The 72,089-nt window shown below is 40.3% G+C and overlaps 1 protein-coding gene across 1 annotated transcript; it reads left to right on the top strand.

Moving 5' to 3' along the window:
- Positions 1–18,395: 18,395 nt before the first annotated feature.
- WNT7B (Wnt family member 7B) lies at positions 18,396–59,143 on the top strand. The gene is made up of 3 exons (XM_056342000.1): positions 18,396–18,616; positions 46,993–47,264; positions 58,403–59,143. The coding sequence occupies exons 1-3, from the start codon at positions 18,520–18,522 to the stop codon at positions 58,880–58,882; spliced, it is 849 nt and encodes a 282-aa protein (XP_056197975.1). The 5' UTR covers positions 18,396–18,519; the 3' UTR covers positions 58,883–59,143.
- Positions 59,144–72,089: the final 12,946 nt, after the last annotated feature.

Below are 72,089 nucleotides of genomic sequence, written 5' to 3'. Positions count from 1 at the left end.
GATACAAGGATGTCACAAAGAATCAGTGACCAAGGAGACAACTTGCTGTAGGCAAATACAATACAGCTTCTTAGTTTCACATCATTGATTCAGATCATGATGAAATTAGTAGTTTTGAATGATGTGAGTTTGCCCAGCCTTGGGATAATTTTCAGCAGCCCAGAACAACACAACTGCCATTATCTGCCATTGCCTCATTGAAAGTTTCTACACAGAATTCAAGGACTTAATAGTTACAGAAATAGAACTACCTCCTCACCCTCAGAGATTTTTCCAGTTCAGCACTGAATACTGCAGTCATTGAGTGTGGAAAGGGAAATAAGGGAGCACATCAGTTTCTAGAAACCTACCCCCAAAAATGTGCCAGAACATTTTTTCTCCTCTTATTCTTACATTTTAAAATACACAAACTATATCTTGGAAGAGCTAGATGTGAATCTCTTCTATAACTGGAAAAAAAGCCATGATTTGGAAAACCCCCCACTATTGAATTATCAGCTTTTTCTATTTTTTTTTAATCCAGGCTATGTAGAGTCTAATTTCCTTAGCAGTTCCTGTATTTGTCACATCAAATCATCTAAGGTCAAGCAGCTCAATCATCTCTGCCATAGTGCACATCTTCTCTGGGATCACTATCACCAGGTTTGCACAGTGCAGCTGTTGGTGTCCTGTTTAGCTTGGGTACCACCAGTAGCACAGGGTGGTGCTTGGCGTGGACTTAACAACCCTATGAAGCACAGACACAGCTTCTTTAGACCAGACTGTATTCCCTTCTGCCTCCTTCACATTGCTCAGTCTTTTGCATAGATCTTCTTATGTTGCTGTCACAATTGTGACCACATTACGGACATAGGTGACACTCTAGCAATGGAGGACAGCGGGTATGGTCTGTGAGGTCTCTTTCTCCCAAGCTTTCCAGTTTTCTCTGGTCTTTCCTATTTTATTCCTGGAAGTTATTAACATTTCAGTCAGATCTTGCTGTAGACTTCAGTCAGTAGAAGTGACTTAAGTGGGCTGCAATGTGTTAGGATCTTATACCACAAGTTATTTTATTTCTCTTTTGGGATTACATTTTCCTTCTGAGTGACAGGTCTTTTGTCATGGGAAACATTTATCATTCCTGATGAACTTTCCGCGCTGTTAGGGTTTTATGCAGTGATATTGTGAAGAGGTGGAGGATATGCTGTGCTGAACATTTGGCAGAACTGAGAATAACACCTTCACCAAGAAACTGTCAATGTTTATGTCTTTCACTGAAATAGAACAATGGTGGTTTTGAGCTAAATAACCAAACTGGCTAGAGAAGTGATCATGATATTTATGGTTAAAAAAGGATCTATGGAATAAAAATCTTTATAACATCAAGCTTCCTGTTTGAAGTCTCCAGTTCTGTGAATCACATTTTCCTCAATTAGCAAAACAACAATGATCATCCTCTTCCATGCATTGTGGATTAATTCATTACCATTTCTAGATCCTCAAAGTACATGATTTAAATTCAAAAGTAGTAAGCCCATTTCATAAGTCTGTCTCTTTTGCTACCCACAATTCCTCTGTGGTAGGTTATGGCCAAAATCCATCCTGGCATCACTTCACTTCTCCAGCCAGAGAGCATCCTAACAAACACACAAAATTGTACACCTTTTCTTTCTGAGTTAAAGACCCATCCATCTACGCTTTGTATGTGCTGTGTACAACTAAGTCATGAATATATGATATTTCTGTCCCTTCTGGAGTACCAAAACAGTTGCAGGCTTCTGACATGTGGGCACAATTTTACATTCACTGGGCCATAGAGTTCAATATCAAACCATGTCTGAATTCCTAGGCAGAATCATTCAGTTCTGAACTGGAAAATATCAACCATTTAGCAGGAAACTATCAAATTTGCTCAAGTAATCAGCAGGTTTCTTGCCCCCAGCTTTACCAGAAAAAAGCTAGAATGGTCATTGTACAGACAAATGCAGAAAAACTGTTTAAACAGAAAGAAAAGAATACAATATATAGTTCATACTTACAGGAATTTTACACAGGCAAGTATAATTATCTGATCTTCCATCAGTTCTCTGATTCCAAAAAATGCCAGAGGTTTTTTTAATACCACAAGAGATCAAGCCCTCTGTTTCATCTCTAGTAGCCAACGTCAAACTGTAGGACATGCGTCATCATCTATCACCATTGTGAACTAGGCATCTGGTATCTCCAGAGGAACTGGATTTTGGGTTGGTATGAGATTGCATTGTTATATTCTACAACAAAGACGCTGATTTTTGTTGCCTTTTGGGAGTTGGTTTGTGATGTTTGGATTGTATTATCAGGATCTGCACCATATGGGTTAGTTATCAGATCCTTCATGAAGCTATAGTTTTCCAAACACTAAACAAAAAACCCCAAAGGGGTGATTTTCTTACTCTTGTACTTCTGTAAGGCAGAAAGAATGTTGTGGATTTTTTTTTTATCTCTTTCTGGTGACAGAAAGTTTTGAAGCATAACAAACAAGATGCTTGAGATGTCTAAAGTATACTTTAAGACATAGCATTAAGGTATTATTTTATAATACCTTTTTTTGTGAAAGCATTCAAAATGTGCTTTTTATTAATGTTATTGAACAAATACATATGGTGTTTATTCACTGCAACTAGTTCTTCCTTTAAAATAAAGATTTTAACAACATTATGCAAGTGTTTTTTAGAGCACATCAAAAGTCAGAGTAAAAGCACTCAGCTTGGAAAACACTAGCCACCACAGGAAGAGCCTTGGGAGGACAGATTTTGAACAGCATGAACTGTGATTTTTTTTTTCTGGGCATCTGTGGGGTGGCCTTCCCCACACAGAAAGGCAGCTTGTGTCTCATGGTCAAATTTTCAAAATAAGTGAGATTTCTGTTGACCCTTCAAATGGGTGGCCAACTCATCACAAAGAATTGTCTGTCAACTGAGTAGATTTGTGACAGGGGTGAGTGGTCTTACTTATGGACTGATCCCATGACCTTCTAATCCTATCTCATGTGTAGTGCCTGCTACACTGTTCAATGGTCATTAGACCTGGGTGAACAATTTGGACAAAAAAATTGAGCCATTCTGGGGATTAAAGATCCAAAGAAACCACAACCCAGCTCCCAAAGTTACTTTGGGCTTTCAGCTTCCAATTTTATATTACAGTGATGCCTTCCCCATACTAAGCGTTTGTTTTGCCATGACAGTAAACTTTCATCCTGTATCCTATAGGCTAAGCTAGGAATGCTTGAAGATATGGCACAAGTAATTTGTGTGTGAGCTAGAGAAACCGGAGTTTAAGGATTCACTGTGACAGAATAATGCAATGGTAATCCAGTAGAATCAGGCACTTTGATTTTTACTAGTGATGAAATACTCAGAAGCTGAAAAACCCCCAAGACATTGGCTTAATTCTAGAGCTGTTTACTTAAAGTGTATTGCATACAAAGTTTTATACCATAGTCTATAGAAAATCCATTAATTATAGCAAATTCAGAAGCATCTAACAGTTTAGAGTCAATCTTAACTCCTAGGGTCCCTTGAGCATGCAGGCTGGCCTAGAAACCAAACAAATAGAAACTGCATTTCAGCCTGCAACTGAAAGACACTTTTTCACCAACACATTACAACAAAAACTTCTTTGGCTTTGTTTTGAGAGGTAAGAGAATGACCCAGTAAGGCTGGAAGTGATGCCACCTCACTTGTCTTGGCCAGTTCACAGATCTCTGATTACAGTAATTCTCCTGAGCAGTTGTTCCAGTTCTCAGAAGTGCAATGAAAGCAAAGCAGCTCAAGCCTACTTTGGCTGTGGTTTACCGGGAAACTCATTTCCTCTGCTGAAATTCCACTCGATACTGCACCAAAACTTGGTTTAGATTTATTCAGACTGTGTACCGGTGGGGGCCAACATATGCAATGCTTTCAAGACTCTTAGAATAGATCTTTTTAAATCATGACTTTTTTGTATTCTAGGTATTTAGTGAGAATACTTTTACTTGCCAGAGTTTACCATGTCCCAGACACTAAAACTTTTAATGTAAATATCAAGCATAATCTATACAAATTTGTGTTTCTACACTTTTTACCATACTTCCCTTCCATCTGTCCCATGTTTTCAAAGTCAGATGCTACAACTCCCCTTATACGCACATCAAAGGACTGTTGACTGGACACTGATTGCACAAGTGTTGCTGTTCCACTAATGAGGGGATGAGGCACAAGTTCCAAGGTCAGACCATTTTTGCAGGACCCATTTGACACAGCTGCAAGATAGCTTTAGCACTGGGTCCATACAGGAACTGAAGAAGTCAGAAACAACAGAAATTCACTGTGAAATGAGGACTAAAGATTACTTTACCTCAGTTCTCCTCCCTCCACATGTACCTATTTTTAGATTTGGTAGTGTTTTGCTTCATCTTCCTCCTATACCACTCTGAAGGCTACAAAAGAAGACCTCAGTGTTGAGTGTTTATTTTGATACACTCAATATATTAAATTTGCCTCTTAATATGATTACAGTGATTTCTCCAACCAACTCCTTCCCTCTCACCTACAGCTATTGCAGTGGTTAATCTAACATGGGTAGTCAGGGACCCCCAGTGTTGCAGGCAGCCTGAGGTCTCTGGTCCTTAATTAGGTCAGTGGAACCGGTCATTCCCCTTATATAGGACAGCTGTGCACCGGACCAAGCCTCAGAGGAGCAGCACACCTGTCTTTTCTGCTACGTGCTTTTTCAGACTGTGATATGAAGGAAGGAGGGACACTTTGGGGTTTGGTTTGGGACATAAGGATGGTGATTAAGGAAAGGTAAGAGTGGAAGATACCCACTGATCATAGCTGTACTGAGATGTTGCCCACATTAGAGCTAAGGGCAGCCCAGGACCAGTGGGTGGCAGGCAGCATCCAGAATGGCACTAAACGTGTGGGGTAGCAAAGACAGTTGTCTTATTATTGCATCTCTGTGAGGAGGAGAGGGGAGTGTATTTCCTTCAGTGCTAGTAATGATATTTATCTTGCTGTGCAGAAAAACATGGACCAGTGGGAAGGAACATTGATAAGAGTGATAGAAATGATCAAAGATCTCATGCCTGAGACTAAAAGTTGAATGAAGACTTCTTTGCTTTGCAGATCTATGAAAAAAAAAAAAAAAAAAGACAGTGCAAGGCTTCTGGGGATAAAATATTCTCTTTCCATTGGGCATTAGAAAAGAAACACTGAGCTTTAATTGCAGAAATTTAGGGAAAATTAAGTTAGGGTGTTTTTATAAATAGTGCAAAGTATCTGTCAGGAGTGAGGAAGATGTACCTGATCCTGCCTTAGGAAGGTGGAAGGACTACTGTCTCCTCAGGGTTATTTTCAGTCTTATTCACTCCCTTCTGTTAATACTGTGCCTTCCCATCACCATGCAGACAGAATTGTTTACCGCGTTTCTTTCTCATAAAACTCTCTCTGGGGAATGCAACTCATTCAGACTCCAGCATTTGTGGTCTTGTAACACCCTAATGGGAGCCTTTCAATGTAAGCATACAGCCGCCAGTTCTGCACACTGTTGTGCATACAGATGCCAGTCCAACAGAGTGCTTTGGCATGTACTTATAGATCCTTTGATGCACACATTCTGCTGGTATACTTCAAGACAGGCATGTGCTTTGTTTTGCCAGGGTTGCCTTAATACCATATGCAGAGGCGGGTCATATCATCTGGGTAACCACCGGGAGAATCGAAGGATATAGGTTGCAGATTTCACACCGTGGAGCATGTCCACGACTATCCTTGGCTGTAATCACAATCCTTTCTAACTAACCTCACTTTCTGAGTAGAGGGTAGATGCCTTAGGGTTTAATGATATTGAAGTTCTAGGTTTTTAGGAAAATTTGGTAGTTTCAAGACTTAATTATAGTCTACGATGCTGTTGTTAGCTTAAGTTTTTCTTCTTTAGAATGGTTAAATGTAATTCTGACAGAAAGGTTACACTTTATCAATTTCTACTGCTCTTAAGAGTAAAAAGGTTAAAAAAAAAATCAGTGGCCAAAGAATGACAGCATTGGGGAAAAAAACAGAGTAAGTATTTGTTATCAGTGAAGGAAGGTTTATCTTTGAGTGTGAGGCTGGCAGACAGATGAAGACAAAAGTGTGGCTCAGGTGTAGCTGTTCAGCCATCCTTAACCTGCCCTGGGTGCTCACTGACTGACACTGTATGCGCCACACCATCTGCCCATATACTCTATAGATTTCATACAACTCATTTTTATGTAGCTGTTTTAGTACTGCCTCTGCTGACTCAGCTGTGAATCCCAAACTTTTATTATCACCCCTTCAAATATGTTGACTCTTTGGATTACGTGGCCATAAAGAGACTTCATCAAAATTAGGTTTAGAAAGCGAACTGGAGGAAAACAGGTATGCAAGATGCCCATAGCCAACAGCATCTTCAGTTTGAAGGCAAGAAGGAGCTAAATTGGGGTCAACATAACAAAAATGCAGGTAGACGCTTGCATCTGTATGATTGTCAGTGTATGTGTGATCTTTTGAGAGATTTTAGAAGTATTTAATCCAGCTGCTTTCACAAGCTTATAGCAATTTTCAAAAAGCCAGGGACACACCCAGCACGGGGCACTGGGATAATAACACAGATGCACGATTTTTATGGCTGCCTACCAAATTTAGAAACGCCCTCTGGAAAAACTACTCAAAATGGCTTTTGCTAATCCTTGTGAACACCTGGAATAAACTCAACAAGCCAGGGAACTAGAAAAGTTACTGTGTGGTTTACCATGGCTCTTATATCACTCAAAATTAAAATTTTGAAATAAGTGGCTGAAAGAAACCTTAGAAATTCATGGATAGCCCTGTTGGGTGTTACATTGTTTTGCGCCAGTGTTGACAGTTCAGGTTATAAAACACTGTGTTTCTGTTTGCAGGAAGCCCACATGCTGAATACAATAGCGCTTTGAATGTTTGGAAAACTGCATAGGAAATACATATATTTTTTTATATTCTACTGTTTCTGGAGGGTTCCCTCTTCTTTACTCTCAAGGCTTTCTCAGACTGCAGCCATTTTATAATAACGTCCAACTTCTGGGAACAGATTTGAAGGTCTGATGAATCTCAGTGTACTACCAAATCCTCTTTCCTTCTCTTACTGACACGAATATCCTCATGTAGAGAAACTGCCTCACAACTTCAATGGGATAGTTCATGTAAGGGAGTTAAGCATAAATTATCTATCCAATGGATCAGAATTTCTTTCTGCAGTGGGAGTTCTGCTGGGTGCAAGGAATGCAGGCCTGCTCCATAAAAGTGGCAAGCAGTTTTGCTTACAGTTGGTTATGATGGTGCAGAAAGGCTGCAAATAATTTTCTTACTGGGAAATAAAGGTCTCCAAACAGATTCTGAAGAGAAAAGGCAAGATTAGTTAATACACTAACAGGCTATTAAAAAAATATTTTTACAAGGGCACCTCAGTTTGCTATTTGCTCAAAAACATGCTGCTTTTTCTTTCTTTTGCTTTTAGACAAATATTTATTAAAAGTATATAAAAACTATTAAATGCAGCATTTCTGCACTTTGTATTTCTTAGCTACCTGCCTCAGGGCAAAGCTTCTACCTCTTTGATCTTTGATTCATTTTGATGATGGGATTTGATGTTTACTATGAAGTCTTCTTGCAGGGACATATTCTGATACATTTACCTAGGGTGACTGGCAGCTTAGTAGGAAATCTTCCACTGAAGCAAATAGGGCTACATGACCAGGAAGGCAGAACGGGTGTCAAATATGCATCTAGAATATTGAAATCTGTCATATATGTCTTGTATTTAATATGCTGGTCCTAACAGCATTTTCCCTCTTTAAATCAAGGCTTTGCAAGATCTTGCTTGAGCTGTTCAGGCTGAAGGGGACTTTCAGGGCACTTCTGTTTGAGGAGCATGCTCCAGTTGCAGCCAGTCTATTGAACTCATTTAAAGCTACCCATCTAACAGCACAACCTCCTGGTTGCCAAACCTGTCCCAGGAGTAGGACAAGTACCCAGGCAACCAGCCCCTGATCTCACATTTATGGTGGTTACACTGCAACTTCTGGCAGGTCACCTAAAGCTGGTCTGGGTATGTTTGTGTGAGGCTGAACTCACAGTGGGTTGATGGTGCAGAAGTACCCTGGTCTGAGATGTGGGTTGACTGCCCAACTGCTCTGCATCTCCAATACCAAGGACAGGAGGGAGGCTGTACCTGCCACGTCACCTAAAATTGAACAGATGCTTCCCTGCTGCGTCCATTAGCTTGTGCCTGTGTAATTTTCTGTGGACACTCTTTCTGGTCATGCCAGCCTGCCACTGACTGATGTGACATGGCATATTACTTACTGGTAGCACATGCAGAATGGGTGTGAGTTCTCTAAATCAATAGAAAAATATTAGAAGAGACAAAATACCTTGATTCCAAAAGCAAATCACCTGGGAGAAACCATGATGTAATTTGTTGGGCTGAAAAAGGAAAGAATACCTGCATTCATGCCAGACCTGGAGAAGTCAACCGTTTCTGCTTCTGGGACTTCGTGTTTCCCAGTTTTCCCACATATTAGAAACAATGCAAGTGTGCTCATTAAAAATGAGTGCACACCAACGAGTGTAATTTGAGGGAAAGGTGAAAGTGGGCCATTGATATGGAAGAAGTTTGGGGCTCAAGGCTCTGCAACCAAAGGAACCAATGATCTGCATGGTACACTTGGGCTCTGCCAAGGATGTGCCCCGTCCTCACACTCACTTCCTTACCTCCTGCACACCTGTGCAGGAGAGGCTGCCCTTACCCTGGCAGTGTGTCATCCTAAAGCTTCATCAATTATAGAGAAAAATCAAGCAAAGACCCTGTGGTCTCCATCCCCTGTGTTGGCAGACATTGATCTTGTCTTAAGTGGGAGGATTAGAACAGATGGGGACAACGAGAGCTGCCACTGGTTTGAGCAGTGCGCCCACTCCAGATGTAGAAACAGGCCAGTAAGTAAACCTGGCAGCAACAAGCCTATGGGTTTTTGGTTTTAATTTTGTTGGCGGATGTTATTTAATTTCATATCCCAATATCTCATGGCCTTAGCAAAGATTTGCCACCATGAAAATAGTGATAAGGAAAGGAAGAAACAAATCATGACTCACAATACATTGGTGTATTCAGTATATAAAAATTCAATGTTACTGACAAAGTGAATTTAATTTTTTCTCTTCTGCTGCTAATTCAAGACCAGTCAGAAAGCTTGATGATTTGTGGTCATATATCTGTGCACAAATAGCAACCTCCAGTGGTCATTTAGTCCAAACTGCACATCGTCTGTGGGGTCAATATGGCCTCTCTACCTTCCTCACTTGAAAGGACCTCTGAGATTGCTTTGTACAGCTTTTCAGGTGTAGCTTAAAGCCGCATACATGCGTTCATCCTCATGTTTAAGACTTCACTGTAGTGGCTGTTAATATTAACACAAAAGACTAAATTTTCCAACATAATGGCTCGTTAGTAGATTTTCAGAATTTGTTCTCATTGCTCACATTTTGGCTAAAATGCATTCCTACCTGAACTGCCAGAGCTACTAGTAAAGCCAGATGATCTCCTTTTGGGAAGCAGCTATCTTCCTTTCCTCTAGACCCACTATGACATGTTTTCCCCTTTCAATTTTTTGTATCATATCCATGGAAATCCTGTGCATGCAAAGCCCCAAATTTAAGATATTTCATATACTTAAATGGAAAATATAACAAAGCATATATCTTAAAATAGATTCCACCAGCAGAACATCTATAAGATTTCAAACTCATGATGCACACCTGCTATTAACTTCATTTTTCTTTTCCACTTTTAACCTTTCCACAAGAGAGAGCAGACTGCTAAACTTTGGACAAAGCCAAAATATGCTCTCCAGGTATGCTTAATTAAGGCTTGGAATTGATAAAGTTTGGAAAATGCCCATATCTATGCATATGTGATGCACAATGGAAAGAGTTTATTCATCCTTATTTGATATATGAAAAACGTAACAAAAGCATGGATTTTACATGTGAAGTGTGAAATTTTTTCTTCTCCATGATATTGAATTATTTTTGTGTAGACACAGAAAATCTGTGGCTTACCTCCTCCAGTCATTTTGGTATTTCAAAGTTGTATTGCCCCACCAGGGAACTGCAATATCCCACCACAGTTATTCTGCAAGGTAATTTTGCGTTCCACTGCGGTGGATCACTATTCAGCAAACAACTCTGTAACTTTCTGTTAGGTATCAGCATGACTTTTTCTAGTGCTAAAGGAAAACAGAAATGGGGTGGAAGGCAAATAACAGTGCTAGACATCAATACCAACTGCAAGGACTCAGCAGGATCTTGGCATTCACGATGGACATTTTTGCTACTGGTGCTGGAGGTTTCTTGCTACTTTGCTGGGCATAACACCCGTGTGTGGATGCTTGCAGAACTGAAATGGTAGGTCCTGTTAACTGTGTTTATATAACCGTAAGAAAAAAAATATATGGAACAGAAGTGTTTCAGTTTCACTTCTAAATCTGACAAAGTCCTGAGTTTTTAAAAGAAATCAAATAAGTTTATATCAACACCATTTTTCATTAGACTTACTCAGATAAGTTCAATTATGCTATGGTGTCACCACCCTCATCGCTGGCAAGACCAAAGCAGAAATATGCCAGCTTTTCACAAATAACCCCATGCACACCGGGAGAGCTGTTGCCTTCCTGCAGCTTCCAACACAGGCCTATCAGTTTACTCTGGTTTAGCAGACTGAACGCTTCTTGAAACCCAAATTGCTTTGGAATCGATTTTTTCCACACCTCAGATATTTTAACATCCTATTTTACTTTTATTAATTTTTATATATACAAGATGTGAATGCTTTCCACCCTATAGCAAGATGCCCCTAGAATAATGTGATTGGAGACAAGAAAAAAACCCCTTCTTATATAGTAGTTTGCCATGAAAATTCAGAATGCTTCCTGTAAGACAGTAAATGTCCAATGTAAATGTCCAATTTGACAGTGTGGTCTATACAACAGGGCATGTGAGGCATTTCTGTTTTCCATGAGTCTTCCCTTGGTGTAAAAAAATTGTGTACAGGTAAACTAGAGATGTAACAGGTCTTCAGGATATCCTACTGTTACTTACCTTGTGTTGCCTCCCTGACTGATTAACAAAAATTACTGCGGTGGACCAGCCATAAACCAAGTAAGAAATAGGTGAACTTAAAATCAGACTGGATTGTCATTTTTGGCATAATCCTCAGGTGGCACCATCCCAGAAATGTTCCTGAGCCATAGATGCTTTTGCTTTCTCTTGCTTTGGCATGAACAGTAAGAATTAGTGAAAGGCCAGTACCAAGCACTGATGGAATCTGTGACAGCTGGTGAGTAGGATGGCCAAATTTTGTTCCTAACCACTCCCAGTCTTCTTACCATGGTATAATGCTATTTAGATGAGGAATAGCTCCTGGGCTCTTGGTTGGAGCTTCAAGCTGTCTTCTGTTAGGAAACCAAAGTGATAGCCACTCCCTAGCTATCCTCCATTTCAGGCTCAGGACCACTGGTATTCCTATGGTTTTCCACAATAACTAAGAGCTACAAACCCTTTTTGTAGTGGGAGGTGCTCTGTTGGGTAACAGGGCTTTTACCATCTCCATTCTGGCTCATAATGTTCACACCTGCACTGCTGCTTCTGGTGCTTCGTGTAAGCTTTTCTCCAGAAAACCAGCAGGTAAATGCCACATCAGCAGGGACTGCATAAAGGTGTCATCTCTGAGGAGTGGAAAACACGTGGGCCCTGAGGCCACCCTTTGTCAGGGTGCCTGATGTGGGTGCAAGCCCATGCTTGCTGCTGCAGTGCAGCCTGTGAGCATGGGGTCCTAGGGGCAGCACGCAGGCCGCCGCTGCACCGGCGCCGTGACCTGCGGGCATCTCTCTGCTAGGCAATGTCCCACTCCTTCCTCCTGAAGCCTAATCATTTGCTGCTGGCTCCGTAGCAGCCACCCTGTGCCTCCCAGCTGGCAGGTAGGGGAGGACACAAATCCAAAGTTTTGCTGATGCTCTCCGCGTCACTACTGCATATAGGGATGGGGTCCTTGTTCCCACTCTTCTCTAAGGCAGGCATTTAGCCCGAGGCGCACACTGCCCTTGTGTGAATCAAACCTCAACTTAGCCCACCACTTTCATTCTTGACCGTGCAAGCAATTGTACTCTATAACCTAGCAGGCTCTTTTTCTGGGTGAGCTCCTCAAAGAAACCTCTGCCCTTCATTTGATGGGACTGAACACGTTGCTGCCTACAGCCCGCGGGTCCGAAGGCTCTGCTCGGAGCTCTGGCAGAGAAGGGTGCGCTGCAGGACAGCACCATGCGGCCCTACTGGATTTCCATTTCGATAACACGTGTGTTGAACAAGGATTCCCCAAAGTCAGTGGTGGAAAACACAATTGAAAGCCTAAACATATGCAGATGGCATTCAGAGCCTGGGATGCTCCTGCCAATTTCTGCAACTGATACACGCTCAAAATATTTACTTAGGAATTCTTAATTAAGTAAACCATTCGGTAGTGGTGTACTGTTTCAGATGTGTCACAGTGTCACCACAAAGTATCTTGGTGGTTCCTTCTAACAAAGAATCCATTATTGGAAATTTTTATCAGCTATGGTGGGGTAAGTTTTCAGCACAGTGTGCCAAGGTTTAAGCCATGCAGCTCATCTGCTGTTAATGGGGTTTGTGTGGCTAAATCCCTTCATTCATTGAGGAAAATGACCCCCCCCCCCCCCAACAGCAGCTTCAGGTGAATATCGAGTAGCGAGGTTAGGGGTGAGATGACAGTGACCCTGCAGGTGCCTGTTTGAAGGGCTGGTAGTAAGGCTGGCGCAGCGGGTCAGGGGGAAATGTGCTCTGTGCTGCTGTGCAGCCAGGAATACAAGCGAGGGTGTTGGAGGAGAAGGTGTAGCTTCTGAAGCTCCTCCTGGCCTGCAATAATATGTGATTTGCCCAGGGAGCAAGGATTGCTAAGAGGAATTTTTCGGACATTATTATTTTTTAATCAGAAGGTTAAAACTAACTTGGTTAAGTGCTTCATCTGTATGAAATGTGTTCTTGGTTTGGTTTCTCTATTTTACGTCTTCTTTTGTTCTATATTTGTTGGAACTGAATTTTAAGCACCTTGGAGAAATCTCAGTACACACCTGTGCCTGTACAGGAGCCTGGGGACAACTGAAAACTGGTTAGTTACTGCTGTTTATCTATACGTAGACAGTTCTACTTCATAATTTTGTCAAAGTTTGGATTCTTCTAAACCAGAAAAAAAAGAAAAAATTGTCCTCATGTAGTGCATGTGGTTGTACAACTGTTCGTTATAAGGATTTACTTTATATTTATGTATTTTCCACTTGTGCAAACACTCTGAGACCCTCTATAGGCTACAGTTCGTCACGACCTTCCTATGTGTGAAATTCATCTGAAATTGCAAAAACGTAACAACATTTGAAATCAATGAAATTACTAATGTGCTTAAGTTAAGCAAATGCCTATATTTGCAAATGTAAAATAGAGACTCAAGAAAGTAAATCATATATGAAGACTACACTTTTTTGATAAGCAACACTGCATTACATTTTATGTTCTTAAAACTCACATGATTTTAGGCCTTCACGTTTAATTTCTGAAGTGTAGTTCAAAGACCTTTACCTTTATGAATTGCTTGGAATAGATGGTAATTTTCATCGTTGTGATCTTTCAATTTTTCCACATAACTTTGTGAAAAGGAAAGCTGTAGTTGTTCAGTCCCAGAAAAAAGACAGAACCATAACAAGAAATACATTTTTGGGGACAATTTTCATTTTTTTGTGACAGTAGTCATCTATCTTTGCATAATTAAACAAGCATTAATTCTGAAAATAGGGTGAAATTTGTCTCCCACTGCCATGAACTTTTGCTTGCTATGACTGCAGTCATAGTAATTTTTTCAAAGAATTAAAAAATGGATGTTTCAGGATTCTGATGCAGCAGCCAGGCCTTCCAAAACATTGCTCCTCAGGTTTAGTTTGTTGGAAGTTTGAACTGTAAAGTCCTATCCAAGCCCAGATCAGTGTTTTTTTTTTAATTTGGATGTAACTGTTTATAACTATTGCTCAATCTCAGTGCTGAACTTTCCCTTGGATTAATGACTAAGTGATGAAGAAAGGTAAAAACTCTTTATATGCCAGTCTCTACTGTTAATTGCTTAATACATGTGACATTATTCCATTAATGCTCTTCAGTTGGATAACCCACGTGGATGACCTTTAATTGGATAACCCATGTGGACGACGCAGCATCAAATTCTGAAGTGTGCATGGGCTGTCGCAGTGCGGGATGGTTACAATTACTGTAAACTGTACCAGAAATCTTCACAAAAATGCTGCACTCAGGATTTCCTTGTGATAAGAATCAAGGAAGTTGCACCACAGGGAAAGATTAGATGGGAAGAGATGCCAAAATATGGCATGGGCATCTGCCTTTTGACAGTTATAAAGTGAAACATTCTCCATCTAGTAAAAAAAATAATGCAGCCTTCAACCTGCCAAGGGGAAGGAGCATGGCACAACCCCCCTGAGTGTGTGACAGATGCACGAACTGAGGCATGCCACAAGAAATAACAGAGAGGAAGCTTGAAATGCTGTTGGGTGCATTTCTTTAATATAAATAAAGTTTTCCAAAACCTCAGTTTCATGATTCAGCATTTCTTTTGGCAGTAAAATTATAGTAACAATTCAAAAGTAGGCTAAACAAATCTGAGGGAATATGCTGGTAAGTTCAGGCCAGAAAAGGGGAAGTCCCTGCAAGTAATAATAACAAAACTAAGACCCACTCCACACCCAATATTTGCAGTTTAATTATTTTCATGAGGAATATCTTAAAGCACTTTACAAACATAATAATTATGATATCTTCACAACACCTTTTAAGGCAGATATGGTCATACTTATTTTCTGGATGGATAAATTGACCCACTATATTAAAATACTTTGACCAAAGCCCACTCCGAAAACAATGGGGGACCAAAAAATACACTCTTTAACCTAATTATGTGACAGTAGCAATATGTATGGAGGAAGCAACTAAACTGGAAATTACATATGGGGTAGATACTGTGGCCAACTCTTTCTTGCTTTCCTTGGTTTGAACGTCATAAGTTTTTGCTGCTCAACTTGAGAAAATAGTGAAAACTGTGGGCACTCAGCACTTCTAAAAAAATTATGCCAGAAAGCTATCTTATAGCTTTTATCAGTTTTTTTATTTTAAAAAAATATTTATATCATATACAAATAATTTTTATATACAATTTTTATTAGTAAGTTGCTTGTGTGGCCTCAGTAAGTCAATGACCATCAGGCAGCCAAGGGACCAGAACTGCATGTCTTGTGCGTGTGTGTTGAGTATGAAGTTAAATTTTGAATGTGCAGGTCTGTTCTTAGGGCCCAACCCCAGATACCTGCAGGATTAGGTTTTCCTAGAAGGGTAAAAAGGTCAGTGTCTGTAGCAGCTGCTGTTGCAAGAAAGATGGGTTACCAGATGGGGAGGTCTTGCAGGATGCCTGGGCACCTGCTCTGTCCCAGAGAACCATGCCAAGCCAGGTGGAGGGGATGGGGTAAGGATGGGGCAGAGCCTGAGAGGCACCCAGAGAACTGCTGCATATGCTGAGCCAGGGAGGTGTTGGTGACAGGGAGCCCTGGCTGTTGCTCTGCTCTGAAGAACAGCTGTAGAAATCCACCTTTTCCTCAGCTGAATCACTGCCTGTGCATCCCGGTAGAGAGTGAGTGGCTGACCTGGGTTCCCTTCAGCCTCCCTCAGGGAGAAGAACCACCGACTAAACTGTAATGGCAGGGTCCCCTGTCCCTGCGGCATCTTCAGGTTACTTACTCTATACAAGGTACCTTTCCCTTGTCATAACTTGAAAACCATGGAAGGGCCAGATGTGGATCCTAACATGATTTGAGAAAGGGTCCTGGCATTTTATGGTCATCAAAGAGTTCCTGGACACGACATATCAGCTATAAAGGAAAAATGCTTTTCTTTGCATTTTACTGCAACATTTTCAGAATGTACATCCTACTTGATGTGGAAAGTTGCTGAAGTCAGAGAGATCAGGTATGAAAGAAAACAACACCTTCATTTGTCTGTTTCAGGAAGTGCTTGATTTTTAAAAAGCCAGATATTGATACTTGCCCCTGTGATTTTCATCAACTTTTGAAGCCATAAGTTAATATATTAAGTACCATTGTAAAGGTCAGAGAAACTGATCTCTACATCAGACTCATAGTTTTTTTTTTATAAGATTATCATATCTCTTGGAAAGTCATCATTTAAAGATGTTGTAATTTAAATATTTGATTCAGTTGTTTAAATAGAGATGGGCCAGAAACAAAACATTAGCTCAAAACCTGCATGAGTCTTGAGGACTCACTGGGTCTAATTGATGCTTCAGCTTTGTTGCTCAGTACCCAGAGGAACATGAATTAAAGCCACAGATCTGAGTGCTCCTGCTTCAAAGACTGTGAGTGGTGGAAGCTGCAACTGCATTTTGTTCTTATTTTTGTGTAATAGGTCATACCACATGGCATGCATGCTCTGTGTTTGCAATACCTTGTCTCTGTATCTATAAACCCCTCCCAAGCCATAAATGAAAAAACACAGTGAATATCTCATGGATTGTTAACTTCGGTAAAGATGCACAAATACCTATTGAAGGCAGAGTGAATCATCATGGAATTTCCATTTCACAGTAAAAGTGGTATTTCATTTTGGCCAGGGTGGAGTTCTCCATTTCACCCTTTTTGCTCTGGCTTTACTGTAGTTTATTGAAATGGCAAAATGAAACACTCTGAAATGAAGTTGAAATGTAACATTTATGTAATTTCGCAGTTACCTTTTTGATGAAGATAAATTCCTATAAAATTCTTCAATTTTGTTTAGTCAGTATTTTCCAAAAGCAACATTTCCAGTGGGAAATTTTTAATACTCAGAAGAAAGGCTTGTCAGTGTTCACGATGGAGAGGAAGGTAATGGGGAAGTTAGTTTGTATCCTGCTACTAACCTGTTTATATATTGTGACCTGTTACTGTGGAACTCCACTCAAGCCCGAGGTGCTGCAGCATGATCTGGATAATCACCTTTACCTTACAGAGGCAGTCAACAACAGAATTTGATGGGAAAATGAAATTACCCACGTGATACAATACCAGCTGGGACAAGCTAAAGAAGGGAGAGGGTTTGTGGAGAGGCATCCTTGCAGGTGCCAAGAAGCAGCAGTGCTCTTGTTTGTGGAGAGGCATCCTTGCAGGTGCCAAGAAGCAGCAGTGCTCTTGGTGCCCTGGTTTGCCAGCTGAGGAGCAGGAAAGCCTGCTGGGCAGCATGGCAGGTGCTTTGCCAGACTGGTTGTGTAGCTGTCTCAGGGTCCATCACAACATGCTGAGCAAGGCCTGTTTTGCTAATGCAGCTACACTGGTCTCTTTGCTCCTGCTGACTTGTCCAGAGTCAGTTGAAGCATCCCAGCATGGGCCTGGCTGGTACTTGGCAGATGTGATCTGAGGCATCACTGAACGTGTACCCCTGCTGTCTTATTTTTTCAAAATATTACCACTAAAATGTAGCTTCTAAAGATGTTGAAAAGTGAGCGGAAAAATGAAAAATAAATGTACTAAAGTGAAAACATATGGCAGGTGCAAGTTATATGCAAACTTCATAATGAATTCTGAAAATATACTTGAAGAATGAGAATATTTCTAGTCTGGATGGCACATACTAAGGATTGCTCTTATGGGCTCTGTGATATTTGCCAGATCTAAAAGCACAGTCATGCTGGTGAACTTTCATTAATCACTTAATACCCTGAGTGTAACAATGGGCAAGACGGTTGGTAGCATCGTCATTCTCTAAATTGTGCCTAACACTTTCAAATGAAGGATGGATGAACTGGCTGCAGTAACTAAAACACCGAGCCTGAATCTATGTAAGGCCGTTCAAAGCAGACATGAGTTTCAGCAATTTGTGGACAATCAATTATCACTGTTTTTGGCTTTTAAATATGTCTTGCTTCCCACATCTCATCAGCTGATGGCTCTGTGTAGGACTGGAAACAAAAGTGCCAAAATTCCGTTTCTTTGCTGTTTCTGGCACAAATCAGATCAGGATTTACTGCAAGATTTCCAGACTCTCTTGACAGATCAGAGAGGCTGGGATAAGTTGGCATAATTATAGGAATCCAAACTCCTACCACTCCCCTTTGCCCAGCGCCTTGCCTGCCGCATGGCAGCACATGGCAAAAGCAATTAATGGCCTCAATTTTGTTGTAACCTGTCTTTCTGCTTTTTTTTTTTTTCTTTTTTTTTTTTTTTTCTTCAGAGCTTTGTCTTCTGTGGTGGCTTTAGGAGCTAATATCATCTGCAATAAAATCCCAGGCCTGGCCCCTCGGCAGCGAGCAATCTGCCAGAGCCGCCCTGATGCCATCATTGTGATTGGGGAAGGGGCACAAATGGGAATCAATGAGTGCCAGTACCAGTTTCGGTACGGAAGGTGGAACTGCTCTGCGTTGGGAGAGAAAACAGTCTTTGGACAAGAGCTTCGAGTAGGTAAGGGTATCTCTAATACAGCGCTGAAGTGATGCATTGGGGCTGGTGTTCTTTTAGCTTTCTCATTCTCATCCTGCAAAGGTTTATGACCCTCTGGTATTTGCCTACTGGGGCTCAACAGTGATGCTCCAAGAACAACTGTGGTCTGTGTGTTTCCACTCATTGAAAAGTAACTGGCAAGAGATATGAAATCTCTAGTGATCTGTAGATGAAGTCATTCATATCTGTGCAACTTCATACCCAGCAATGACCCAGATGCCTGCACCCTGTGCATCATCACACCCTGTGAAAAAATATTTCCAACTGTTGTCCTGTTAGAGGTTGCCATAATAACTGTGGTGAATGTTACGGCCAGTCAAAAGGGAAGTAAAATCAGCTCTAAAAAATCCCTCTGCAGACTTCCCAACAGCTTAGGTAATGGGACAGTCCCAATTAACTGATGGAAGTACAGTGCATACAACGCTGGCCTTCTGATATAAAGCAGCGGTACACATCCTTTTTAGTGTTGCTATCATACTGCAAAGAAAATACTGCAAGTGATTTGAGGCAGGAAACCTATTCAAAGAAAATAATACAGGACCTTGGCCTGACAAGCTGTTAGCTGGCAGAGGTTAAATTGATCACTTTCCATTTACCCTATGTTTGACATTATTTCATAGGGGAGATTATGCAATTTTTTTCCAGCACTGAGATCATAATTTTCGTCATTGCCTAGCTGAGTATCCTAAGCCTATCCCTGACCTTTCCTCTCTCCCCAAAGGGCTGCCCACTTACCACCCCCCATACTGTCTGCTGCTCAGTGTTGGGATAACATTGTTTAGTATGTGGCTCTCACAGGGTGCTCAGAGTGATAACATCTGTCTTCTCAGTGGGGTTGTATCCTGTTCTTCTAGTGCTTGATTCTTCCTTGGGTAACACCTCTTTTTTGAATTCAATGGTTTGGGTAAGTCTTGTGCCTCCAACACAACTGAACATGGTCATACATAAGATCTCGTTAAAGTTGTGTGAAAAAAAGGCATAACATTTCACCCCACCTGCAAAGAAGAAATTACTTCCATGGTGCTTTGGTTGTTACTGGAGATCAAGGCTTTCATTTTTTTTCCCCAGCAACCTTGTGAAGTGAATGCCAAAAGCTGAGGTACGCTTAAGTCAATGGTGGAACTGAATATTTTTTCAAAGGACATGCAAGTCTGAGAGTCTGGCTGAGGTTTGGGCATTTTTAAAGGGCACAGTGGCCCAGCTATAAAGTGTTGTAATTGAATAAATCCATTGGCATCAGGGGAACTGAGCTCAGCTACACCCACAGAGAATCTGTCATATTCTGTGAGCGTTACTCCACACCAAATCACAGAAGTGGAGAGGTCTAAAACTAATAATAAAAAGACCCAGTAAGCCAAATCAATGGCAAAAGAAGTCTGACCTTTCGAACTTCCAAAAAAAGCTTGGTAGAATTTTGTTTTGATGCTGAAAACCTGGTGGTGAGACATTTGCTCATCAGTGTCTCTTCCCACATTTGTCCTATTGGCTAATTCTTTTTAGGTAATACTTCTTGCCTAGCTTTGTGTCTAAAAGAGTGTAAGTGGAAGGCATTAAATATTCTCAAGACACCATATACAGGCAATAACCTGACATTTGACTTTTACCTTCAACTTTAAATGAACTAGAAAAACATCTAGCCACATGTCTTGACTATTAGACACACAGGTCTGGTCCTCCTTGGTCAGGCTTATGCTTATTTATCTTAAGTTGATGTCCAAAATTATGTTGCTGCCAGAAAATACAGAACTGCCAAACATACCACTGATGTACTTCTTCATGCAGTATTGTGTTGATCTGCCAAAGCTTGCAGGCATGCTCTGACCCTTAGTCAAGCCCTCTTAACATCTGTCCTTGAAGAGGCACGCTCTGGAAGGTTGTACCAAAATTAGTGTCATCACTAAGCTTCCCGGTGAAAAGGTTTTCACCAGTTCTGCTCTCCTCTTTAAGGTGAGAATCTTGTGGCACATCATCAGCTCCATCCTTGTACTCATGAGTAATAATCCTTTTCACCAGAGAGACTCCTTTCATCCTCAGAAACCTTGCAAGTGAGCACAGCCAAAATGCCTAAAGAGGACTACAAGTCATGCCTCTGCTTTCATTCTGAACGTTTTTATACAAAATAAAAGCTACAGGGAACAAAAATTGTTTGGCATCAAGATAGACCAGCTATTAGGTTAGTCAGACTACAAAGTCTGAAAAACCCAAGGTTTTCTTGAGCCACTGGTCAAGCCATATTTGCCAAAATGTTTCCCAGATTCCTGACCTCTTCACCGAACCTGGGTGGTTTCTTGCAACTCTGAAATGACTGATGTGGAATTTGGTGGGTTCTTTTATGGCTTAACCCAAACACAGACAAAACTTGGCAGTTGCAGCTGAGTTCTGCTTTGACATTTGTTGGGTGTGAAACCACACAAACTGTAACGGATGGAGAAGGTTTACATGACCCTGCCAGCTAAGCCAGATGAGTTCCATGCAGGTCTATAAAGGATCCCATGATCCACATGTCTTTATTTGTTTTATTAGTGGAGTAGCACCCAGAGATGATGTGGTCAGTATCTAGGAAAAGGAGAGGGTTTAGTAAGTGGTGTTATTACACTAGTAATATGTAGGGGGGGAAATGTAAAAAAAGTAAAAAAGGACGAAGCTTAAAGAAACCCTACTTAAAAGTACAAAATACTTGTAAGCATAAATATTCTTATGTGTAACAAAACACGTCTGTATCTGACACACATGGCAACACCGAACCAGACATTTGGTTCTGCCTGAAGAGACTGAAGAAAGAATTAAGACTAAAAAAGATAGGCATGTTTTTCACTTCACCCCAAAGGAAAGCTCATCTAGCTTCTTCCCAGAACTGCTTAGGGAGATGAACAATCAAGGCAAGTTATTCAGGTAACAGCGTGGAGAGGGTGAGTAAGCTGTGATAGCATGAAATTAGTTGCTTTTTCTCTGTATGGGAAAGAAAGGACCCACTCTTTAGCCTCTGGGCCAAGACTCTACCACTAACACTGACAGGTGCAGATTTATGTTTATGGTAATTCGTACCCTGATGCAACACTCCCCATCAAAACTCATAACAAATCCCCAGACTCACCCAACATGGGGTTTCTCCAACATCTGTGCACCTGTTGACAACAACATCTCTTGGGTGCCATTATGTTCCAACTATGCATGTCTTCCAGCCACAACCAAGCAGCAGCCAGAAGGCATGGCACAGGAGCAAATGTCCACTCATGTGGCTTCTGGGGATCCTACTGTGCCAAGGGAATCCCCAGTAAGTTAGCTAAGGTGGATTGGTGCTGAGCCGTTTTTTCAAAGAGTTTCTTCAGTGAATGAGGGCTGTACCACCTATATAATACGTGGGAGTCTGTATTAAAAACAACTGAAATAGCTTAGAGGACAGTGTAACAACTGTAGAAATTATGTTAGGCATGGGGTGTTCATGTTGGTGTGAAAGATTTATAGCAGCCAGAGATAAAAAGTGATGGAGAGTTCCAAATTAATAGCATGAACAAAGGATGTAGCATGGGATGAATTAGCCAAGCATTGTGCATAGCTTTTTTTGGTATATTTATATCTGGGAACTTTTCCATAGTCATGCCATCCCCAAAGAAAAATCACTGCTGCACTCACTTCACTCATCCTGTCTCTGCACATACTTATATTTGTCAGCTTCCTGCACTCATCCCTGGTTTTCATGCCACCTTCTCACATAAAGTCATCTTTTGCACTCTCCACTCATTCCTCTTGTTGCAAGCTTCATCAACATATTGCCTCTTCAAAGATTACCTCTTTAACAGATGGATCCAAAAATTAATTGGTTAATGATATTGTTATTGATAACCATTGTTTAAAGAGAATTGACCTAACTTTCTGAGGGCAAGGACAGTGATCTGGAAAAGTAAAGCCTGTGGTCCTATCAGGTTATTGATGCAAAAGAGCCCCAGCATGAGGGACTGGTCTCTTGTCCTCTAAATGATGGTTGGAACATTCTGTTATGTAGGTACCTTTAAAAGTTACAGATCACTAATAATGTTCAGAAGCAAATAACTCCACACAACAAAGTAAATAGTGCAGCCTCTGAGTATGGAGTCAGAATCAATAATGAAAGTGAAATCCACTGTTGTTCTTTGACAGTGGATGATTCTGGCTAATTATTTGTGCATTGACCATTTCTGCTGGAGTTCTCCAAATTGAAGTGCTTATAAACAGACTGCTCTTGCAAGTGTTAAATTCAGGGCAAAAATAAGGTGTTTTGAAAAATATAGCTGTCCAGATATCAAAAGCAATCTGTAGATGTCTCCTTTCTCAGACTCATGATGTGGAAAATGATCATGATTTAGTATTCATTTGGCTGTGTTGTTGTTACAATGATTTGGCAAATCATTGATCTGGGCCACTGACAGGGAAGAATCAATGAATAGGCAAAAAACAAGGGAGTTCTGAAGTTTTTAAAAAATCTCTGACCTTTTGTATTGTTCTGTGGTTTTCTGGCATGTTGAAAGGATGCATCTGAAGTGAGGTTAAAACCCTGCTTGCCATGGGATGTTTAGGAGAAAAACATCATCTTAAGAAGCTCACTGTTACCACGCATTTGCTGAGCTTCTGGTCCACTCTCCAGGCAGAAAGGGGGAGGGATGGGAGAGAAAACTACAGTTCTAAAGACAAATCTGTGCATGGATTTTGTTAACTCACAGGTGAAGAAGACTTTACAAGTTATTTTGAGAAACACAATCAGAAAATAAAGTTGAATGTCAGAGTTATATACAAGCATGCACTCATACACATGCACACAAAAACTTCTAAGAAGACAGCATAATTCCAAACAGAAGAAAGACTAAGAAAGGGAGGGAACATCTTCTGAAGGAAAGATCCTCATTAAAAAAATGATTCTTTCTATGTTTGTACTGGAAACAGGTAACTAAGTCCACATTGGATCCCAGTGTTTTAGCTGCAGTCCTGAAAGAATATGGGAATTGGGCATGAAAGATATGTAAGTGATGGTGTCATGGAGAAATGGTTGGCATCTTATCATACATGCTGAGGGGGTGTCAGTCAGTAAATTATTTTTGGTTCAGGCCATATATAGGCTTAATTAAATTTGGATTCAGACTCGCATATGAATTCAGTCATTTTTATTCTGGGCTATGATGGTGGTTTAACCGAGATGCCAAATGTTCATAAAAACTTCCTACCAAAAATGGGAGGAGTAGAGAGACTCATTATTCTCCAAAAATGGAAATTTGTGTCCAAGCAGATACATTAATCTAGCACAGTAGTGTCTAGTATGGTATGAGTTGGCCAACTTGGAAAGCTTGACTTTCAGTATGAGCAGAAAACTTCCAATACATGAAGATAGGCGACATTCTTAGGAATGCTTTACAACCATACTTGTGCTGTAGTGCTATCAAAAAATCAGTAAAGGGAACCATAAATGAATCCAGATAGTTTGCCTAAAGTAAGTACATTTCTCTCACTTTTTGCCTTTCTTTCCTCCTGTCATTTCTTTCTCTATTACTTTATGTTCTCATTTTCCAGTTTTTTAATCGATTTATGTTGTTAGTTATATATTTATTAATGCTTAGTAATATTCATATATCAGGTTGACTGTATGTTTATTATTCTAACATCTGTGTATTTATTATGGGAAAATCTATCTTTACAGACTTGCGTTATATCCAATAAAAACAATATGGGGGAAAGAAAGGAACAGTACAGCTGGAAACAATTTGGAGGGGGAAAATGAGTTGGAATTAGATTATTTTAAATATGATACAGAGCAGGGTACACACTTCACTGGTGGAAAGGCAGTAATTATCTTTGTCATAGCAGTAGGTGCTATGATTGGTTTAGGCATTTGTCAGTTATTGTGAACCTCAATTGCACGGTGGCTTTTGGACCTAATGTGGAAAAATTTCTGGGTTTTTGTTTTGTCATATAACATGGTCCCAGACAACAATAAGGATCCAAGCAACTGATCAGAAAGAAACTTGTTTCTAGTAATTTGAACTGGATGTTTGTGTTGGTGCTAGGCTATAGTAAAAAACATTGCAGTGTGAGAAGTGACTTCTCAGGGGATGGCATCAGCTTTCATCTCCTAGTGCAGCAGCATGCCTGGGATGCCAGGAAAGAGGTGCATAGGATGTATTCAATCAGCTGAAATCTGTTCTAGGAATGTATGCAACTTACAGAAGTCCACATAGGACCAATAGAAACTGCATCTTTCTTATTCACATGGCTACTTCGGAGTGTCTGCTGATGTCCATTCCACAAAATGTTGTACAGAGCCATTGCATTTGCAAGTGTGATTTAGTTAAACTAGTAGATGATATAAATACCATGGCAAATTTAATGAGCTGTAGCTTATGTAAGGATAGCTTTTAACAGAAGCACAGTGGTGTATAATAAGATGTATAAATCCCGGTTATTTAGAGAGAACGTTTGCTCATTACTAGGCTGAATTAAAAAAACCCAAGAAGACACACATAGTGAACCACAACCCATACCGGCTGGCTAACTTACAGGCAGGCAGGCAGAGGCAGCTGGTAAAGAGAAAAAAGACTCCAGAATTTCAGGATGGCCTCAGCGTGCTCATTTTGCAGGAAAGATTTATCACACTGCAAACATTCATTGCAAAGCCGTCTCTTAAAATGTCTCAAACAGCGCATTTCTTTTCACAACTGACATGTTGTTGCTGGAAGGAGAAATAAAAATATCCTTAAGCTTAAGGATATCCTGTATATTTGTTCTAGCTTATTAGATATATATTATTGCAGAAAGATTTAAGTTATGTCAGTGACTATCTCACAACTTGCCTTACAAAGGTAGTAAGGCCATGTTGGAGCAAAGCTGGGCTATTCCACCTAAAGACCTGTGCACCTAGTTACCCTACAGGCAGTAAGGTAAGCTATAAGGCATGTAAGATGCCTTACAAGGACAGTTTTTTTCAGTGCAATTAATCTTGATGGAAAGCAAAACAGTGGAAAAAAAGCTGTGAAAAAAATCTAGCAGTTACAAACTAAAGTAAGAGGTCTATTTTACTTTGCATTATCATCTTTGGAGGAAATGAAGTTGATTCAGTTCATACTTTCTGACTGTAGAAGGGTGGATAAGCTTTTTGCTATCACAAGCAGCAAAGCAAGACAGTAACCCAAACCAGAATAAGAAAATAAACCTCCCAGCTGGTGGTAGCTGAGGTTGGGAAGGATTGGTAAAAAAGTTATGAAACAGCTACTGTGCTAAGAATTTATATTATTTTAACTGGGGAGACAGCCTATTATGAGAGTGGTAGGTTCAGACTTCATTTTAGTAGGTTTCTGTCACTTGGAGGTTTTTAGAAAACTAAATATATCTTTCTATTCTAAGGAAGTACTATTGTATTAAAGAAACATCCTATTTTGAGAGGACGGAGGATTCCCAGTTAGTGAATCAATTTGAAAATTTGTGGGTGATAATTTTTCTGTGCTTTAAAAATTTTAGATGCCAGAACCTCATAATGATCCAGTGAAACTTTAGTAATGTTTTCAAAACACAATGTAAATCATAGCTGAAAAGATAAACATGAATGGACAGTACCATTTGTAAATTATGACTTGACAGTAATAAATTTTTTTTGACTTTACTAGAAAAAAATGCCATTTTTCTGCATTAATTTTATTATCTCTATCTCTTTTTCTTCGTCTCCCTACAAAAGAAATGTCTAGCATATATAATCTGTAGCATATGATACTTTCCAGCCATGAATAGATTTATATTTCCCAAATAGATCTATATTTCCCAATTTGTATTGTCTATTCCCTAGTCCTTTTGTAAGGTACTACCGTCTAGTTCAAATGTAGCTCAATCGTGTTTTCTTTTCACTCAAGGGTCACAAGTTTGAAGTACAAGTTATCTTCAAGTAAAATGTTATTGTTGCCATTTAAATATTTACCTCTTTGGCAGCAGGCTTGCTTTAGAAGGCAGACATCCTTATTCTAAACATAGCACTAATATGTTAACACAATTACTTCATGAACTCTGTGTGGCTTGCAGCTGGATGAGAAATGGTAGATGTTGACCTCAATGAAATCTGGAATTTCCATCCTGAGGGAAGTGCTAACTTTTTAAACTTCTGTTTCATTTCACTTATAAAAATAACGATTTTCTTGGAATTGAGGTTTTTCTGCAGATGTTTTCAAACTAAGATACACTGATATACCTGACTGTGAATAACTAACTCCATTTTGGTTTGTAGTTTAAATTAGTTAAGTGCATTAATGTAAATTGATGAAGGGAACTGTCACTGCAGAGACTCAAGTCTCTGTATCTCATGAGCTCTGCTCTCACATGCTTCTGTATGTATTCTAAGCTATAGGGTTCCACAGCATACGGCATAGCTTGGTAACAGACATCACATAGCATGACACATTGCCTTCTTGCGACCTTAAACCTCAGGTCTCCCAGAAAACAGTGGACTGATGTGGGGATGCAGTGTAAGGCTTTGTTTCAGTGGTTCAAAACCAAATGTACCTGGTTTTTATTAAATGGAATAGCTCCATTTAAGTGTCAGTATGGAAAAGAAACATTTTTTTGGGGAAGGGAGTGAGGTAGTTTTTTTTATATTCTGTGATCATCCTAGGAGTAGTCAGCATGGATTCAGCAAGGGGGAATCATGCCTGCTCAACCCAACAGCCTTCTGTGATGGATGACTGGTTGGGTAGATGAAGGGAGGTAGGTAGATGTTGTCTACTTTGACCTCGTGTCTCCCATAACTTCCTCATAGGTAAGCTCAGGAAATACGGGTTAGATGAGTGGACAGTGAGGTGGATTGAGAACTGGCTGAACAGCAGAGCTCAGAGGGTTGGGATCGATGGCATGGAGTCGAGCTGGAGGCCTAAAGTGTTCCCAGGGGTCAGTATGGGGCCCAGTCTTGTTCAACTTATTCATCAATGACCTGAATGAAGGGGCAGAGCGTACCCTCAGCAAGTTTGCTGACGACACCAAACTGGGAGGAGTGGCTGGTACACCAGAAGGCTGGGCTGCCATTCAGCCAGACCTGGACAGGCCTGAGAGTTGGATGGAGAGGAACCTAATGAAGTTCAACAAAGGCAAGTGTAGGGTCCTGCACCTCGAGAGGAACAACCCCATGCACCAGTACAGGCTGGGGCCTGACCTGCATGAAAACAGTTCTGCAGAGAAGGACCTGGGAGTCCTGGTGGGCAGCAAGTTGCCCACGAGCCAGCAGTGTGCCCATGTGGCCAAGAAGGCCAATGGGATCCTGGGGTGCATTAGGAGAAGGGTGGCTGGCAGGTGGAGGGATTCTGCTCTGGTGAGGCCCCATCTGGAGTGCTTTGTCTAGTTTTGGGCTCCCTGGTTCAAGGGAGACAGGGAATGACTGGAGAGGGTCCGGTGGAGGGCCATGAAGATGATGAGGGTACTGGAGCATCTCCTGTATGAGGAAAGTCTGGGAGAGCTGGGCATGTTTAGCCTGGAGAAGATGGAGAGGAGAATTTTACTAATGTCTAGAAATACCTTAAGATTGAGTGTCAAGAGGGTGGTCCCAGGTTCTTTTCGGTAGTGGCCAGTGACAGGACAAGGGGCAAGGGGAACAAACTGCAACACAGGAGGTTCCAACTGAATATGAGGAAAAACTTCCTTACTTCGAGGGTGACAGACCAGTGGAACAGGCTGCCCAGAGAGGCTGTGGAGTCTCCTGTGGAGGCACTCAAAACCCTCTGGGATGACTCTGTGCAGCTTGCTCTGGGTGAACCTGCTCTAGCAGGGGGTTGGACTAGATGGTCTCTAAAGGTGCCTTCCAACCCTGATTCTGTAATATTATTCTGTAATAAATATGTACTTAGCTGTAGTGGAAAAAGGTACTGTTATGTATATTGTGGCCTTACAGGCAGTCTGTAATGACCTGCAACTCTATGTCCTGCTCAACATTGTCCATAACAAAAATCCTCCTTTTCTCTTGTTTTTAACCTTGTGCTTAGCTACTCAGGATGAAATTTTCCATGTTACTTTTCTAGTCTGTCTTGGGATGAGTGAGTCAGACGTCCTGCGGAAAAGGTAGTTTGCAAATTCTAGGCTATTATTTAATTGAATACTGTACCAAAATTTGGACACAACAGGGCTAACTGTGCAGCAACATTAAGTCTGACATTTTCTTACTTCCAAGTGCCTCACTTGGAATGCTAATGTTCTTTAATGTAATTTTTTTTCATGTCACTTTGTAATAAAATTGCTGGCTACAAATGATCCATAGCATGTTGACTCAATTAGTCACTTCCAGTGTCCCAGTCCTATTGGTCAGTGACTTACAATGTCATGTACTCTTAAAACAGAAAGGCAAATAACATTTAAAGTTAAATAGAGTGGTGCTGGGCTTAATCCAAAATGACAGGGGCCAGAATCTGGTCCTATTGCTGTCAGTAGAAATTTTACTACTGCTTTCACCAGACCCAGGGTTTTACAGCCACTAAAAAGGCTCTTGGCTTTTGGGTATGGGCAGAAGTTCCAAGTGGAGGTGAATTTCATAGCAAGGACTCAGCTAAAACCTAATTAAATGGAAGTTAAATGGAAATCAACTATACAATATTTGATTTTTTAAGTACAGAGCAATTTTGTGAACAGGCAGGTGCTGCCAAAACTTGCCACTGCAAGGGAAGCTCTTTACCTAAGATGACAGGTAGCATGGCATGGCAGCTAACCTGCCAGTATGTGATCCTGTAATAACTTGGGGTTCTAATGACTTTGGAGATTCCTTGAGCTTTACTACTGTGGTTAACTATGTTGTCAAAATCTCTTCCCTAGAATTACAGATGATAGGCTTGGTCATCTAGTACAACCTCTACATCAAGCAGGACAGGCTAAACATAACATTAGACTTCTGAGTTACATTTGTAGCAAGCATCCCTCCCTTTCCTCTGTTCTTTGGGTTATGTTCTGTTTGGTAAACCATCTGTTTCTAAATTGAAAAACTTGAAATGCACAGAGAGGCATTTACAAACATTACAAAACACACAGCATTCGTTGATCTATAAATTTTGATTTGCAAACAAATGTTTTAGCATTCAGGCTTAGATCACCAATCCATGCACTTTGCTGTCTTGCCTTCAGTCACGAACAATTTCTTTTTGTTATGAAGTGGCTGGTGTATTCAAGAATATTACATCTGACAAATACTTTATTTTCTAATTGACAGAATTTCCTTCTTGAGTATCATGCATGTCTTTTTAGCATTGGATTAAATTACCCATGACTGTAGTTTATTTCTTACTGACATATTGCATATCCATAACTGTTACTGATATAAGAGTCAGATTAAAATGAAAGAAATAAAGCAAGGAAGTAAAAGGACTGTATTATCTATCATTTGGAAGCTTGAAAAAATGAATGTAGCATGGTAGTGCTGAGGTAACTGTTCTCTCAGGATTCGAACTGGCCAACAACTTTAGTTGTGCTCTGTTAACCCAGTACATGCCTAACTTTAAACTCTCCGTTGTAAGTCCTGTTAAAGAGGTTTGAAAGTGTTTCACTTTAAACGCATGCCTGAGTGGCTTACAGAATACAGTAGTCATAGTGAAAGCCAACATGCAAGATCAAGCTGATGACGGGTCCTTCAGCTAGTAAAAACTGTCACACCTATCCAGTTTTGATCAGATTTGGGTTTAGGATTGAAGTGGCTCTAGGAGACACCTTTTAGCCGCAAGTGTAATCTGTTGCTGTCTATAATACTCTCTCCACTGCAGAGGTTCAATCTCTGGTTAAGTGTCAGTGCGAAAAGTGGACTTGCATTGCTGAGGAGTCTTTAAGTAGTCTGCTCATGCCAGAAAGCTATACTCAAGAAGAAGACATTTCTATCTCTAGATAGAAGCTCAACAGACATGAACTGAATTGCTGTAGACTGGAAAGTTCTATTCAAGTTGCTCAAACAAAAAAAGTTTACTCATGGATCATGATTTATTTTTACTTGTTCAATCATTTCTTCATGACAACATGGAAACTTGTTCTCTGTCTGATTCAGCCTCCATCCATCTGGTTCAGAAGAGGTCTCCATGCAAAGTCCCGTTGGACATGATCAGTGCAAGCTTGCACCTTCTGAGGGGAATGGCATGAAGAGGTAGCTATGGTTTCTGTCTGTGTTGCTGAACTAAAGGCTTCAGACAACAAAAGCAGAGAAATGAGGAGTCCTTTCCTCACTTCTTTCCTTTGGCCCAATTTCATACCACATTGCTCCAGGCATTTGCACAAGATGTCTAAGATAGAAACCTATCAGCCTGTATTCCTTGTATGGTCAAAGAAGAGAGAGAAGCACTTCCAGAGGGTGATTTGGATCTTAATTTGACTGCATGACTGTCCTTGTTGACTATCCTGGGAGCTTAGACTACCTAATTATGTATCAATCTATGAAATTTTTCTGCCTCTCCATGTACGTTTCTCAGGGGAGCATGTGGTCCTCTCATAAAGTCATACCCACTTGCCCCACACAGCAGACATAGGAACTTGATCTTCATTTGAAGTCCTAGTTATTCTTTGGTACTCATTCACCAGGAGTACCTGCAAAAGTTGTCTTAGCTGATGACTTTCAGACAGATAGTGGCAAGGAAATAAAATAAAGTATGCTGCAACCACAGGCAGAACTCCACCACTGCTATTTGGAAATTTAAGAACAAGTGGGAGTCCAAAATTACCACCAGATGGTGCACCTATTTAGCAAGTGACAGAGACATGTTCCACAAGAAAGGGCAGCCACAGCCTCTAGCAACCCATCAAGTTGCTTCCCCTGCTGTTTATTCTCAGCTGTGATATAAATCAAATGTGTTTGAAGCATAGACTTGCTGGTCATACTATTCTGTTACATTTAATATGGAGTATGTTTTCAATCTCTGTGATGGAAGCCTTTTAACTGCCTGGCCAGGGACATGAGGATGTGGGAAAGAGCGGAGCAGTTCTACAAACGCATTGAAAGAGAGAAGGAAAGAAAAAGAGATGAGCCAGGAGCAAGAAAAATTGGTAATGGTGAACGGCAATGAGCAGACTCCAAAATTAGAAGTCCGCAGAGCATCTGTGCATTGCTGTTCATTAAGCTGGGTTAGTTCTGGCTGTTAACGGTAGGTAGCTGGGAGAAGGTTGAGGTCAGTGCATTTCTGAAGGATAGTCCTGATGTCTAAGTCAGTATTTTGGAAAACTACCAATGCTGGTATCCCAGGTGAAAACACATGGGGTATTTTATTAACTGCATAGCAAAGGTGGTGAACTTTCCTAAAATATGAAGTGGCTTTTGTTCTCAAACTTCTTCTCATTCCTAAGCACTTGTGGCACTCCATACTCAGAGAAAGATTAGTGCAAGTTGATAAACATATATTTTCTGCTGTGTTTCTCACAATGTCACAAGAACATGCGATTCTTTCAACTAGATTTGCTGTAAATCAATACATCATGTGTAGGACACAAGTAGGTCGCTCTTTCCATTCTACTCTACTTCTTGCCTTAAAGAAAATTCTAAAGTAATGTCCAGGTTCCTGCAATCTTTTTTCATGAACAATTGATGCAGAAGAAAATACTGTGAGTCTTTCCTTCCTTTGCAAAGGTGGGTCCTTTACTGCTTTCTATTGTTTTGGTATGTTTTAAAGGATGCCATAAATAGAATTTAATATATTGCTAGAGAATGAGTGATTAGAAAGGTTGCTTTTTTAATTATGACTTGGTCAAGCATCTGAACTGAAAATTTCCTCTGAGCAAAAAGTGAAAATATTTGAATATTCTTTGACCTGAGAAGTATTCATTCAGGATGGATAAAATAACTTTTCATTCTCTTTGTCCAAGCTGAGAGGAAGGTGTCACCTCAAGATGCTCAATACAATTCCCTTCCTGTCATTTTTCACATACCCTGCGGCTCCTAGTTCAGTGTGAGAATTATCATTTTATGGTTAAAGCACGGACCAGGAAGGCAATGGAGACTTGGACCCTGTTCCCAGCTGTGCCATACACCTGTGATCTTGGGCAGGTCACTTCATACCTCACTGTCTGGAGACTAAAGGTATCTAATTTCAGCCGGGAATGGAAAGGCTTAAATAACGTGGACTAACCTTCACTTAAACATTTGTGAAATACTCTGGGCTCCTCAAACAGAAATGGTTGCTGTTGAAGTCTTCTTATCCAAACAGGAAGCAAAGGACAGAAATGTCATGGAGGGATTTGGTCTTCTAGAAAGAAAGTCCAGGCCTGGAAAAAAGACCATGCTGAAAAACCTCAGTAGAACAGGCCTGGTAAGTTTATTACCTTAGTTTGCATAAGAAGGTAGTTTGGAAACTTCAGGCAGTTGTCCACAAAGAGCCTAAACTCAAATTTCAAGAAGAGAAAATACTTACATGTTCAGTACTTACATGTAACATAAAAAAGAGAGAACAAAGCCCACAGGCAGAGAGACTACTGGTTACTTACCGTACGCTCACTGTATATCTGCTGTGATTCTCCAAGTAAATCTTCCTGACACCCTCTTTTTCTAGCTACCGGTGCACAGTGACATCCTGACACCAGCGATAGGGCTTGAGTGCTTTTTGCCTCCTTCTCTTTCTTTTTCTCCTTGCTGTCTCCCGTTTTCTTTTACTTCAGCAGTTCAATAATGTGAAACCAAGTTCCCTTGCTTTTTGTTTGCTTTGCCTTCGTCCATTGATCAACCATGTTGCTTTATTACAGACACTGTAGTATTAACTACAGTATAAACAGAAGCCCATAGCAGGAGAGTTAACTGGGATTTCCCTGCCCTCTTACACAACCAACATTTCTTCAGCACTGCTTTCTTGTTTGTTTTCAGGGATTAGTGGCAATATTCCACATACTGCTGACATAATGAGGCATAAGCTTCGCTCAAAGAAGGCAAGACACTGATTTTTAAAAGACCTTGGACTATTGTGCTCCTAGGGATGGGCACGGAAAGTTTGAAAGGTGGCAGACTACCCTCAAATCTTAGTGGCAGTAAGATTGCTGATGGGTTTTTGCACAGCACAAAGTATTTCTGTGAATACTGTGTCCTGCTCAAAGTTAAGTTCAAAGTGTCTGCATGGAATATCTCCTACAGCAGCATGTGCGTGCTGTCAGTTCGTTGATAGCCAGAGGAACATGACATCATGTGATAGACAAAAACACTACTTGGTACCATATAGCCTAATCCAAGACTTTTCACGTGAAACATTTGTTTTGTTTTGGTTTTAAGACATTTGCCTTTCTAACTGGTCTGTTTTAATTAGAGCTCAACCTGAACCACAAACGATAGATTTGAACTTTCCCAGAGTTCAGTGGTGTTCAGATCTGGCTTTTGGTTTGGCCCATCACAAAGATGGGGTCAGCTTCAAAGTTCAGATGTGGGAACAGGCTGCTGCAAAGCGGGGGGCTAAAAAGATTATTTAATGAGACCCATATCTTGTTTTAGTGGTGGATTTGCAGTAGGGACATTTGCTAGCATTTTTTAAAAAGTACTTTTATGTAATCAGCATCTCAAAGACTGGTATTAATACCAATCTATCTGGTTCAATACTCTTGTATTTATACTGCAGAAAGGGACTTGTCCCTCCTTGCCTGGTCACAAAGCCTGGTCTGAAGCTGGAGTACCTACAAAACCTACTGATTTTGCTTCTGATCTTTGTTTAAAACTCATCCTTCGGTTCTAGCCTATTGCATTTAAAAACAATGGAAGAAGCTCCTTGTGGGCTAGAAAATTGATCTTTTTATCCTTATAACGTTTATTTTTTTCAGCTGAAGGGACAGCTAACTCACAGGGCCGGCATCTACTCATTTGTCAAGTTCTTGCAGGTATGGATCAGCATTTTAGGGTGAGCTTGCTCAGCACCTGGCAAAACACAAGCTTAACACAAGACAAATAACAAATAACAGGCACTAGTCTACTGGGTAAGATAACATGACTGGTAGGGTTATCTGGACAGGTTCAGATTAAACATTGATTCAGTATCTTTCATGAGTCCTGAGAAGATTCATATAATTCTTCCTTGTTTATGTGAATCTTGTCGCTTTCCAACTCCTGTCAGGACCAGAAACTCCAGAGCTGAAAAAAAAAAAAAAAAGACTTTGCTCTTGTGATGCTTCCAGACTCATTTTGCAAACCAGAGAGGTTTGGACCAGAATCTAAACTTTGTGTATTTATCCAAAACCGTCTGAGCTCTTTACTCTTAAATCTCTTTCATATGTGTGATTTGTGCCATGTCTTGTTCACTGGGGTTACAAACTTGACTACCAGGCGAAACCCTTTAAACACCAAGAAGCGTAGACATCGTTACTTGAACCTAGGTCTCCTCCCAGAAAGATTGTCAGGGAAGTCAAATGTATCAGAAATGTGAATGCAGCCACACAAGCAGTGTAAGAGCATTTGGAAAATATTTAAGCAAATTTGAAAGCAGCTTTAAACCCAGCCTTTTCACCAGATCTTTCTAATTTGCTTTCCACAAAACCTGAGCTCTGACAGGGGATGCCAGTGACTTAAAGGGTTACTGCCCAGTTGTTTGTCCTATGCCTAGAAGATGTGATCTCTGCAGCAGAATTAGCAGAGCAGAACACAGGCTCATACTGATGACCTGCAAACCCAGCCTCTCTGCTGCAACCACCAGGGAGGGGCTGGTTTGGGCTGGACTATAAGCTAAAGCCAACGAGGCACAGTTCTTCTGCTACCATGGGAGATATCAAGGGAGTGGTAACATCCTAAACTACCAGATCAAGACTCACTGCGTCTCAACTGTGAAACCCTACCTTGCCAAGAATGCACCAGAGAAACACGTTAAAGCCCCCACACCTAAAGGATGAGTGGTGAGTCACCAGCCATAGTGCTCACGTTATAGATTTACTTGCAAAATTTGACATCTTGAATTGGTCCTCTAAGTTGTCCTGCCAGGCATCAGAAACCATGCCAGGAATTTATGTAAGAAACAGATTTGTAGGACAACCTCAATGAACAATATGCAGAATTATCCTCCAGGAGACAATCTAACAGCAATTCCTAGAAAATGCAACGAGAACCTCTCTGCTACACTCCTGTGCAGAATTTTACAGAAAAAAGGCAACATTCTGGTACACTATTTACACAAATTGCTTTTCAGGGCCCCCAGCCTGGCTGTCACTACTTCTGAGGCTGGGCAGTACTTCCTCCATACTCATTGCTATTGCCACAAAAGGGTATGTAGATCAAGGTATTTCTAGATGGCATTATTTCATGGTCATTTGACATAATGCTCTTCTTGTGTTGCTGTTGCAGTGAAAGCTACAAAATGATGGATAGTTATGCTATTTTATAATATTTCTCTGGATTTAGATTGGAAATCTGACAAACAATTTAAATAAAGATTTATCAGATCCTGGCCAGACCAAGTAGATGCTTAGTGTATGTGATTCACTTTAAAAAAAGATACTGCTACTCTTCATAAGCCTTATTTTAAAAACATCATGACTAAGTAGAATTAGTACTTTATATAAAATCATCCTAATTCTGTACTTGATAGAATCAAGTTAAATGATATGCTGAAAAAACCTAGAAAAATACACTAGTAGAAGTTATCAGTAGAATATTTTTATCCTAATCAGTGAAACCAACAAAGACAAGTTCTGGCTTTTAATGTAATGAAATCTTTTTTCTCCATTCAGAATATAAAACAGGATAATGGATTGATAGTGGAATATTTCAAGGGTGGGATCTCCTTTGCTAAAACCACCATATACCCTCAGTAATTACACTTAGATGACTGCTGCCAACATAGCTGGAAAAGCTCACTGTGCAGGGAGATCTGGCTTTACTCTCCGATGGGATAACTTTAGATTCTCTCTCTTTCTTCGCATTTTCTGCTCCCAGCTTTGGGGCTTCCCCATGCAGTTTGATAGCTTCTGGAAGTCTTGATTTTTTGGTGTTTAACTCTCTCAGTGATTGGTAAGGCTGGATTCCTATCCAGGCCACATGCAAAATACTAGGTGGAAGAACATCTAAAAGACAAACTTTAGAGCCAACACCCCTTCGCAGATTTAATTTTAGGTGCCTAGCTCTTGTCCTATAGATTCAATTAATTTTGTATACTGTAAACATTGGCATCTAATTTGAAAACAGTACCTCATACCTACGAAACATCTTGGTCTAGGCTTGTTTGCTACTGCTATTGCTTTGTGTGTGTTTCTAGATTAATACACACACATATATATATCAAACAATGGTGTTGGCTAACATAAGAAGTGAGTATGAGAAAAAAGTATGCTGACAAATAGAAGAAGCCAGCTTTTAAGATCCTGCTTAAAGTTGCACATCTTACTAGTAGTCAAGAAACATCATCAACTCCAAACAGGGACAGAAGCAAATGCAACCTCACCAAAACTCCACGAAGACACTTAAATTAGTTACTTTTTTCAAGTGAAAAGTAAAGGAAGGATGTGGATCTCATACTGTGCAGGTATGGCATGTGAGGAGGTATGAGTACAGAATGTTAGCAGTGTACTTCTCTGGCAGGCATGGTGATGCTGAGCATTGCTGTGTCCAAATCCCTTTATGGCTCTGGCAGTAGATGACCAGTTCAGTACTATGCCAAGAACAGTATGTGGAACAGGAGAGCAGAGAAGTCCCAGCTTCAGGAGCTGCTGCTTCTTTCTTGGAGCTCTCCTATCCCACTGAGACATCCTCCCAGAGAATGGGGTTGAATTTGTGTTTCAGTTGTCAGCTGAGAAGCCTACAGTTAAATTCCTCTGCACAAGGGGAATCCAACAAGAGGACAGCTTGTTCTCTTACAGGTTCTTCTGCCGTATGGATAAATGCCTTAACCTCCTTCTGCTCCTGTGAAAAAGAGGCAATAGTAGCTCTCTTCTGCTGTCCTCCTCAGCTAAAAGATGCAGCTTCTTAAGGCAAGGACTACCTCTTGCATAAACATTTGCATCTAACACCAATTTCAGCTGGGTTTCACTTAGTATATCTATAATTCAATAATTATAGCAAAGTGCTACTGGCCCACTAATAGGTTCTGCACAATATATTGAGGTAACATTCATGATTTAACTAAACTGCCTCAAGAAATTCTGAAGCAAGAGATGAAATTTCATCTGCAACATACACAGACGTTCGCACACACAGACACCCACCCACAGGCACTCTGGCATGCACAGGTATAGGAACTTAGTGCTTACAACTACTCATAATTCAGTGAACCCTTTAAAAGGTGTTATTATTTAACATGTTTCTACAGCAAAGCACAGGTGTGCACAGTGATTTACAAAAGAATACAGACATGATCACTGCCCTCAGGGGTTTGTTATCTAGGTTAGAAGTGACACAAGATAATACAGCAGAAGATGACTTCATGCAAATGGCAGTGCAGATTTATTTTTAAAGAGATGTTCTGCAACACAATATTCGTATGTCAGGCTACTGAAATGATTGAAATGAGTTAATTAAAATAATGAACCAGTAGAAAGCCCACTGAGAAAGTCTGATTCTGCAAGGCAATGATTTCTTAATATTTATGAGGGTAGTAGTAGGGATGACAGAGTATTTGTGAAATTAGGTCTGTAGCAAAGTCAAATACAAGCACAGAATCATAGAATGATTTAGGTTGGAAATATCTGCTATTGACAGCCAAGGAGAACATCCATTCTGGACTGATTCACTCACTAAAGGCTCAAGCCTATAAAATCCCTGCACATGAAAATTTCAGTGACTAAAATGGTTTGGTAACAACATGCCCTGCTGTTGTACCCTACTAAACTGAGCAAGAAAATTGACTTGAAAAGAAATTTACTTTAAAAATGTGGTAGTACTGTCCTCCATTTCCCTGACAGGTTCAGAGTGGTGGTTTCTTTTCTGTCGGGGTTTTCTTTTGATGATGTAGTAAGCATAAAGCATATTTTCTATTTCTTAAATCAGAGTGGACAACATTTCCCTTGCTGAGCACCACACAGGTATCTCAGAAGCCTTTAACAGGTCATATTTAAACCATACTTAACAGGTCTCAAGCAAGAGCACTATCAAGAGCAAACCTAAAAAAAAAAAAGAAAAATATGTGCCCATATATCTATAGATTCCCTTACCTTTTTCTTAAATACCGTTTTTATTTCTCCCTGTGAAATGCACTTAATAAAAGAGACCATAATGCAGTGGCAAATCCTACAGATAAGAACTGTGACTGTGAATAGATTGATGTGGTTGAATTATTAGCATGGAATAGAATAGAACAGAGTATATAACAACATCTGGTTCCTCACAGCCCCGTTTAATTTAAGGATGTCAGCATACTTGAGGACCCAGTTTCTTTGAGATGCCTTCAGGAGTCCATGCTTTCTGACAAGGCTTGCAAAGAACTTTTTAAAACCCCAGTACGCTGCAAGATGTCTCCATCTGAGCTTTCATATATTATGATATATCAAACCACTAGTTATCATTGAAAAGAAAAAGCACCAAACATTCAGCAGGGAATCATTAAGTCCCACAATGGGACGTCAGTAGGTCCAGAAAAGAACGCAGGCAGGAGACAATTTCTCTGCTCCAGCTATTGCTTCCCACATAGTACTTCGATAGTATTAGCAGTAGCATTGTGAAAACACAGCCGGCTGTGACACTGCACAGGCTTTTCTCAATGGTGCAGTGTATCTGGGAACTACCCCCTCACGCTTTGTGCACTGCGTATTTCTCAGGCCATGCTCTTGTGCATTCTTTAAATGTGTGCTTAACACCATGTTCTGATTAAGCTTTGACAAAAACAAGCAGTGGTGCTTTTGGATCAAAACTCAATGTCCCCAGTTTCTGTAAGAATGAGATACAGATTGTTTGTTAGGGCTGAGTTAGTAAGAAATATTTGCTGCAACAAATACAGTTTTACAGCCCCAAAATTTCATATTTCTCTGGGCACTTCTAAACACCCTTTCAAAGATCACAGCTAACTTACCTCACAGGAGCTGTCCCAGAAAACTTCACTAAGGGACATGCTGCCAAAAGACAGTCAAAACCACAACAAAATTATGCTCACTTTGGAACAGAAATGCTGACTATTGTTTACAGTTGCCAGGAATTAGCTGAATATGTTTTGGGGGTAAATTAAATAAACCTCCCCTGTAACTTGTTGGAAGCCTCCTTACAGAAATCATGGTGGAAAGTACCACCAAGCCTTTAGAAAATAACCAAGAAATTAGAAAAATGCTTGAAAAAATGTGAAAAGCAGAGGCATAGTAAATAGCTCTTTTTAATAGACATGTTTCCAAAAGTATATAAATAGTGACAGCAAGGAGCTGCAAAACGGCAAGTGTGAAATACATCTGGCTCCTATACAGCCCATTCTAAAAGAAAATTTGACAAACCCACATGAGCAACAGAAAACAATCCAGTTGACAGAGTGATTCTAAACTGATGGCCAAAATTTTGGCACCTCCAACCATAAAAACAGTGGGAGTATAGAGATGAAAAATGCTAAATAGAGAAGAATCTGTAAATAAACCATTATGTCATAGCACTACACATTCTCAGCTTTGAAATCTGCAATGTTCTCTGTCCCAACCACATGAAACCAGAACTAGACAACATGAGCTGTCTAGGAAGAAGATGCTGAAATCATGTGCAAGTCCTGCTCTGGCTCTAGTCTGACTAAAAAGACCTATCTGGATGAAACAAAATTAAACAAGACTATTTTAATTAGACTGTAGTAGAAGATAAGGGTTTTAGGGAGGAAATGGGAAACAAATAAATATTGTAAGGAGAACATCACCCAACATGACCATCAGAAGACTCCATCAGATTTGACCTGAAAGTCCTACTAGAGTAACAGATATTTAATCTGCACCAGGCTCATCATTCAGAAGCACTTCTGAGCACTGGTGCTACAAGAGGAACCTCACGAGCATGGATAGTTATATCTGTTTTTTTGATGACAGGCTACACAGTAATCATTCAGTTGGTGCTTCATCAGTGAGTGGAAGATGAAGAAAAAAATCTGGTCTACTACTCAGTGGAGTGGACCCCTGGGGGGAGTGTAAACCAAGGTTAATGTCAAGAAAGCCAAATGCTTCTTGCATCAGCCTTTGCTAGAAAGGTCAATGGTGAGCAGAGTGGTTATAGAACTAATATAATTGACAGAGGAATACCACCGTGGCACCAGACAGAAGTAAGCATTTGTCCAGGTTGAATGATTTCCAGTTAGCTGTCACTTACCTTGGAACATTTAATGAAGCCATTTTACAGCTGTTAGTCCTGACAGCTATTAGCGCTGAAAACTTGTGGAGAACTCTTAATTAAGAAGAATTGAAAAGACAAATGTAGTGCCTTTGTCTAAAAGAAAAATAGAAAGGAATTATAGGACCAATCAGCTTAACTTCAGTAAATGAAAAAATATGGGAACAAAACCTCATTTGTAAGCTCATAACTGAGAACATGGAGATGAGTAACAGTCAACAAGTATCTGTCAAGAACAAATGGTGTTAAACCAATCTAATTTCCTTCTTTTGCCACCCAGGGCCTCAGAGGCAGAGAAGAAGCAGTTTATACTATATATCTTGGACTTAAATGAAGGTTTTGACATTGCTTTCTGTGATGTTCTCATAAGAAAACTAAGGAAACACCAAGCAGGTACATACCATCTGGAAATTGAACTTGGAGGGTAGTCACCAAAATGGAAAGATGTGATAACTAGGTTTTCTGGTGATCTGTGCTGGATCTAATACTGATTTACATGCTGGACATGACCACGGATGTCAGGCTGGGAAGGACTGCAAGGAAGTTGGAGGAAGTTTGGGTCAAATTGAAAATGACCATGGAGAAATGGTTCAGAAAAGAAGAAAAAAAGAAAATAAAGCAGAGGCAAATCAGAAAAAGAAATACAAAGATCTGTACGTGGGAATAACCAGCTGCTCAAATGCAAGATGTGAAACATCTGGTGTGAGAGCAGCTGCACAGAAGACTACTGCAAATTGAGTAAGAGTCAAAAGTGTCCTGCTGCTGTGAAAACACCATGCTGGCATGAGTAAACAGGAATGTAGCATGTGAGACGTGAAGTGCTCCTTCTGCTCTAACCCCAAGCAGGCAAGACCTCAGCTGTCGCATCTCTGGCACTACACTGCAAGGCCCAGGCCAGCCGGCCAGGAGAGCAGGGCTCTTGGAAATGCTCTGCGAGGTCTGATGATGGAACACATCTAGGCTCCTGCTGCTAGAAGGAAGGAGTAATTTGTTCTTAGCATCTGTGGAGAAAGCAGCGGTGGTTTTGTGTTCAGAAAGACAGTTTCAGGTTAATATTAGTAATTAGTAAAACATGTACCAGCAGGCATCCTGAGGCACTGGAATGACTGTGGAACCTCCACTACTGAAGACATTTAAGAACAGGAGAAATAAAAAGCTGTTGTGAAGGACATTATTAGCCTATGATAGGGTTAAGGGTCAGACTAGAAACCCTTCTGAGGGTCCTGCCAGCCCTGTTTTTCTGTGGTGATTTTTTCTGCTTGGACAAACTGATTTCAGTAGTCTATAGTGCTGATATGCAGCAGTGGATATAGTAAATTAGAGGGATAGTGGAATTAAACCAATCCCTGCTTTTAGATTATAAACCAAGAAGCCCAAAACCAATTACACTGAAAATGCAAATAGAGAAAGGATCTGCTCCAGACAGTGAGAAAACTCTCGCTGGCTTGTATTGCCCTTGGACTGAACCCAAACAGAAGAGCCTGTACTATTTTCCTTGAGAATTGCTAAATAGTGTGTTGAATAAAATACAGAATTACAAAGGAACTAAACTTGTCTGCAAAAGTCTTCATCCAGCCCTACTTAGGGTGCTGTTTGCATTTTAGTTTACTCATCTAGCTGTGCCTATTGTCTTTTACCCATTAAAAATGACTGAATGTGTCCTCAGCTTTCACTTGCAAAAGAAGACTTGTTGAAAAGGATAGGTTTGGCAGAAAAATCAAACTTCTGCCATGGTTCATTTCTTGTTACCACTGACCTATATTGTATTGTGTCATATAATCAATCTGGTGTCTTGTGTAAATACATGAGGAATTTATTTTGTTTAACAGTAGCGTGTAGTATTTTTTTTCTATCATTGTTGATAGAAAGATTTAGCAAATTACTGGCTAAATAGCATGTATTCTACAGTTTTGTATTACAAGTGAATTTACAGTTCTAATAGCTGACATTCAGTGGCAGTCTTATTCATCTAGCTGCTGACATAAGCCATTTCAGAATGATGTGTGGAATAGCAAAATATTCTCGTCTAGCTCCTCAGAAAAAGAGATGCCTTGCTAATAACTATGAAACAGTTAAATCTTTAATCCTGCACTCACAGCTGAATGACCAAAAAATGTATTTAGTGTATATGACTCTCAGCTGATTGTGGTTACATGCCAAAAATATGCTGCTGAATATATGCATGTTTGACTGTAGTAAACTACAGCAATTATGGAACTTGTAATAATTTCCACATCAGACTGTACTAAGTTTAGACTGCTCAGTTACCAGTCTAAAACTTAGTCAGAGATGACATCTAAATTAGGGGTATAGGCTGCTCCGCAACTCCAACAATGGATAAATAGGCTCCTCTCACCCTATCTGCCAGAAATCACTCATGTGAAGAAGCAATGATCCAATATCTGTCTGGCTGAGCAGCAGCTGCCTGCATTGGTGGGTACTGGAGTGCTTTTAAAATACAGCCCTCAGTCAGAATGCAAATGAACTCAAGTAAATGGCAGTAACTCAGACCAGCAGACCACAGACAAGTCTTCTCTCATGGCATGGCAGATTGCAAGAAGTGACCTTCAGTGCTTTCACCAAAGACAAAAGGCTTCATTTCAGTTAGTACTGGTAGTCATCTCCTGTTGGAGTTTTTAGATGAGGCAGTTATCAGATCAGACAATTATTACATCAGACAGAGTAACGTTCATGTTACTCATGTAAATATTCATTCTGTTTTGGGAATTAAATCAGATCTGTCTTCTTTGACCCCAAAGCAGGCATTTCTAACAGAGAAATGGATGAATCCAAGGGTCACAATAAAAGCCAAAACAGTGTCTTTTCCACCAAAATAAAATCTTGACAGAATTATTCTGATCTATGTGACAGAAAACTTGAAGAAGTCAAACAAGATTTTTACTTCTGAGACACAGATACTGAGCATATGCAGCACCAAATAACCAGATGACCAGGATATTCACTGGAAAAAGAAAAAAAACTAGCTTCAGAGTTGGGTTGAATTCCCTATCTACTGCTATTTATAAGTATTTCTTAATGTCATGAACATTTCTGGAAAGACTTGTCTCTGTTTCATTGCAGAACAAAAATATTTTTGAAATCTCAAAAAATTCCATAAAATGAGATTACTGTTCTCCATTCAGGTATCACAGGAATCATTACTTAAATATTTTTAGCTGCCCAACAAAGACTTGCTTAGAACTGATTCCAAGTGATGACATGCTAATGGAAAGCTTTGTGTACAGCAGACACATTATTTGAGCACAGAGGTTCCCCTCCCTCCCCCCATCAGCATTTTCTGATGGACTCTACTGATCCTAGGACTTTAAAGAACTGCTGAAGTAATGCTTACACTAAAGTTCAAGGCAAGTTTTGGAACATCCTCTACTTAAAGAAACCTAAACCTAAAAAATTCTTATTTCTTAGCAGGAGATCTTGCAAAAGGAATAGGATTTTCAAACCAGATTTATTTCTGAGCCCTTCTTACTTTAGAGCTGCATTGAAACAGAAGAGCGATCTCTTCGGAGAGTCAGTATGGTTTGCATTTGGTATTACTCCATTACTTGAGAGAATTCCATCACTGCTATAGCTCTCATGTGGGTGAAGAAAAGATGTTTTCCTCTTTTCCTGAAGATAATAAGTAATCAGGGGTATAACGGGGATGAGGGGGAGTGAAAAAAAGGTAAAGACAGGATATTCTTCAGTTTTACAAAACTGACTGAGGAAAGCACCATGTGAAAACTCACAGACAGGTCACAGACACAGTGGCTGTGATAAAATGGCTTGCCTTCTACTCTGGATACATTTGGCATGTATTGAGCTTCAACATAAAACATAAGCAACCTCTCTGGTTAATCTCTGAGTAAATCTACTGAACTGTGGGTCACAGCTGCTATATTGCCTGACAGGAATATGTTTCTGCTTGTTTATAAGCATTTCTACATGTGTTTCAAAGGTGTCTGAACAAAAATTTTTCCTGGGTCTGATTATGCATTCTTATTTACCCCCATCCTGAAGAAAAGAAAAAGTTATCTATATATGTAATTCCTATTACATCTGGTATTTCCAGTCATTTAATTTATAGTTAAGAATAAATTTTTTTTTAGAAGAACAAAGTCAACAAGATACATTTTAAAACACGGGTCCCAGATTTGACTTCAGCTGGTGGGTGAAGAAGAGAGGAATGAATATTGATATGCATTTTTAGAGAACACACTAGGAACTAAAACAGTGGTTCCCAAACTTTTTTGGATTGCTATCAACCCTCAGAATTTCTTGCAGACCACCAGGCATCGTTATCATCAAACTTTTAATTGAAAACACTATTAAAAACAGTGTTTAATATGGCTCTGTGGATTAGCTGCGAACCCTTTACCGTGGCCTCCTGGACCACCAGTGTTCTGCAGACCACGGTTTGGGAACCACTGAACCAGACTACACACATCGTACACCCCAACAAAACAATCCTGTGTCTGAAAGCAAAGTCAGTGCTTCCATTGCTTGATGTACTCAAATAATACACAAGTCAGTTTAACCTTCTTGGTACCTGAAGAACACAGCACCCTTTTGTTTTTCTCTTACCTTAAGTTTCTTTTTTATTGCTTTGGAGAAACAAGTAAAGGGTGCCAAAAACCAGTTTATGATTTTTTCTTGTAGGATCTTTCTCGTATCCGGCAGTGGTGTAACCTTTCAGGAAGCTATCTGTGAAAATAAGAAATATAAAACACAAAAAGCCCCATAGTGTGCACTGGTCATTCAAGAATAGTTATGATACATATGAATCCTAAAATAAAAGATTAAAAATACCGTCTAAGGTTTTTTGGTTTTTTTCTCCTCTGGAAAATTTATTCTTTTTTTTTCCTTTACAAATCTGTTAACGATGTTAAAGCTCTGTGTGTGGTCATTAAAGCATTTCAGCAACTTTCTGCAAATTCTTTACAGTTATTCTTTGGCTGCAGTATTACAAGATTGCCTGTTTATCACCAGATAAACACGCAGAGGAAAACGATGATAGCGCTGAGAAGGGAACTTGTAGGGAAATGTTATAGATCAGAACAGCAAAAAGCCAAGGGCTGTGATGCAGCCCTGCTGAAGGTCAGTGACAGTGTGGTCTCATGTGAGAGCAGGAATGGGCTGTAGCATCCCTTTTGTTCTGCCCCTGTATCTCCTTGCTTATGTGCACCCCACAGGCAACTCGGCCAACCAGGGTACAGTAAAGAAAGGGGATTATTTACCTCTCTTCATATAGTCAATAGCAACAGCTGTAACATGGAACTGGGAATGAGGAACCTTGGCAAGCAGTGGCTTCACAGAAAAAAAAAAAAAAGGAACTTTCTAAACAGACTTTTTTCTGAACAAGGCTGTACTTCCATAACAGTATCTCACTTGTTTTGGAGAGGAAATAATGCTGCCACAGCACTTCCATACCCCTTGTATGCTCAATAGCCAAGGTAATGCAGAGGTCTGAGTCAGAGTGGGAGTGGAAAAAGGTCATTACAGCAAAATTAATATCGCAGAGAAGTCAGCTAGGGAAAGGGGTAGCTTCTACTTTACCTAGAAATAAAACAAAACCTACCCAGCTCTTGTCTCTATAGTCCTCTCTTGCAATACTTTCAGCATCACTAACGGAAGCTGCTGGAGCATTTATAAAGGTGGATTAGTAATCTTCCTCATTTGTGTTGTAGTCCTCTCACATGTCTGAAAGGGTCTGGTATTTTTTACGTTGTCTGAATGCTTTTCTTTTTCCATGCAGTGCCAACGGTTAGAGGTAACTGTTGTTTTCCAGTAAGCATTGCCGCCAGTGACTCGCTTATTATTCATCTGAAATAGATAAAGTTCAGCTTGCAAACCTGACTAGACAGTGTAAAAACAAATCAAGTTGCCTCACCTCACCACTGTCCAGAATCATTGCCAAATTGCCCCCTGGTGAATGGGTTTAGGTGGGACTACCATATGGCTGGTGCTTACCTGGGGTAATATGCCCGGGTTGAGCCAAGCATTTTAATTACATATCTAATTCTGTAGGAATAAGAAATACACACGTAGTACTAATGCCCTCCTCACATTGCTGCCTGACACCGTTCCTGTAGAAAATGTGTGTACTTTCTTTAGTAAGTGCTGCCTTTCTGCCAACCCATCAGCTTTTGGCTTCTCTCCACAGGAAGCAGGGAAGCTGCGTTCACCTATGCCATTACTGCTGCCGGGGTTGCACACGCTGTCACGGCCGCCTGCAGCCAGGGCAACCTCAGCAATTGTGGCTGTGACCGAGAGAAACAGGGCTACTACAACCAGGAGGAGGGCTGGAAGTGGGGAGGCTGCTCTGCGGATATCAGATACGGCATTGAGTTCTCCCGGAGATTTGTTGATGCCCGAGAAATCAAAAAGAATGCACGGAGGCTGATGAACTTGCACAACAATGAGGCTGGAAGAAAGGTATTCCAGAAAGGATGAGGGATGGGGAAATGTGTGCACTGGAGGACGGGGGGAGGCTGGCTTGGTGGCAGGAGGCCATCCCGAGAATTTACCCCTCTCTGCTGTTATCCCACACTCACTCATCAAGTTACCTGATGGCATCTAATGTTTATATTTTGTTGGTGTTTCTTTTTATTCAGAGATGACCATGTATTGTAGCTGCTCCCCTAAACGTTTCTGCTTCCTGTCTTCTTTTCAGGCCCGCTGGTAACATAGAGGGTTTTGGTGGAGCTGTTTGGCATAACGATAAATTTTTGCTTTTCATCTCCTTCGCAAAAATCTAGCAAGAGATGTTGGGGCCCATGATGGGACAGGACTGAGTGTCTGCATTGCATTTGTAGCTATTTATTCCATTCCAAACCAAAATACTTCTTTGACAACAGCTCTAATGAAATATTTCATAGCAAATGCACAACTGTCCATTTCTCAGCGGCGGGCTACAAGCAGCTGCATAAGAATCACTTTGGAAGAAGAAATTTTAATGTCTACAACAACTAATACGTTGCTTTCAATGGAAACAATAAACATCACAGAGCTATGCCAATATACGTCCATTGAATAACAGTCCTCATAGGTCTCAAATCTTGCCCTTGAAAAAGTATAACAAATCTTTCTGCGTAGTGTATAACTACCTCAGGTGAGATTTTACTATACCCTTCCAAGTTTTTCCGCAGGGTTAAAAACATGCTGCTTCTGCCCTCCGGTGTTGTAGAAGACTCCAGTATACCAGTCCTCCACAACCAGCCCCCAAAGTTAGACTGAAATTTTCTCCTTTAAAATAGCGTGTGCTTTCAGTCCTACACTGAGCACTGGCCGCTGCGGTGGGCAGAGGTGGCAGAATTGGCAGTGACAGAAGCAGTACAATTACCTTACTGCCTGTATTTTCCTTATTAACACTCAGTTCATGCCACAAAAACTCCTGGGGACTGCAGCTGGCTGTGCACTGAAACTGAAGTACGAGCAGTTATCCACTGGCATGAAAGTACTGTATAGATTCAATGTGATGCAAAGACCAATTATGGGGCATAATCTCAAATGAAGAGACAGGATCGATACTTGAATGATGGTTGACACTGAGGTCTTGAGAGGTGAAGGAGAGAGCTGACTGAAAAGCCAGACAGAACAGCATCCTTAAGAGGTGTAAGAACAGAAGTTCTGTTCTTCTCTTGGTAAAACAGAAGCTTGCAAGACCCACTCCAGGTCTCACCACTTCTCTTAGCCTGGGCGTTTCACCTCAGCATCATACATTATGTTCAGATGCAAAAGAAGATGGAAGCCACCTGTTAAACTTGCAAGGGAGCATTTTATTACTGCTAGGTGCATTATCATCCCTGCTTAAAGTGGCGATCCTCTGTGGTGGGCACTGTGTCACCGCCACAGAGATGCTGATGCATGTCCCATTTTGAACATGGGGATGTGAAAGAGTCTAGATGTGAAAGAGGGACAAAAGAGCAAAAGCGGATGCATGGATAGAAAACAGTGAAGTCCCTTGCCCAAGGACCGAAGACAGCTCAGTATCTGAGCCAGGCACTGATCCCAGATCACCCAGTATAGCCCAATAACCAGTAACCACTAGGCCACGTTGCTGATTCTTATTAAGCAAATTGCATTTGTACTCTTTATCAGAATTTCATAAGCAGGGGACATAAACAAACCAAAGTGTGTGTTTTTACACATACCAGGGTAGCAGCATCCATGCAAATGCATTTCTCTTAACCTTTCTAAAACTTAATTTTTTTTGCAAATGTTCTTGTGAAAACAAAGGATAACACTCACTTTCATGTTTTTGAGACAGTAACAAAAAGGCCTGTAGATACTGACAATATATTTTCCCAAACATATTTTTTTTATAAACAGTATTTTGGAATTTAGCCACTTTTTTTGTTGTTGGCATTTTCAGTAGTTATTTATACCCACATATATTCATTATAATCATTAATGTATTGTATCGCTTTTAAAAGCTAAGGATGACTGAAAGGATTTGGTGTAGCTTTTTGTTTTTGTTTTTAAGTACAATCCATCAAATCCCAAGGAATGTGCTCATATAAAATATTGCTGGGGTCATGTTTAGAATTAATGTTGGTGTGATGACATACATTCCCATGAAATGGATATGCAAAGGTGTACAGTATATAATACTTAGTGATTTTGGTTCATCTGAGATCATCTACTATTTGTATAATTTAGACATTATGAATTCGAGAGTAACTGAAACTAAATTTAGGACAAAATTCTGGAAACTAGGCTGTTTTCTTTGTTTTGAGGTTGGGCCATTACAAAAGCAGCCACAGAATTTTGTGCAATTTCAATGTGAAATCACAAGTCCCTTCTGAGAATCCAGGCAGACTTGAAATCTGACCTACACTCACCTGAAATTTGGCAGTTACGGGGGTCCTGGGTAAACCTGGGTTGCATTGTGAGCTTGACACAAAATCTGAAACCAGGAGATTTTGCTTATGTGTGGATGTCATTCCGACACATTCCACATGGTCCTTACTGACACTCAAGTCAGAAACAACTGCATTTACGTCTGGACATTTGTGAGAAGCACAACACTGAGCCTCCATCTTCCTCATTTCACCTTCCAAAAATCTCACAACACAACTGGGAAAAGCTCGTACCTCTCTGAGCAAGACTCTGTCAGCATGTGACTAATCTTAAAATTCAGAAACAGTTTGGAACCAAGCTTCTGTTCATGACTGTTATTATTAGGGACCAAAGCAAGGTTATTTCCCCCTTCTTATGAATAGGAATAAAAGGTAAGAAGGAGATCACAGGCAACTCAGATTATTTTTTTATTTCTTTGTTGCTTCTGAATTTCTCAAATAATCTTTTCAACCTTAGAGTGGGAATGCCAAGACAGTAAAGGAAATATATATGCTTTTGTAGTTTCCTACAGAGATTTTACAGCACTTTCACTATTTAACATCCCGCACCCACTCACCCTCACCCCCCAACATTTACAACTCTAATTGTAAGGCTCACAGTTCTTTTTTAGTCACACCAAACTGGCTTTTTGAGTTAGGTAAAGATTAATGGTATTTAGCCAATAAATCTGTTATCTTCCTTTTAGTCTTCTCCTTAAATCCCATAGGCTCCTAAGGCAGAAACAGGAAAAAAGGATGCAGAGAGCTCCCAACCCTACCTACAGTTATTTTCAGCTTGCTCTGAAGTCAGTGGAAAGCACTTGATAACGTCACTAGATCTCTAACAGGTGGCCAGAAGATCACTGCTAGGATCACTATCCAGGACTCTGACCACCAGTTTTTCCCCCAGAGCAAATATTTGGATGCTTTCCTATACCATCACATGGATTTTTTCATATGCCGGGGCAGGAGTCTTGCCCACCCTCAGTCTCTCCCAGCACTTGTCCCAGACATGCCTGGAAGCTGGAGGCTTTTGTAATTATATCAGTGACTATAATGTTTTGCTCTCATAGGGATGTTCTCAAAAGCTGGCCTGCTGGTATTTCACTGTTGGTAAAAATAGAGTCCTGAGGAATTTCTCTTTGAGGAAAAAACAGCACGCTGTATAAATAATTGCAAAAATTTTGCAAACAGATGAAGGGGGGAAATAGTTCCGGGGGCTCTTTAACCTGAGTCTGGGGCTGGGATGCTCAGCACAACACTCTGATAAAGTAATTCCCTGGAATAAATTTATTTAGGTTTTTCAGGGGCTTTCTGATAACAGTGGAAAGAATGAATCCCCTGATTGCCCCATGTTGCCTCCCCTAATGGCTCTGCATTTCATTTCTAAGAACTGTTTCAGCTAATGGCGAGTTTGTGAAGTTTCTAATAAATTTATAATGAATAGCAACAGTGACAAAATAATGGACTTGCCATTGGTGCCATTTGGAAGAAATAAATGCTTAGGGATTCCTGGTGACATGAGATGCTACTGATGGAAGATTTATGCTTTGTGGCAAAACAGCGCCGTGCTGTGTAAAAGAGCAAAGCAGTTAACTTCACCATCAGTTTTCAAATGGCCGCTATGATTCAGGGTGGAAAGTACAAGTGTGGTAAATGAAAACAAGCCCCCAAAGGAAGACTGGTGTAAGTCTAATGCAAATGTTACTGAAAGAATGGTTTGTTGTAAATCTGAATGATTGCAGAGAGATCTGTGGGCAAAAATTTGATAGAGTAATGAAAAATTAAATACCAACAAAACCAAGTAAGCTTTGATGCTGTTTTATGAGATAGCTTTCTGCCATGTATTTTTAGAAACAAGTATCCTTATTCTGGAATAAATGAACTTAGAAAGAGTAACATCTGGGAATGCACACCATTAATCTTAACTTTTTGTTGAAAGCTTCAAAACAATGACCGCTCTCATGGGGAATCTCAATTATAAAAATGGGGTTTTCTGTTTGTTTGTTTTTAAGGGGGGAACTAAAAGAACAAGCTGACAAATTGGTAGCAGATCACAGCTTTTACCAAAAAGAAGAAAACAAATGTTTCTAACAGTTTATCAATCAATTAGGCTCTTACGATAGACAATGACTGTGGTTATGCGGAGAAAAAGCTGGCCTATTTCTTTCCCTTCCAGAAACACACCCATCACGCTGACTGCCAGCAACTCAGCCTGGTACCATCCCAATATTTATTCCTTTGTAATGTCTATGGGTTTTTCTTCTTGGTTTTTTTGAATGCCTGGAAGATGACAACATCTTATTTTGCATTTGAAACAATAAGAGTGTGGGGACAAAAAAAAAAATAATTCAGACTCTCTTCAGAAGAGATTATTAAATTACTTGGGACAACATTTCCATCTAAGCCATGGCTTGTTCTCACAGTTCCTGGCGCCACAGGACTGTGGTACTGGGAAGGGTTTTTTTGCTGACATGCCTTGGCTGTAGAACAGCTAATGAGGTGATTTGTTGGTCACCATGCTTTATATATATACATACACACACACACACACATGTAGAGTGTGTGTGTGTGTACATTTTTATGGATTTTAAAAACATTTCTATGTTTGTGCACAAAATATGTAAGGAAGTGTTAGCTCACTTCACCTCACATGAAATATTTAAATTAGTAAGTTCACTTCTGCAAGATGCACAGCATGTTGTAATACGTTGCAGGCTGCCCTCACTGTCACCTAACAGGACATAAAGGTTAGAAGCAATGCCCAGAAAACGACTCTGGATGAAACGGTTCAAAGTCCTAGTGCAGGCTGAATCCCAGTTTCAAAAGTGAAAGCCAACTAATTTTATGTTTTTATAAGCCTAAAATATTCTTTAAAATGTGACTTTGTTTCCTAAGTAATTTCAGTGATTTAAAGAATGCGACTTTCCAGGTTTTACAGCCCTAAGTCCATCATTTGCTGAAAGTTTCTTTCTCTAAAAGAGACAAACTATTTCACTGCACATCCCTTGTGAGAACACTCATGAAAGAAAAGCTTTCGATAGTTGTGCTTCATGGCATAATTTTCACTTTCCCACTTAAATTGATTTGCAGACAGATATAAATCCAATTTCAAAAAGTTTGGTGTTACAGCTTGGGTGGGTTAGATGGATAACTAATGCTTATCCATATGTCCTGAATATTCAAGCTTTGGCTCAAAAGCTCATGAGGATAGTTCTCCTGCTTCCAGTCGGGCTGGATTTACTAGCCTATTTTTTTCTTCCAGAAACACACCCTTAATATTGACTGCCAGAAGCTACATCTGGTACTATCCTACTTTTGAACATTTTGCTTTAAAATTAGAGGGGGGGAATAGCCAAATATTTTAGGACTTGCTAAATGGATTTATTCTAGAAATGCACATGCTCATGCATATCATTCTATGTATGCAAGACAGATATCATCCATCTAGTAAAATATTACTGCACCTCCTCAAACCTGACATCTCTATATAGCCTTACAGAACAAAACCAGCAATGGAATATTTTTAACCCTTTAAGATGAAACTTAAAATTTTACCTTCAAGCTTTACAGCAAATTTCATAGAAGAGAGTGTGAAATACTGCAATCACACTTGGTTTGAGGATGATTTGAAGGGTGCTTCTCAAGATTTTTGCTTTTTGCAACACTTCACTGTAAAAATAAAATTCAGGAAGTTTTAACCAATTGCAGCGGTTTATTGCTCAAACTTAGTGGCTTTTTTCTCTTCTTCTAGAAGGTAGAGAAGAGGCACAGATGGTTAGGCTCTATAGCTCATCCTCATTAAAGTAGGGAATTTCATCTGATGGGCAGGAGGTCCCAGAATCCCAGGCTTATTTTCCCGTTAGCCAAGAGAACTTGGGTAAAGAGAGCAGTGGGCTTTCAGTTTTTTTAATACATTCAGTGGAGATATTATGGGAGAGCATACCTTACCTAAGGAGGCAGGTGAAGGGCAGAAGGTCAGTTGGTGCCTCTTGGTACTTCAGAGGGTCCCCAGCCCTTCTGAGCTCTGGCCAGTGTCAGGGAAAAACCATCTCACGCTGTGGCTGGATACTGACCCGCTGCAAAGCAGTGGCCCCCTGCTCTCATCAAATTAAACAAAAGGAAAAATAGGGATGTGACAAGAGAAGGGGTAAGCACAGTGATTCAGTTCCTCATCTTCCATCCCACAGAGTATAAATAGTGTTTTGATGCTTGATGGAACAGCTTCACAGAGGAGCAAAAAGAAAAATATGCAGCTGAAGCACCCATATTCCTCTCCTGCTGGCTCCATGTCTTCAGGGCTTGGCACTACCCGAGGAGACATGGCATGAACTGCTCAATTTTGGGCTCTGTGATCTGCTATTAATGAAGGATATTTTCAGGACATTTGTATTAGAGAAGTAGCATTACACCCTACTAATGTTAGTTATACCCCTAGCTATCCACGTTAAAAAACCAAACCCAAACCAACTCAGCTTTGTTTCCCAGATGGGTCCATGAGATCAGCGTTTTGTCAGCAGTGGTGGACCCCAGGCTGCACTGAGACTAAGGTTAGCCAGTGCCCACACACCATCAGCAAGCCATCAGCTCCTGTGGCTGCAGCTGCAAGTATCCAAAGGGGTGCTGACATCTTGCGACCAGGATACATCTCTTTTGGTACTGTTATTACCCAGAACAAAAATTGATAACTTGCATATTTGATGGGGGAAGACTCCTAAGGTCTTCTATTTCTTTTTGATACTGTAGTCAAAAAGTAATATGGATTTTGTTACATTCAACATCTGGTCCAAAAATGTGCATTTCCACTAAGGAAAACACAAACCAGAACAGGCAAGCCAAAACAAACACACACAAAATGTTACTATTGTTTTTACATATTTTATTCAGATAGGATTTTTAATATGTACAGAAACTGTATCTGATGTTATGCAGTTGGGTCTAGATATGGAACTTGAAAAAAATAATTTCTTTTCATGCGTATCATTTTGTTTTATTTCATTCTTCATGAGTCGTTTTCTACTTAACTGGCAGCGGACAACCTTCAAATTGCATTTTCAGCATATGATTTATATAGGTACAAAAATGTGGGATAAGAAAGCTTAAACATTATATTTCACAATTCATTTAACAAAGTAGCAGTAGTTAGAAAATTTTACTTGGCAAGATCATACTGGGGTGGGAGTGGGTCTGTATGTGGAAAAGGGACCTAAGGAATGTTCCTATGATTAGTCTGAGGCAGCACAGTTCAACGATGGGAATTTGCTCTGGGAGGTAGATCTTGCTGTAAACCATTCAAGATTAGATACAAGGCACTGACATATGACAAATGAAACTGCTGAGAGAGTGGGTTGTACGAGCTAATGATTTTCAATCTTTAATCAGGCACCTAGCTTGGCACAGTGTATTACATTTGAGTAAATAAGTACCTTTAAGGCTCAGGGTCAAAGCTCTGATGGGAATTTTGCTGAGGAAAACCGAGCTGGAGGGAGATTTAGGAAGAAAAACGTTAGTCACTCTTCATCCACAGCATTGAATGAACAGGGTCAAATCCTGCCACCTTTTGCCAGTGGCACCTTGCTGGCAAGTGGGAAGCTGATTGAAACACCATGCAGACGGACATACCTCCAGGAAAGATGGAGCACGCTGGCTGGTCAGCAAAGAGGAACACTCCACACCATCTGGGTGGAAAGAAGGAAAAAAATGTTGCTTAGAATCTGCTTAGTTTGGGCCCTGTATTCCCTGACCTCCAAGTTTTTGGGCACAATTTTATACCCACAGCTGACTGTGGGCACACAAATTATAGCATTCAGGAATTTAACTACCTGATGATTGGGCCTGCGCTCAGTGTTGTAACCCCAAGCATTCCACATTCATGAGAGAAGCCTCCAAAAAAATAAAAAACCTGTGAGATTGGCTTCAGAATCATGAATTAATACTTTTTGAAACTTCTGGGTTTTTGAGCTTGCGTGGCAGCTTATATTTGCAAGTTCTTCCAGCACAATAAACAGTGGGAACCATTGAAAAAATACAGCAGTGAAATCAGATTTCTGTACAGCAAAATGACTCATAAAACTGGACCTTCAGAAAGACAACAAAAAAAGAAATCAAGACTTAGGATAAAGATGGAGGTTGTATGACAGACTGCGCCAGACAGTGCTGCGTATAAATGGCAGCATCTCAATGAATACACAAACCCACAGGCAAACATTTATATATACACATATCCATATATAAATATACATCTACAAAGATATCACCTAGGACACCAGAAATGGTGATATCTTTGTCTTTCAGGAACAATGACACTTTCTGTTGTATCAGGGAAGCACATCAATGACAGAGACAGAAGCTCCTTGGAAGTGTCCAGGGTGTTGAGAATAAGGAGCCTCACAAGCTTCACCTCCTCCCACTCTGAGCGAGTCACTGACTTGGCCTTTTCAACCAAACACCAGACAACAGAAACACGTGCAGAACATGAAAAAACATGTATTCTTCATCAAGATTTACTACTTACGGAGTGGATCAGGTGTGGCAGATCCATCCCATTGGTAATGCTTTCCTGGAAGTCCTTAGATCTTCGGGGTTTTTGGTGAAGGTGTAGAAAAGGTTCCTTCCACCCATCATTTTTTCATGGATTTTGCTGCAGTTCTTGTAGCTGCAGCTGCGTGTTGACCAGTGGCTGAGAAAGCTGTAGAAATGGGCTAGTTTCAAAAAACGTGCACATTTCAGCAATATCAACCAAATCTTGTAAGCGCTTTTATACATATTTACATGCATATCTAAACACCAATAGATTATTCTAACTCAGATTTGCGGAATAGGGTTGCAATTGTGCTTGGGGTCTTTGAAAAATCATGTCCTTCTGCCCAGGCATGAAGTGGAGACAGTGGAGACCCCTGAAAAACCCTGGAGTATTTCATAAGGCATTCCCCTACTCACCACCACTGAAATGCTGCCACTGCAGCAGACGGTGGCAAGTTTTCTCTATTTTCGATAGGGAATACAGGAAGGTGATACCATTTGTCAGTGGCCTTTCCAGTGTCCACAAAAAAACAGTTCATCGTAGCCTTTCTGATTTTCTTTTTTATAGTAGTCACACCTATAGGAACTTCTTCCCGCTAACCCTTCCTGGATATCACTTCTGCCTCTGCTAGGCTAACTTGACCTTGACCTGGGCAAAGCCTGTAGTTCCAGGAGGTCTAAGGTATTCTTCAATAGGATGCTCAGCTATCTTGTACTTGCTACTGTGTGTTGGCAAGGCAGAATCAAAACCAAATATTCTTTTCAATATTGAAACCCCAGAAATCTGGAAATAAACAAAACATACAATTTAAGTGAAACTCGAACAACTCAGGAGGGTGCCCTCTATTTGCAGGGATAAGCAGATCCCTACAGCTTTTATTTTAAGGCCAGTTTCTTAAGCAGTAAGCATTTTTTACTCCCTTCTACTTCATTATGCCATTGTACTCGGATTTCGGCCCTTTTATCCTTTGCCCATTTCAGTCATGTTCTGGGATCTGCAACAAAACCACTACAGGAGATGGTCTGCAGCATCAGTAATGCTTTAAGACAAGCTTGGTAGCTCATATTTCTTTGTTAGCATCCCATGGCGAATGGGAAAGATCAGTTTGCTTTGTTCTTAGGCCTTGATTTTCATAAGCTAATGATGGCTGTGGGTGTAATTGTGGTCAGGCTTAAGTGGTAGCGCAAGGGCAGAAAATCAGAGAGGCGCTTCCGTGAGGCTGGTTTCCCCTCCGCCATGCACACGGAGCGGGATGGCATCTGCTTGCCTTCCCCCCAGGCATACACCCACGACTGGAGAAGGAGGGATGTGCCAGTGGAGGTGGGAGGCTGGGAGCAGAGCGTGAGCCTGAGCACCCACCAGTTTGGGTCCCTTCTAGGGACCATCTGATGCTGGATTAATCTCCTCTAGCTTAACCTCCTCCAGCAATAGCAATAATAAAAGCTCCCCTTTCTCTTTGGCTCACAGCTGACAGGACCCTTCAGTGCATTTTATTTCCTCTAACAATTGTAATTGTTGCCCTGGTGCAACAGATATATTTGTTGCTGAACATTTGCTTGATAGTTGGGCTAAATAGTGTAAGGAGCGCTGCTTTTAAAGGGGATGGTATGCTCTGTGGTTTGAATAGGTAATAGGTGTGCTACTGTTGCCACTGCTGGTACAGGATAATTTTTTAATTATGCAGTAAACATGAATTTATGTGAAAACATGTGGCTGCTTTTCCAACCAGCCACACAGTATATATTGTTCTGTGATATTAAAGCTGGTCAAAAAATTTTAAACATTCTTTGAACACTACTTAGAGTAGTTAAGATTAAATATTCTGAATCTTACAAGACTAAAAATATTTTTTTTTCAATTTTCAAAAAGAAAATGGTTTGAATAATTTTTTTTAAGTCAGTGGAGTCCCATGAATTACTTTGGCTCTAAAGACATGTCTTGTGAAATTTAAGTAAATAGTTTCCAATATTTGGAGACAGAATGCAAATGTTCTTTAACAAAATGACAAAACACTGCATTTCCAGCTAGATGCCATGTAAAACAAAATGTGTTATAAGCATTCTGCTGGGAGGTGAGAAGATTTATAAGCATGCATTCGTAAAATTCAACCAGCAGTAATGAATATTCATATGAAGTAAACAGATTGAGATTTAGCAAGCTTGCAATACTGTTTTCCTGCAGTAACAATATGCAAATGTCTGTACACATAGGTTCTTGAAGAGAGGATGAAATTGGAGTGCAAGTGTCATGGAGTTTCAGGGTCCTGTACAACTAAGACCTGCTGGACAACGCTTCCTAAATTCAGAGAAATTGGATATATTTTGAAAGAGAAATACAATGCTGCAGTGCAAGTGGAGGTGGTACGAGCCAGTAGACTAAGACAGCCAACCTTCCTGAAGATCAAGCAGATTAAGAGTTACCAGAAACCCATGGAAACGGATTTAGTGTATATCGAAAAGTCACCCAACTACTGTGAGGAAGATGCTTCCACGGGGAGTGTCGGTACCCAGGGACGACTCTGCAACCGTACCTCTCCCAACGCTGATGGGTGTGACATGATGTGCTGTGGAAGAGGGTACAACACACACCAGTACACCAAGGTGTGGCAGTGTAATTGCAAATTCCACTGGTGCTGCTTTGTGAAGTGCAACACATGTAGTGAGCGGACAGAGGTGTTCACCTGCAAATAACGGCATCGTGCAAATGAACAGAACAAATCACCATGAGTGAAGAAAGTGGAGTACAACAAACAACGACAGCATCATTTTGCACATCTAATCTTCTTTGGGAAAAAAAAAAACCAAACAACCAACCAACACCACAACAACCACTCCCTCCCCACTACTTACACTTCTAAGGATGGTGCATTTTGGCTGGCTGGCTGTTGTAACTGCTTTGGAAACAAGGGCAATAGGATTAAGGTGATGTTGACAACCACATGAAACTTCCTCTGTCTCTCTCTTCCCGAGCCCCCCCCCCCCCCCCCCCCCTTTTTTTTTTTTACAACAATCTGGGTGTCGTAGAGTTCTCTTAGTGTTGTAAGTTATACATATCAGAGAAGCTGATTGCATTGCAGGTCCCATGAAACTTAAAAGAAAAAGACACTTTCTCCTATTTTGCAACAACAAAACCACCGAGCCCTGTGCAAATAAAGACTTTTTTTTAAGGAAACGAAATCTTCACTGACTAGAACACAGCAGTCTTCCTGCAAAAACCTAAATTTCTAAGAAAGCAGGTAGAGAGAAAACAACTGGTAGGGAGACAAAACCTCTGGTGGAAATACTCCACTATCAGTTTGGAAAAAAATAATGTTCACAAAATTACATCAGCTGCCAGTGACACTGGAACTCTTTGAATGAACATTAAAAAAAAATTATTTATGTTTTTAATAGTATAAAAAAATCTAAGCACTAACGGGTAGCTATGTCTTAATTCTGTACTAAATGTAAACTTATTGGAATTCTGACTTTATGACTTTTGTATTTGGTTCTCCCTAAGTTCTTCAATGCTACTGATCTGTTGTCACTCCACTATTAGAGTTCAATTACTGTAGGCCTTAAGCAATTACCAGAACTAAGCAAAAAGATCATGTGAAACTGTGGTTACAAATGCTTGATAAAGACTTTTCCTGCTTGCCTCCTGAATAAGAATGACTCTTTAGACTCAGGCTTGAGGCATGGAGCACCTGCTTTCAGCTCCCTGTAGGGAGTTTTATGATACAAAGACATGCTTCGACAAATATCAAAGGTTTTGCTTTGCCGTCAAATGCACTGGCAGGATCTTCCAAGCATTGCATTTTGCTTTTAATGGTTGAAAGTTAATATTACCAATAGTTTTAAATAACTTATGCTCAGTATGAACTGAGATGTTAATAAAAATATGGTAGCTGAGCTCTAGGTTGCTGCAACCTGTGAGCTGTTGTGGCTTCACAAGCATAAGAAAGCTAAAATTTGGGTTAGTTTGCATCGTTGTTATTCTAAGGTTGGCAATAATGTACCTCCCGGTAAATATATGAATGTTAAGAAAGAAGCTGACTTTACACCAGTGCTCAATTCTAACTCATACACCTTTTCCCTATGAGAGATTTAAAAAAAATCCTCGGATATTTTACTACTGTAAAATCTAGTGCTTTTAGCCCCGAGAGCCAGATATGCCCACTTACAATGCAGCACACTGAGTGACAAATGTTTGCTTGTAGCAAAGGTCGCTACCTGATTTTCTGAAAACGTGGATTAAAAACTTCCTAATGTCTGCATATCTGCATTACTAGCTTTTGCCTCATTCGATTACTTTTATTGAAGGGCTGCAAGCCATGAGCCCTCCCCACCTGATACGGGAGCACTTGCCACACCACATGATGCTCTTTGGGCAAGGGGCTGGCAGAGCTACCACTCTGCCAACTCCCATGCTGGATATGTGAACGAGCCAGGATTGCCTCCATAATTTTTGGACCTGTATTATCAAAAGTAGCTACTCACTTGGGGACCTTCGTTTGAATGCTCATGAGGACCTGCCTTTCTGATCCCAAGCACTTACCCTCTGAAAATCAGACCCCTTTCGTGAGTCTGCCACAGAGCAATCCAAAACTGAAGAGCTCATTTTTTCCATTGTTGCTGTTGGTTTCTAAATACCAGCCTTGGTGTGAACGAGTGCACCTTCAAAGAAGTCAGCAGGGGCCCTCAAAAATGCTAGAGTCACTCCATATTTGAAGTCTCTTTGATTCATGGGTATTGTTGAATAATAGTGATATACTGTATCTTCACTACATTCTTGACAGGAAGCAAATAAAGCTCCCAAACACAGTAATGCACAGTCTTATGGTACTAGATACTGTAAATATATTAGAATAGTATTTGTTAAGTACAATTGAGGAATCCAATTAAGTTATATTATTGTATATCGTTTAAATGTCTATAGAATATTTTAAATTATTGTGAACTACACTGCATTAAAAAAGAAAAAAAGGTTATATATTATAACACCAGCCACTCTGAAAAGTGGACCAAAGTGACACTTTCTCTCTTTTTTTTACATACCCCTATTTCAAATAGCTCTGTCAGCTATTGTAATGCCACAGTAGCAGTCCTACGATTGGATTAGCTGTCTAGAATATAACGTTTCAGAGCATCCTATAAAAGTTTTGCTCATGTGGGGTTGCAGCATTCAGAAATGTACTGAACAGTACAAAGCAGGGGCTGACCATGGGAATGCATGGACTTTGAACTATGTCCCAAGAAAAAGCAGTTTTGGTCAGAAAACACCATTACCACTTATGTACTGAAACATCCCCCCAAAATGGCAACCTTTTAATGAAGGTGTCTATGAACAGAAGTGGGCTACCCACAACTTTTATTTTAAAAAATGTAGTTTGATGTCAAAGGACTGTGACAACAGAAGTTTGAATGTGACCAGGAACACAATGTGGTTTAACCATACCTTAGCCTTGGCAAAACTCAAAATACTGTATGCTATTAAAGAATTTAAGAGCAAAGATAAATTTGTTTACTATGTGAATGTTTTATGGCAAGCAGAAAACAAAAGATGAAATGTGTTTCCATTAAAAAATTTTCCCCCTTCTAGTTCCCTTTCTTTTTGTTTGTTACTCATTTAGGAAAAAGAAAGAAGGCAAGAAGGCTTTATGCAAAGGTCATTTGTGTACAGGCTTCTCTGGGTGAGAAATGATGGGCAGATTCCAACACCAATGTTTTTGTGTTTTTTGAGAAACAGTAATGAACATGCCTGTGTTCGGTATCACAGTCCAAAGTCATCTACCTATGCCAGTGGTACAGAGAAACTGGCACAAGCACCAGCCTTGCTGCTGCTGGAGACTTTGGTCAGCACAAATGAGGAGACGATAAATGTTTTGTGATAGAAATGTGTCATTTGGCTCCAAAATGGTTCTTGATCATGAACCTCACATCACAGACTAGCAGAGAGGAATAAGAGGCACAGAGGAGAGTCTTGAAGGCCCTGGCTTCAGCACTTGCATATGCTCCAGCTGATTCAAGCAAGTTATGGACGCATCTGAAAACCCTACCTGAATCTGGACCTAAAAGGTTTTACAGCATTTATCTTGGTCAGAATAGTAGCAACAACCCTGATACTGAGAATAGTGTCTTCCTATACGAAATCTAAAGACAACGTAGAACATTTTTTGTGTTTGCCCCTTGGGGAAGATACCCAGCTATAGATAAAGGTATAGCCAAATTGCGCAAGAGCTAAGTCCAAAATAATTTCATTAAAATGAGCTGAGTTGTCCTGGGTTTATAACAGCATAAGTATCACAACATTTTACCCACAGATGCAAAAAAAACCCACTGCACCTTTTTTCTAATTACATCATGGGAAACTTGTTAATAGAGTTGCAGGAAGTTTTTATAGCAAACGGTAATATTACATTCGTTTCTACAATGACATCTGGAAAGTAGATGAAACTCATCAAAAGTTCGCAAATCTTTTAACAAATCTGAAGCATGTTGTGAGTAGGTCACTTAGTTTCAAACATATTTCCATGGATTTCTTTCTTAGTTTAACGTTAAAAGCCAAAGTGGTACTGAACGTAACAAATGAAGACCTTCTTTTACACCAGCTTTCCCATGTGAATAACTTGATATGCCTTTCACTATTGAAGGCACAATTGGTGTTCAACAGAAAATGCTTTCTATAAAGCTAGAGATAATTTGCATTCATAGCAATTTTCATAACTGGACAGAATGACTGCACGTTTCCTTTCCAATCCTTCAGACCTTTTGTTGCAATGACAGTTCCCACAGCGAAGGCAGTACAGTAAGTGGTACAGTAAAGACCCAACATTCTTCTCTCCAAGTGACAGCCACAACAAGATGTGGGATATACACAACTAAAACTACGTCTAAGGGGAAAAAAACACATCAAAGTTGGAAAGGCAGGGGAAGTTGTAAGCAATTTCAGTTTGTGATACTGATACTGTAAGAAACCTCCTGCACACAAAACAAACCGCGTTGTAGGCTGGACTTCACCCACAAACATTTTTCCCCTTGAATCCAAAGTCCCCATCTGCATCTCTGCACATTCAGACTGTTTCACTGAAGCATAAGTACACCCAAAGGCTGGCAAGTATTTTCCTTTTGGTGCTTTTTACCTGCTACTAGGAAATTTTAGGGGATCATTTTCTGACAGAGGACACACACTTGCAAATTTTAAATTTGTATCTCATCTTTTAAATTAAGATCTAGGGTTTTTCCCAGGCGTAGTCCTGCAGTACAGGTATATGTGATTTAGAAGTTTTGTTTGGTGAAGAATAAAGATAGCAGTTTTCACATAATACATGTTTGTTGTTTGTAACGTTTTCCACAGAATGCTGAGGCAGAGGGAATAATACTGCTGTAAATTAAAAATCTTTACTTGTGCTCTTTTTACTGAAAGCAATACACTAAATATTACCTGTTTGGAGACCCTAGGGCAATTCTGTTTCATAGGACGGTCCTTTTCATAAACTGGTACTATGAAAGACCAGAACAACGGGAACAATAAAGTTTACTTTGATTCTGGGTTTTCGCTGTAAACAGACCATAAAATCAATAATGAACCAGCTCAATGGTATTTCAACTTGTGCATAGGCATTAAAAATGATTCAGATATTTTTTTCATAGGTGATTCCTAACAAATGGCACTGCAGCAGACATTGGAAATGTTTGCATTGAAAGCCAGCTGTATGATTAGCCTCTGCCTTCATTTGCCCAGCAATTTAGGGGAAAACCAGCATTTTAGATCCCATACAACTAAAAGGAATTCCCAAGGAGATTACAAGATTTTGATCTTATTGTTTAATTCCTGTGGCTGAGAATGAAAAGGAGCATTCCCTCAATCTTTGGGTAAAGGGAAACCCAAAGGCATTTTGAAGACTATTCACACCACTCAACTTAAAAGACTAAAAGACTGGGCTAAGTGAGCTGACAGCCTCTCTGGACTCCCTCTACAATAGGGAGAGCAAACTTGCTCCAGGGGAGGTGTTAGCTCAGCTCTGACAGACCCTCTCCTCCTCAACTGGAGAAAAACCCCAGGGAGACATGCGGCATAATTTATCAGCTGAAATTAAGCACCAAAAATTGTGTCATGTGAATGAACTCTGATTTCCCCTCTACCATTTGCCTCAGCTGCTCTTGGGCACTAATTATATTTTCCTTAGTTTTTTTTTTAAACTGCAAGCTTTATTATTTCATGTGTTGTGGAATAGATACTCTATTATGTCAGTGAAATTGGTTTTGCCTTTCCTTTTTACTGCCACCCTGTTCTTGTCTCTTCCAACCAATCTCCGACCCCTGATTTTATGCATGAACTATTTTCCTGCAGAAATTATTTCAAAGAGAATTGTAAAAGCCAGACTATTATCCAGTGATTTGATGAAGTAGTTTCCTACAAAGCAGCCCATTTATGATTTTGACTTCCTTTTAACATATGTGCTGTGCAGGGAACTTCAGTCCAAGGGGTGACTGTTTAACAGTTCTATGATACAGGTTGTGAAGGAGCCTAACCTAACGGGTGTGTATGGCAATGCTCTCCCGCTTATTTCATCGGATTGCATCCAGGCTGCTGTTCTTGAGCACATCAGGCCACACGCAGCAGCTGCATCCCAATTACCTGCATGGATTACACCCTCCCATTGAAGCCGAGTTCAGGCTACAGGTTAGGCTGGTTAAAAAGGCAGTGAAATTTAGCAGTCATGGATTTTCAGTAGTGCTAGATATCACACACAATATGGTAACTTGTGTCAACATCTTTTGGAGGCAAGTATTTTATCTTTTAAAGACAAACAAATATATACATAGCGGTACTTGAAAGAATTAGCATACCCAGAGTAAGGAAAAAAGGCACTCCTCAAATTGCACCATATATCCCAAATAAAAAGCCTAAAACGCACACACAACATATATGTATTTGCCCACACACATACAATATATGCAAATACATTAAAATATACATACATATATGTGTGTGCATATCTGAAAAATACATGCTGCAGATATTCAGAGCAATTTTTCTAAGATCCTTTCTCAATTTTCCCTCTTTTAAGGGGAGTGGATTTTGTGGCCTCTTACTGAAATACAGGGATACGACTTTTCTACATTTCCTTCCAGATGTGCCGTGTCATCAGCACCATAATAACACCTGGTAACACCTCTTTCTTTCATTTGTAGGTCTTTTTGTTTGGAGGTCTCAAAGAAAAGCAAAAGAAAGCTCTCATTTTGCAGTTGGAGAAAGTGGAGATGTGTGAAATCTCCCCCCACTTCATCCAGGCAGGAATGGGAAGCAGCCTCACTTGGCTCTAAATCACTTGCCAAAGCCCCCAGCAAAAGCCAAGAGTCAGGGCTACAACTCAGACCTGCTGCTTTTCGGTCTGGGGCTCCAATTACCAGCCGTACCTGCCACGGTTACTGCAGTGCACAGGAGCGTCAGTTGTGATGAATATACATTTATTGGCAAGCACCTCACAACCCTTCCTCCTTATCTCTCTCTTTAAAAGATAAGCCACTTAATATTTGCCCCTGGCTGGTATCAACAAATGTGTCATGATACGCACTTACTCTGCACCCGTGTTAACCTTTCGAACAGATGCAGGCACTTTCAGTCAGAAAATCATCACCGGTATGCTCTGTTAGTACATTTACAGTAATGAGTCAGATAAATGCTGTCTGTTTTTAAAAGGCTAGAAGCAATGCAGCGGGACAGGTTTGTCCACCCACTGCATTTTGTTCCAGCAATTCTGGCACAGAGCTGCAACTAGGATCAAATACTCTTAGGAAGCCAACATGCCAAGCCTGAACAGTAGGCTAATGTAAATATATAATGGCGTGGGAAAAAGCCTTTTGTTTGTTAATATTAGGCGATACAGAATATCTGTTATTCAGGACAAGGAACCAGAGAGAGAGAGAGTTGTTGGGTTACGTTCAGCAATGCCCAGTTGTCCTTTGTATCAGTGCATAGATTGCTTGCCTCCCTGGGCATTTGTGCGTGCGTGCACGTGCAGGGGGACTTGGGAAGCATTTAACTAAGTCAAAGCATTAAACTTTTAATTTCATGGGCAAACGGGGTGTGTGCAGGGAAAAGCATTTAGTGTGAATCTAAGCAAGAAATACCTGGAGATGGGTTGCAGCAGCATGGTAAGGAAATACGTGCTTTGGAAGTTTCAGCTGAACTACCTAATCCAAACCACTCCTGGAGGAAGGAGAAGGAATGAGGAAGTCAGTTTGCGGTCACCAGCTTCTCTGCCCGTGATCTCCAGTACATAATTATTACAGGGCTACAGTTCAGCCAGCTTTTGACAAATGAACTACCAAGAGTTTTCTCTGCATGTTTTCTATTCAAGTGTGTTTAGTCATAAATACTTGGTTCTAATGGCATTTTCTTAGTCAAACAGAGCCACTCCTAGGCATTAATAATACATTTTATTCTTGTTATATGCCTCTGAACAAGATTCTTTTATTCTGATTGAAGGCCTTTTTACAGAAGTTGAACATCCTGGATTTTTTTCACCCACGCTAATTTTAACTAATTATACTCCTAGCACTCTTAATCTCCAAATCCTTTGCACTACACTGTATATTCTGTGCTGAAAAGTTTCCATGAAATAGAAATAATTTTATTAGATATCAGGGATTATCAAACTGATTTTATAAAAGGAAAAAGTAATAGCACAAGGACACAGGCATCAGAACACCGAATTTCCTTGTTCCCAATGACTTTCCCCATACTCATCTTTTCTAGTCTTCAGGTTCATAAAACAGCAACTCCTGAGTGCATGTAATGTTCCCATTAGCTCATCTAGAGATAATCTCATTTTAGAGCTATCTGTAAATACCAAGTTTCAGTCCCAAAGATCCAAAACAGGAAGCAATGAGCCATAAACACTCCCTGGTAGTGCTACTGTATGATTTGACTGTATTTGTAACCAAGAATAAAAAGATAATGTAAATATGGAAAATACTGATTTTTGATCAGGGCATATTTTACAAAACATATTACTATTTAAAACGAGGGGCAGCACTTGTTTTCATTCAATGCATTTTTACAAGCAGATAGTAAGAGGTCATATGAGCTTTTGGTGATGGTTTCCTGAAATGGAAATTAAGATTTGATAAGTCCAATGTCCTCTACTAGTATTTGAACCATTTTTTGTAGTTTTTTGACTCTGTATAAGTCATATATACTTAAAACACATTTAGTGAAAGCACCAGCACTGACCATTTGTGTTTTCAGGTGTTCCTGAAATTTTCTCCCCATCCCTAACTATCCACCAGCAAAGAGAACAAACAGAAATATTAAAAAAAAAACAAAACAGACAAACGGATGCTTTTCCAAGGACCTGCATTTCCTTTCCCTTTAGAAAATTATCTCAGTTTCTGTTTAAAACATTTTGCATTCAATAGATGCCCCTTTTCTCTAGATGGGCTCACTTGAGCTCCTTTTTCCACTCCAGCTTTTTAGTTAGCTACACTCCCTCATAATCTGATGCCCGTTCAAATGTCTCTACTCAAGCTGAGACAGATCCAAAAAGTACTTGTAGAGGGAGTCGGCCACAGTTCCGAAAGACTTTCTGCTGGCACTTCAGAGCAGTGAAGTGTTTGCCTGCTCCCGTCCTCTCTAGCTGAAAGAGGAGGGAACTGATCTTACCCTTCAGCTGCAGATGACTGCAAGGTAAGATGCATCAGTTTAAGGGGCAAGAAATCAAATCAGAGCCTGCTCAAGCTCCTGACCTGAAACTTGCCAAAGGTGATGGTTTTCACCAAATTCAGCTCTGACTTTACATCCAGCAAAGCTGGACTAGAGGATGCTGTGACTTAAATGAGAGGGTTGTCTAAGTCTGGCTTCAAAAGTGATTAAAACCCTCTGACTGACTTTTGAACACCTCATCCTAAATATTCCATTTCAGCTTTGAAAATTTTGAAACACTTTTTGTTTAAAAGCTTTGTTTTTAGGATAATTCCTATGTTTTACTAACACTTCAGTACTTCGGCTATTGAAAAAAGACCTCTCAACAAGGGATTTTCAGGATTTGTCTCAAAATGATAATGTCGCTCACACACACAACAGAAACACCAGAAAAAAAAATATGATAAAAGCAGTCTCATGAAGATCAAAAATTGAACCTACTGAAAAGATGGAGTCTGTGCAGAGCAGTAATGTTAGCACAGAGCCTACTCAGTATATAATTGCAACAGTTACGAGGCTGACACAGTTGTGCACATTTTGTTTGTCCTATAACATGTTCACACACTTACATTGGTTGGAAAAAAACCCCAGAGTTGTGAGAGAACTTTGCAAAAAAATTTCTTTGATGAAAAAGGAAAGGTTAATCAAGACCAAAATAAGGAAGAGTTGGGATGCAGCGCTCAAGTTGGCCATAGAAATGGGAGACTAACAAGTGAGAAAACTTTTTAGAGTAGGCTTCCTCAAAGTCTTAATTTTTGTTTCATTTTAATTATCTATTTTATTAAATTTAAGCTAAAAGCTCAAAAAAGAGAGGGAAGAAGATACAGAAAGAGTTGGCTGGTCCAAACCAGACCCTATCTTGGGTCCAAGGAGCTACAAACTTCTGTGCTCCCCTGGAAAGAGAGTAATTTTCAGGATACTTTTCTTGTGTGTATATGTGATGGGAAAATAATTTTACTCCTAGCTTAAGGAGGATGCTATCTTTTTGAACCTTTCTGTTCAAATAGAGCCCATATTCTTTCTTTCTTCCTACTTTGGTAAAAAAAAACTGACCATGTGACAGTGGTGGCATTTCATATTTAAGTTCCAAAAGAAGACAACTCTTTTTTTATTCCCTCTAAGCCTTCTCAGACATATACTATATATTATGTCATTCTTCCAAATGCAGACACCCAAGACAAACAAAACTGTTTCTTAGATAAATTCATCTTAGATAAATATATAAAGCCAAAACGTGTTAAAAGTATCTTTTTTAAAAGGTAGGGGGAATATAAAGAAAAAAAACACTACAGAAAACAACATTTAAGTAGTAGAAACCTAATATTGAAACAAAGCCAGGCTGTCATATTATCTCAGTTTTAAAATAAACACAAGTGTTTAAATATGAGCTTACTGGCCAGACTTGAGATCTCATTTGTGAAATATTGCCCAACAGCTAGATAGTTTCCCCTTTTCCTTCATTCAGAAAACCCTGGCAAAACTCAGTCCCGAGGTCGGGTGTAGCAGAGGTCAGGAAGACCAAATCAGACCTGGGAATCCAGGGAGCACATGCCAGGTGTAGCACTGCACAGATTTAGCAAGCTGTTTTAACATCACGGCAGCCATCTGTAAAACACAAAAATACTCATACCAACCGCCGTGCCATAGGCAACTTATGGCTAGAGTTATATTCAGCCATGAAAAGTGTTTGACTTCTCCACACCATCGGATGGTGACTGCTTCTGCATCCTCTGAGGGAGAAGAGGGCAAGAAGGAAGGCTCCGTGACTTCATTTTGAGAGCTACAGGCAAACTGCTGGAAAACCAGCACTCTGGCATCAGTGTGGTGGCGAGCCACAGAGAAATTATTTAAGAGAGAGAAAGGAGTGAGGTGCAGTTGGTGGTCAAGTGCAGAGCTCTTCTCAAGTGACACTGCAGCCCTGTCGCAATGCTAACAGCACCCTACTGAATCCCACAGCATTTAGCTGCTATTATTTGGAAAGCCTTGTTTTCTTGATGCTTTCCTAAAAGCTGACAGCAAGTGTCTTTCTTCTCAAGACCAGTGACAAACCAGGGCAAAACAGCCATCCTGCCATGAGAGTGTGCTGTAAAACATCTTCAGCACAGGTTGCAGAGTCACTCCAAGTGTGGATAAGGCAAACCAACCAACATCCCCCCCACCAGCTGATGAAGCAAATATTCCATTTGTGTCATTTTGGCAGTGGCTGTGTCAAGAAATCCAAGGCATAGGGGACCCCATCGACTCAGGGGACCAGACTGGGATTGCTGCCCTGCTGCCCGCAAACAGCCCCGGTGCAACCGAGGAGCTGGAGAGGCATGAGCCCAGCCCCCAGCACACCTCGCTGCCGCGCTTGCAGCTCGCGCTGAAGAGATCATGTTTGCATACTCAGGGCATGAATAAAAGCAAAATTTTCCAAACTATTTTAATGTAAATACAGGGGCGTCCACAGCTAACCAGCGTGGCAGTTTGACTGGGATGACTGCCAAGGAACAAATTTAATGCAATGTATTTCATTTACTCCTAAACAATGGGCAAATGGCACTCTCTTGCTGTTTAAAGGGCATACCCACCGCTGTCTACGTGTCTGCCCACAGGTGTTATGCAGTACGAACACTTACCGTCTGTTAACATAAATTTGTTCGCTTGTGTTTGCTTCCCTCTTCCAGCTCGGCTGCTAAGCCTATCAAAGGTCCAAAGCTAAACAAGTACAAACACTGCTCGCAAAGTGTGTAGGCAGCAATTAAAGCACGCCGAGGTGGGGTGCAGCGTTTTAATCACGCTGGCCAGGGGCCAAGGAGCTGCAGAAGTGAACTGTGTTTCCCTAGCCATGGAGGAGGAAGGAGAAGGAATTCCCTAACGTGTTGCTATCCGTGCTCCTTCACTGCGGAGCTGCGCCCTTGTCCGCACATTTCTACCTGCCGGTGGATATTCACATGCCTCTTCCCAAAATTTGCTGTCACAGCACCCAGTCTTGCAACTGTATTAAACAGTAGTTATAGCCCTATTTTTTTTCCCCTGACAGTCACATGTGACTAGCAAACAAGGTGCTACTGAACTGAATTTATTACTTGATTGGAAATGCTGATGGCTCTTTGTTGGTTTTGCAGTATTAGTGAAAATTCAGTGCCTAAACAAAAACAGAAAATATTTTGCTATTACACAATAATAAGGGGGGGGGAAAGTAATTTTAAAACATTGAACTAAGATATTTTTTCAGTATACAGGCTTAAAAATGAGGATGCACAGAAATAGTTTGCTGCTAAATTGTAACCTAAATGGTTTTTACCTTCTGGGACAAACCCCCAGTATAGTAATGATGATGGGTAGCAAAAAAACCTGTTAATTCAGTGAGTTTTTATTTCTAGTATTTTTTTCAGTTGTTAAGCATATACATTACGACAAGGAAATAGATTCAGCTCATGTAGTTTTTCCTTTGGATGTAAAAGTGGAAAAAAAAGTAAAATCACATGTTTCACTGCAGTGCTCCCAAAACTTTCAGCTTTCTGTTCACTGTTCTATTGCTGTGAAATAACTAGCAGTGCATTCCAGATATTAGCATACAAATAGTATGTATAATTCAGTATAAACCGAATTGTTTATAAACATCAAACATTATTTATAGCACTCTCACACACACACACGTCACCATGGAAACAAAGTAATTGCTATACCATTAGGACGCAATTTCTCTGTGCAGTGAGGGAGAATGGCAATTTATCTGCATCTGGGTGGTTTCACGTTACTGTTTGTGGTCACAGATCTCCCCTCCAAAGCATCTTTTAGATGTAAAATTAGTTTTGATTACTGAAGAAAAGATTAGATCAATATAAGAGCGAGACAATTTGAAACAGAAGAGCACATGTACAAACACTGCAATTATTTTACAGGAGTGATGTGAACTATTCAACGATGGGGATTCAAAGACAAACTGAGGAATTACAAGCCCAGCTGAAGGTCATTGTGGGCCAGGGTCTCACACCTTGCTATTGCTGATGGTCAATGGTTGCTGCCATCTGCTTGCTGCCTGGCAGCCTAAATGAAGTAGTATTGATTACAGATTCAAAAGGTAAAACATTAGTATGAAGAGACATCCTTGTTTATAAACCTTCTAGCAAGGTCAAGAATTGAATGGACTGGAGAACTGTTTCTCTTCTTTAAAGAAAAGAGAGGGTATGCAGTACCAGTATTTAAAGGTAAACAGAGCTTTAT

The sequence above is a fragment of the Falco biarmicus genome, chromosome 5 (assembly GCF_023638135.1).
Source record: "Falco biarmicus isolate bFalBia1 chromosome 5, bFalBia1.pri, whole genome shotgun sequence".
Classification (NCBI taxonomy): Eukaryota; Metazoa; Chordata; class Aves; order Falconiformes; family Falconidae; genus Falco; species Falco biarmicus.
This window is presented reverse-complemented; position numbering and strand designations above follow the sequence as displayed.

Excerpts from the sequence above, each read along its gene's own strand:
- WNT7B (XM_056342000.1), top strand. The coding sequence starts at position 18,520 with ATGGGAATCAATGAGTGCCAGTACCAGTTTCGGTACGGAAGGTGGAAC. Across the intron at positions 18,617-46,992 it reads TGGACAAGAGCTTCGAGTAG|GAAGCAGGGAAGCTGCGTTC; the intron begins GTAAGGGTATCT and ends TTCTCTCCACAG. Across the intron at positions 47,265-58,402 it reads ACAATGAGGCTGGAAGAAAG|GTTCTTGAAGAGAGGATGAA; the intron begins GTATTCCAGAAA and ends CTGTACACATAG.